At 51.4% G+C, this 68,994-nt stretch overlaps 3 protein-coding genes across 7 annotated transcripts in view; 1 reads left to right on the forward strand and 2 right to left on the reverse strand.

Annotated features, from left to right (window-relative positions):
• Nucleotides 1-15,066: 15,066 nt before the first annotated feature.
• On the reverse strand, nucleotides 15,067-22,352 carry AIRIM (AFG2 interacting ribosome maturation factor). 4 transcript variants are annotated; one of them, XM_081144933.1, is made up of 5 exons: nucleotides 22,262-22,352; nucleotides 21,665-21,942; nucleotides 19,380-19,559; nucleotides 17,448-17,566; nucleotides 15,067-17,286 (listed from the first exon to the last, which is right to left on the reverse strand). In XM_081144933.1, exons 2-5 carry the CDS (start codon nucleotides 21,937-21,939, stop codon nucleotides 17,249-17,251), a joined length of 612 nt encoding a protein of 203 aa, XP_081001059.1. In that variant the 5' UTR covers nucleotides 21,940-21,942; nucleotides 22,262-22,352; the 3' UTR covers nucleotides 15,067-17,248. The 4 variants fall into 4 exon arrangements, with proteins under 4 accessions (XP_081001059.1, XP_081001061.1, XP_081001058.1 ...); XM_081144935.1 differs by having other exon boundaries at nucleotides 21,665-21,945; nucleotides 22,262-22,280; XM_081144932.1 differs by lacking the exon at nucleotides 22,262-22,352 and adding an exon at nucleotides 22,121-22,190.
• Nucleotides 22,353-22,565: 213 nt separating this feature from the next.
• On the forward strand, nucleotides 22,566-36,318 carry CDCA8 (cell division cycle associated 8). Of its 2 annotated transcripts, none has more exons than XM_081144926.1 (11): nucleotides 22,566-22,714; nucleotides 22,841-22,953; nucleotides 23,079-23,207; nucleotides 25,114-25,154; nucleotides 27,369-27,441; nucleotides 29,268-29,350; nucleotides 30,684-30,748; nucleotides 31,616-31,711; nucleotides 32,875-33,001; nucleotides 33,774-33,860; nucleotides 35,018-36,318. In XM_081144926.1, the coding sequence occupies exons 2-11, from the start codon at nucleotides 22,857-22,859 to the stop codon at nucleotides 35,060-35,062; spliced, it is 843 nt and encodes a 280-aa protein (XP_081001052.1). In that variant the 5' UTR covers nucleotides 22,566-22,714; nucleotides 22,841-22,856; the 3' UTR covers nucleotides 35,063-36,318. The 2 variants fall into 2 exon arrangements, with proteins under 2 accessions (XP_081001052.1, XP_081001053.1); XM_081144927.1 differs by having other exon boundaries at nucleotides 22,600-22,675.
• A 2,255-nt stretch (nucleotides 36,319-38,573) lies between these two features.
• EPHA10 (EPH receptor A10) overlaps nucleotides 38,574-68,994 on the reverse strand; it is a gene marked incomplete at its 5' end in the record, with an annotated part of 33,355 nt that continues 2,934 nt past the window's right edge. Inside the window, 15 exons of the mRNA XM_081144902.1 lie at nucleotides 38,574-41,062; nucleotides 41,207-41,362; nucleotides 41,923-42,116; nucleotides 42,339-42,488; nucleotides 42,784-42,987; nucleotides 43,227-43,288; nucleotides 43,754-43,939; nucleotides 45,014-45,139; nucleotides 45,296-45,357; nucleotides 48,726-48,834; nucleotides 51,360-51,531; nucleotides 52,962-53,095; nucleotides 61,238-61,588; nucleotides 62,285-62,440; nucleotides 68,272-68,950. Of these exons, the coding sequence (XP_081001028.1) occupies nucleotides 40,948-41,062; nucleotides 41,207-41,362; nucleotides 41,923-42,116; nucleotides 42,339-42,488; nucleotides 42,784-42,987; nucleotides 43,227-43,288; nucleotides 43,754-43,939; nucleotides 45,014-45,139; nucleotides 45,296-45,357; nucleotides 48,726-48,834; nucleotides 51,360-51,531; nucleotides 52,962-53,095; nucleotides 61,238-61,588; nucleotides 62,285-62,440; nucleotides 68,272-68,950 (2,856 nt within the window). The 3' untranslated portion in view covers nucleotides 38,574-40,947. The remainder of the gene's footprint in view (nucleotides 41,063-41,206; nucleotides 41,363-41,922; nucleotides 42,117-42,338; nucleotides 42,489-42,783; nucleotides 42,988-43,226; nucleotides 43,289-43,753; nucleotides 43,940-45,013; nucleotides 45,140-45,295; nucleotides 45,358-48,725; nucleotides 48,835-51,359; nucleotides 51,532-52,961; nucleotides 53,096-61,237; nucleotides 61,589-62,284; nucleotides 62,441-68,271; nucleotides 68,951-68,994) is intronic.

Genomic DNA, 68,994 nt, shown 5'->3' on the forward strand with positions numbered 1-68,994 from the left:
GGAAGGGAGACAAAAGGAGGGGAGCCCAGGGAAGAGGGGGAGGGATAACCTCCCCTCACGCTCCTGAGAAATTTAATAAAGGGCCTGAGAAAGTGCTGGGCTCCACCACCGGCCAGTAGCCTGGGAAAGGGGGCGGCCCCCTCCCCCACTGCAGACAGCGCTGCACGGGCCTGGGGTCAGGGGAGGGAATGTCTCGGTGCTGGGCCCCCCTTCTGCAGCTCGCAGGCTTTCTCTCTCCCCTCCCTGCTGGTGGGAGCAGTTTCCCCAGCTAATCCGCCCCTGAATATGGTCCATAGCAGACTCCCCCCCCTTGACCCAGACCTGCCAGCTTTCCCAGGAGAGCTGCTCAGAGGGGAGAGTCACTCAGGAATTGTTGCCTCTGAGCTCACAGGAGGGCAGGCCTTCCAGCCCCCTGCCTCTGCCTGTCCAGGCCAGCCCCCCACCAATGTCTGACAAGAGGAACTGGGCCTGCCCACCCCCATCCTGTGGTCTGCAAAGGACCTGATGCCCAAGTGCTCAAATGGCCCTGAGACCCTCCCCAAATGCCCCAGTCCAGGGCTGAGAGAGAGCTCAGGATCCCAGGAGGGAGAAGGCTCAGCCTCCCCTTGCTCCCTGGAGGAACAGCAGTGGCCACGACAGAGAGAGCAGGGTAAGGCGTCCCTCAGCTATCCCCAGCCTCACCTCACCCTCCAAGGACACTTAGAGAGGGACTTAGCAGGTCCCAGGTAGAAGAATGCCCTGGTCTAATCTCCTCATGAGACTTTAGGGGGAACCACAGGAGTGAGAGCTGTGGGTTGACAGGTGAGAAGGGACTTCCCAGGGGACATGGACCACACTGAGGAGCAGCAGGGTTGATAAGATGAGGCCAACTCATTAGACAGAATGTTGAGGCCAAGCCCAGTGGTGCAGGCAGGCACATCCAGGAATGTGCCCCGGGGCCCTGTCTGCCCAGGGTGGCTGTGGGCCCTGAGGCTGCCCAGCATGGTCATCCTGCTGCTACCAGGTGTCTGGGCAGCTTTTCCCACGTGGAGAAACCACTTTGGCAGAGCTGACAGCATCTCCCACGTGACCAGGAACCCAAAGGAGGGGCTGGGGGGCTGAGGACCCAGGCCTGGGACTGAGGATGCATTCACCCACTCATTTGCTACACTGTGCCAGGCCTGGGGCTGATTTCAGGGACAGAGGGAGAGGAATAATAACAGCTTATTCTTCAGAGGGCTTGCAAAGTTCTAGGCATTGTCTTAACGCATTTACTAGACCCTCACCGCAACACAGTGTTACCTGCACTTTAAAGGTGGGAAAATTAGAGGTACAGAGAAGTTGGGTCACTTGCGTAACGTTACACTGCCAATCAAGCTCACCATTCAAACTCGGCACTGAACGCACTACTTGGAGCCAGACTGACTCCCTGGCCTTGGTACCGCTGCTCATCCAGGGGTAACGAGACACCCTTCCTGTCTCAAGAAGCTCATTAGAAGCAGGGGGGCAGAGCGATGACCTCACAGGCACTGCTGACAGATCCCGGCTGCCCACAGGCTCTGCCCAGATGAACATTGAGAGCCGGTGCCCGGTTGGCAGCCAGAAACAGCCCACACTCCGGTATACCTGCGCCGAAGAGCTGGCCTTGCCTTTCCTGGGCCCCCTTGCCTTGGGGCCACTGGCAGAAGAAGGGAGACGGGTCCAAGGGGTGGAATGGGGAGACAAGTACACCCCCAGCTGTCAGCCTGATTCTGTCTGTGCCAGCGCCTGCACTGGGCTCTGTGGCTGACAGATGAAGCCGCTGGGCAGCTCCTTGCCCCACCTTGAGGAGCCAACCATCTGGCTTCCTGGAGCCTTCGCAGAGCTGTGGTCACCAAGGGGAAGGCAGGCAGGGCAACTCCAGAGAGTCTGAGCTTTCAAAGGCCCCTCTCCTGGGTCCTAGGACAGTGTGGAGAGGGGAGGCATGGCTGCTCCCTTTTCTAAATCTCAGGAGCAAAGCCCGGAAAAGTAAAGTCTTTCCCAAGCACACTACTCCCATTGGCAAAGCACTTGTGCCCCTTGAGACTCTTCCTTGTTCTCTAAGATTATTTTGATCTTCCTGGCCTTCAAGATAGGAATTATAATCTCCATTTTAAAAAAATAACCTGAGGCCCAGAGAGGTAAAGAGCTTTGCCTGAAGACATATAGCACGTAAGGAGCAGTGGGCAGAAGCTGCACCTCCCAGCTCCCTTATCAGGTGGACAGAGGCCCCCGGTACCTGCTGGAGTTGGCAGAACTTGGAGGGAGCTGAGCTGGTTCTGAACCCTGTCTCCCCAGTGGGCCGTGGCAGGTGGATGGGCACAGCTCCCCTCTGGACTTCAGCACAGCCCCATGGCGGCTGGTGGGCAAGTGGAGGCTCTTCAGGACACGTGTTTCCACTTTCACTGGAGTTGGGAACTAAGAGCAGAAAAACCTGTGAAGCTGCTAATGGGATAATGGAGAAAGTATTTATTTATTTTTCGAAGGCGGCCTATGAGGATCTGGGGCAGGCTCAGTGTGAGGCCACGGAGGCAGGAGGTCAGCCTGCTGTTAACAGGGATTAGGCAGACACGGTGGAATGAGGGGGTTTCCGGAGCAGAGGCTGGAGGCAGGGTCTGGCCTGGTGCTCTCAGTCTGCTCTCCGGGAGAGGGCAAGGCTGGGCCTGAGGACTCAGTCACTTCTAGGTATCAATGTTCACGCTTTAGGCTTTCCTGCACACCTGTTTCCTGCCATCCCCACCCAAGGTGCAGGCCTCAGGAGGTCATCAAATTGGTCTCCTGCCTCCAGGCAGTGTGTCCCCAGCAGCCTCCTAAGGAAAGCTCGGTAGCTGTCTTCCTCCATGTGCAGCTTCAGGAGAGAGGTGGTACAGATCCCTCCTTTGGCTGGAGCAAGATCATCCCAGAAAGCTAGTTCTATTTGAGAAAGGTCTTTGCCCAGCCAGTGTGGCTCAGTGGTTGAGCGTAGACCCATGAACCAGGAGATCACTGGTTCGATTCCTGGTCAGGGCACATGCCCGGGTTGCAAGCTCGATCCCCAGTAGGGGGCATGCAGGAGGTGACTGATTGATGTTTTGATGTTTCTTTCCCATGATGTTTCTATTTCTCTCTCCCTCTCCCTTCCTCTCTCTTGAGGGAGGGAGGGAGGCAGGGAGGGAGGGAGAGAAAGAGAGAGAGAGAGAGAGAGAAATGTCTTCTTCATGACAAGGCCCGATGGGCCTAGCCTCCTCCATTCCTATTATTGAACTTACTGACATATTCCCAGCCAATAGCCCTGCCCTTAGACCTCCCAGTCCTAACTGGCTTAGGAGCCCCACTGAACTTGACAGCAATAAGGCCCTTAGAGGTCATGTGGTCCCATAGATTTCAGCCTTGGATTTGGGGGAGGTGCTCAAGGCTGAATAGGCAGGACCCCAGACCTGCCCTCCTCCAAGCAGAGCAGCTCCGTTTTTGTTTTACACATCAACTTTCCACCTCGATTTCTCTCCAAAACACTAAAGTTCCCACTAGTGTAAAAAACAAGAAGCATTTGAAAATCCTTGCCCTAGCCCACTCTGTGCAGGTGAAATAACTCAGGGCTCCGAGAGAAGAGACCTCTCCCAAGGTCACACAAAGCTGCAACTTGACTGTGAGCTGAGTTGCCTGCCTCCTGGCCCAGAGCTGGTCCTGCCACCCCCTGCTGCAGGAACATGACTGCAGGGAACCAGAGAGACTAGAAACAGCTCCTTAGGGAGTGAGGGGTGGGAAGGAGGGTGCAAGCTGGTGCTCCGGGGGGCCTTATGAACTTGTTGTTTTATCTCTCCAGGTTGGAACAAGGCCCCCACAGCAGAGACGACAGTGAACACTGGGGTGAGGACAGAGGGGACGGCAGTGGCCCATCTGCAGTTGGGCCGGGGGCCCCTGCCTTTGGGGCTGCCCCGGGTGGTAGATGAAGCCTTTCCTTTGTGCACAGTGCCCCAGCCAGAGGCCCCTTCTTGCCTGGTGGTAAGTAGTCCTGACCCAGGTTCTGGGGTCCTCTGTCTGGACCAGGCTGAGGTTCTCCTTTCAACCCCAGCCCAGCCCCAGAAGACTGAGGTTCTGGAGAGTCCCACCCGGACTCTGCCTCCTCCACCGCTGCCTGGCAGGCGCTCCAGGATTCTGCTACCCCACGCTGGGCACTGGCTGGCACCTGCCACGCTTCGGAGGGGCCCGGCTGTCCATGGCTCGAGAGCTCAGGCCTCTTCTTTCCCAAGGCCCTTCCACGAGGAAAGCTCTCAAGATTCGGGTCAGACGCAGGCCCGCTTGGCCAAGCCCCGCTCGCCACGCCGCATCCTACTTCCTCGGGAACATGTGCTTGGCATTTGTCAGTTCCCCTCCCCACCTGCCCCGCAGCCCCGCTCGCTTTCCTGTTCTGGTCCCTCCTGCAGCCTCCTCCTTGGGGAACCAAGGAGAGGCGCTCGGGGAGGACGCGCCCATCTGCCTCCATGCTGCCTGGCTCCGGGCCAGCAGGCTGAAGTTATTCCTGGAGATTTAGGCAGACATTGGGAAGAACTTCCTGACCAACATGGGCTTAAAAGCGGGAACGGAAGCCAGAGGAACACAGTGAAATCACTGGCCCTGGAGACATTCCACAGCGGCTGGGTTTGGGTGGAGGCCCGAGAAGCTTCGGTTACTCTGAGGGGCCCCAGTCCTACACCTGGCCACAGGCCCAAAGTCCACGCCTCACCCCTTTGTCTGACAAATGTTTGTGGAGCATCTACTCTGTGCCAGGCATCTACCAGGTTCGGGAGAAGAGCAGAGATGCCCGCCCATCCTACATCACGGACAAAGAGGCAGGCAACTTGAGATGTGTTGTTAGTGATGGACAATGAATCAGGAGGTAAGGACAGGACAGCTGGGAAGGGCTTCCTGGAGGAAGAGACAGGCTCAGCTGAGACAGAAAAAGAGGGAAGGCAGTAAACAGAAGGTCCTAGAAAGATGTCACCCAGGGCCCGTGCCCCACTGAGATACACCCAGTGGCTCAACTGGGGTAAGGGGGTATCAAAGAGCCTTTTTCTTTCATTGGTGATTTTCAAAAAATGGATAGCCCAGTGAAGAGAAAATTAAAATCACCAGATCGCGTGAATGACTGTAACCTGGGTAAACGTCCCTATCAACTCTACATTTTTAGCCCAATGCTTGGCACACAGTAGGCCTTCAATAACCATTAGTTAGATGAACAAGACATTTGGTCAGTTGGGAACTCAGCTCTCCCACTGGCCTTTCTGCAAAACTGTAACGTGTCTCAGCCTAGAACCTCACCAAGGAGAGAATTAACCTCCCAAGGATCCCAAGTGATGTATTTACCAGCCTTTCTCCTAGTACTGTGTCCTACGAAGCAATGAAAACAATGGCAGCTAACGTGTACTGGGTTTTCACCATGTTGCAGGCAGGGTTCTAATCGCTTTACACGCGTTGCCTCATTTAGTTCTCATAGCTGCCTTATGAGATGGGCTCTACCACGGTCTATTTTACAGATGAGGAAATTGAAGCACAGAGGAGTCATGTATCTCACCCAAGGTCATACAGATGGAAAGAAGCACTTTCTGTCCAGGACATCAGGCATAGTTGGGGCCTTTCATTCTTAGAATAATTAAGAGAAGCACGTATCATCCCCTTGTACAAATGAGAAAACCAAAGCTCAGACTGGGAAGGAACTTACCCAGCCTGGACACTGCTCCTCTGGAACTTGGCTCCCAATACACAAGTTCCCTAGGACCTTCCCCGAACTAGGGTGCAAACAGCTGCCCCTGGTGAGCTCTGGGAAGGAAGCCGCTCCAGGAGGAGAGCCGGCCTGGTGACTTGCCAGCGGGATTTATGTCCTGTCCAGGGTGGACAGTTTGGCTGCTGTATGAAAGGCTGAGCAGAGCTCAAAGATGGAACTTATTCCCATTAAACGATTGCAAATGTCAGGCAGCACGGCCTGGGAGCTCCTCGCGCACGCACCCGGGCGGCGGGAGGCCCGGCCGCCCATCAGGAGCATGCCCGCTGACCTCATGGTTACTCCTAATGCAATTAGAGCCCACGAGGAGACCGTGGATTGGCCCGGGGCCCCTCCCGCCTGAGATGGTGCTGGGACAGAGGGTGTTGTTCTAATTAATTGAATGAGATCCATTCCAATGCAGATGGATGCAGAAATTACCTGCAGATGTGACTACGCACAGCCATTGTAACTGCCCAGGCTGTCACGCAGGCCCGGGCAGCCGGGCCTCTTGGAGCAGGATTCACTTAATGCAGCCCCTATTGCGGGGCAGGGCAGACTTATGCCATCTGAACTGAGGGGTGATTGCTACCTCTCTTGGGCCTCCTGGCCATCTGTGCCTCTTGGGCCTGGGGTGTCCAGAGGCCCTGCTGGCAAGGTGGGACTCTACAGGGGTCCTGGCTAATGACCTTGTGGAGGGCTTCCACAGGGGCACCTGATGCCAGGTGCCAGCAGTCCTCTGTGCACACTCCCGAGCCTGGATTCCTCTTCCACATGCTCTGCAAAGCCCCCTCCTTGGGTCTTTGAGCCACTTTGGATTGTATGAAACTGGATATACACTTTTTCCAATGAAGACAGCTATAGCAGCGGTCCCCACACTGATGACACAAGATGCATGAGAACAGATTGATTCATTCATTCATTTCAGCACCCACAAGGCTCTAAACTCTGCTCCTTGCTGGGCCATAAAATAGGATCAGACCCTGCCCCTGGCCTGGAGGAACTCACAGTCCAGGGAAAGGAAATGGATGTGTTAATAGCTGGTTACCACAAAGTGGGATGGGCTGTCCTACTGGAGTACATGGTACTGGGGGGGACTCAGATGAGGGAGGTGACCCAGCCTGGGTGGTCAAGGCCGACTTCACAGAGGAGGTGGTCTTTCAACGGAGCCATGAAAGGAGAAGGGGAGAAGGTGAAGAGTTTGGGTCTCTACCGGGACACTCCGGGAATCTTTGAAAGACTTTGGGAGTAAGGGGACAAGGTGGTTAGATTTACATTTTTTATCAGTCCCCTTGGTACAAAACGGACAGAGGGAGAGAGATGGGGCAGAGGCCAGCGACATACCTGACAGCGAGAAAGAAGAGGCAAGGACAGATTTGTGAGGTGTGGACAGTGTCACTGTCTTGGGGCCTGATATGCTGGAGTGGGGGTGGAGGGGAGTGGAACTAGGAGGCAGAAAAGAGGGAGGAGTCGAGGCTGAGGAGCCCAGGTAGGTGGTGGGAGGGAGGGAGCCCTGGCGGGGGGGGGGGGGGGATCCTCAGGACAGCTGTCCAGTGGGTGGGATTCAGGGAACTGGCTTCCCCATTATGATTCTGGCTACCTTCAGAAGCTTAGTGAGAGTTTTCTCTTCTGTTCTCCCGCATCAATCAGAATGTTAATTCCCACCCCTCTTCCATCCATTTCCTCCCAACATGGAGAAGATATTGGGGAAACCTTTGGGGAAGGCATGAGTAGCTCTTGGAAGGGAATCATGGCCTAAAGCCAGTGCATTTGGTGTTTTCTGAGCCCTCCAGGTCCACCCTGGGTGCAGGGACAGGGAAGCCCCAAGCCCAGGCTTGCTGCTGGGCCCAGGAGCTTCCTCACCCAGCACCCCAGCAGCCAAGCTTTCCCCTGTCTCTCAAACCTCCACCTGCCCGATCACCCCTGAGCAAACCACCTTGCCTCCCACCTGCCATCCGGATGACACCCCTCTTCTCACCCTCCCCTCAAACTCACTGTAACTGTTTCTGTCCTTCCCTCCCCTGGCCTAAGCCAGCTTCTCACCTCTGCTCTGGGACTTGGTACCATCCACCATCCCCTCTCAGCCTACACAAAAGGTTCCTGTCTCCTCCGTCCTAAAAAATGCCTCTGCATCTCCTTCAAGCTATTTTCTTCCTTTCCCTCTTGAAGGTCTACTGCACTCGTCACTTCCCGTCTTTACCTCCTTTTACCCCTCACTCCAATGCGCACTCGTGTCTCCCCCCACCCACGAAGCTGTTCTCATAGAGGTCACAGCCTGTGTGGCTCGGTCCTCATTCTGTGACCCCCTGCACGCGTGTCAGCCTCCTGCTTCTGTCTCCTTTCTTGGCACCTGAAACTTGGTCCCGAGGACCTTCTGCATCTCCTGTCCCTCTGACATTAGCCAAGGACCTTCTGCATCTCCTGGCCCTCTGACATCAGCCGAGGACCTTCTGCATCTCCTGGCCCTCTGATGTCAGCCGAGGACCTTCTGCATCTCCCAGCCCTCTGACATCAGCCGAGGACCTTCTGCATCTCCCGGCCCTCTGACGTCAGCCGAGGACCTTCTGCATCTCCTGGCCCTCTGACGTCAGCCGAGGACCTTCTGCATCTCCTGGCCCTCTGACGTCAGCCGAGGACCTTCTGCATCTCCTGGCCCTCTGACGTCAGCCGAGGACCTTCTGCATCTCCTGGCCCTCTGACGTCAGCCGAGGACCTTCTGCATCTCCCGGCCCTCTGACGCCAGCTGGGCCATGTTGTGCAGGCTGGGATTCCCCAGCGAACTCCTCGATGCCCTTTCTCCTCTCTGCGCACATTCTCGCACAGCTTGGATGATCGCTGTAGCCCTGATCCCTCAGTGCCATCCAAACCCATCCACTCCAGAAGCCAGCGGGATGCCCCCACCCGTGACACTTCTCATATTCTGTGTGCTGCCACCCACCCTCAAACTCATCCAGCTCCCATGTCCCCTGCTTTGGTGGATGGCCAGCAACCTGGAGCCAAACCCCCTTACTCCCTACATTTGAATTATTACAGGTCCTGTTGATTCCCCTTCAAACATCTCCGGGGCAGACTTCTATCTGTCCCCGCTGCTGTCACCCAGTTTGGTCTTTCATCTCACACCAGGGTGGCCTCCGATCCTCCCGCCTGAAGCGGTCCTCCCTGCAGGTCCCAGCATGCCTGGTCGCTGCCCTCCCATCACCTCATCGGCCACTGGTCCCTTTCTCTCTCCACCCGAGTCCCCTTGCCTTCCTGCCCTTTTCTGAACACACCAAGCTGGTCCCCCCTCAGGACCCTCTGGAAGCTCTTCCACCAGATCTGCAGTTTCAAACTCTTTGGTCTCATGACTCCATTTCACTCTTAAAAATTCAGGACCCCAAAGAATTTCTGTTTGTGTTCTTGCGGGTTGTATCTATCAACATTTTCCAAAATGGAAATTAAACCTGAGAATGTGTTAAAAAGAGAGAATACACGAGCACATGCCCATTAGCCGCCAGAGCGATGATGCCATCGCCCCCGCAGGGCATCTCAACCCTCCCTGGGCACGCACGGGACCGAGGGGAGGGCAGCCTGCAGCGCCTCGCAAGCCTTTCACCCCGCAGACCCCGGCAGGGTCTCGGCCGTCCCCAGACCACACTGAGAACCGCTGTGCCAGAGGACACACGTCTCTCTTTCACTTCAGTGAAGTCTCAGCGCAAAGGTCGCCTCCTCAGGAAGCCTTCTCTGCGCCATGGTCCCCTCCCCAAGTCGCCCTATGCCATTACTCTGTCTCTCCCTATAGGATGCAAGCCCCTCATGTGTAGAAATCCAGACTCACCTGCTCACTTCAGAGCCCAGCCTGGTGCCTGACATATGCTAAGACACCCAAGAAGAGACTTAGACAGACAAGTTGTATAAAAGAGGCTTTTCTCAGCCTTCGATGCAGTCAAGTTGCTGGGGAGGGAATGTGCTTTTAAAATTCCTGCATCCCAGCCAATTAAATCAGACTCTTGGGGTGGACACAGGCATCAGTCTTTATAAAGCTCCCCGAGAGACGCCAACTGCAGCCCCGAAGAAAAGCCACTGGTTTAAATTCCCAAACCCTCGCTGATGAAGACACTGTTCATCCCTCACTGGCTGGGTGTTTTGCAGGCTGTCCATGGGCCAGGCGGCCGCCTAGGGATGACTGCTGGGGAGAGCTATCAGGCTGAAGGCCTCTGTGGGAGAGGACTTCATGTCCGTCCGGGCCTTGGATCGAAGCCATGGCACAGGTGACGCCTGTCACTCCCACATCTGCGGGGCTTGCTGCCTGGCAGCACCTCCACCCATGAGTTCTTGGGCTTTGGCAACTGGCTGAGAGTGATGGTGATTTCAGTAGGTGGGGATAGAAATGAGACAGGTGCCCAGGTTGCCCTGGGCAAGGAGGCTCACGCCCGCTGGCCTTGCCTCTGAAGTGAGCCGCGCGCAGCAGGAAATGGCAAAGCTCAGGCGCCCACCTGAGCAACGCTCCCCTCACCGAGTGGCGCCGAGCCTCCGCCCGCTTCAAGGAACCACCGCTCCTCCCGAAGACCGCAGCCGGTCCCCATCCAGCCCAAAGCGGCTCTCGAGGCCAGGGCTGCCAGTGGGAGGAAAAGCACCCAGTGTGCCCAGGGCTCTCCACACGTGGGACCTTCCATCCCAGGGCTTGTCACAGGGAGATGATGGTCTTTGTTGTGTAGGGGAGGCAATGGAGACGCAGAGAGTTAGGGGACTTGACTAAGGACACCTAGCCAGCTCCATCTCAATAGACTGGAAGGCTAGATAGAGTTCATCTACATTTAAAATCTCAGACCAGCTACGTGACCTTGTTGAAGCCACTTGACCTTCTTAAATCAGCTCCTTATCTGTAAAACCTGGGAGACAGTACCCGCCTCGCAGGGTTGTTGTGACGGATATAAAAGCACTAGACACAGGCATGAAGCAGAGAAACTGCTCAATAAATAGTAATCACGGCATTATTCTTAGTGGCTTCCAAATCCTTCCTTCCATTACCCCCTGCTGCTCCTCAGAGGAAATTTACTTAAACTTGCATGACATGATTTAATGTTCTTTCAGTCGAATTAGCCCATTTAACTGGTAGCAGCCCTAAGAAGTTGAATTTTGTCTATCGCCCCACTTTGTGTTTGCTTTTTTCGATGAAGACACTGGGGTCCAGAGAGGTCAAGTCACCAGCTCAGATCCCATGAGGGTGAGTGGTAGGTGTCCCAGCTCCCTGTCCAGAACCTTCTCCACCACGCAGCAGCAGCCACAGAGGCCCGTGGCTGACCCTGGCCCCAAGCAGAGGTTATAAGCTGGGTTCTCTGGGAAAGAGAGAGGCGGGGAAGCCTGAGGTTAGAGGGGGTGCAAATAGGAGGGTGGAGCTGTGCCCTTGATGTGGTGGCTGGGCCCAGTCGGGGCTGTCTGTCGCCACAGTCCTAGGGTTTGGCTGGGACAGCAACCACCATTTCCGCTGGTGTGGCAATGCCGGGTGGATCTGAGAACCCACGCCAGGCGGGGCTGGGGAAGGGAGGGATGCTCTGCTTAGTCTGGCCTGTGTCATTGGGGTGGGGTCCACTCCTGTCTTGTCTCACTTCCATCACCCGGCCCAGCTCCCAGACCCCAGCCCCTCCATAGGAGCAGGTAGCTTCCTCCAGGTGGGGCGCATTAACTAGAAGTCTCTTCTGAAAGGCAATAAGGGACCAGGAGCAGGTGACGACACTTACTGAGTTGGTGTTGGAAGGCACCTCTTCAGGGCGGTTAGAGATACTATCATGTGATAGAGATTGGTAGAGATTAGATGTAACCAGAAGGCTGGGTAACAGGAGCCTTTGGGAGTGGGGCAAAGCCAGACTCCTCACTAAAAGACAAGTAAGCCCTGGCCAGTGTGGCTCAGTTGGTTGAACGTGGTCCCACACACCAAAAGGTCACTGGTTCAATTCCCGGTCAGGGTACATGGCCTGGTTGCAGGCTCAATCCCCAGCAAGGGGTGTGCTGGAGGCAGCCGATCTGTTTCTCTCTCAAATCGATATTTCTCTCTCTCCCTCTCCCTTCCTGTCTAAAATCAATGAAAACATTTTTTAAAAAAAACAAAACACAAGCAACCTGCTCTGTGCAGGCTTGAACTTGGACTTGGGAGGAGAGAGGATCTGTCCCCAGCTTTGGAGGAGCTACCTGCAGTAGGACTTGCAGTAGGGCCAGAGGGAAGTGAAGCAGGACCAGAGACATAATTTGCAGGGCCCAATGCAAAATGAAAATCCAGCCTCTTGTTCAAAAACTATGGAGAGACTCAAGAGGGTGACAGCACAGCATTAGGCCAAGCTGGGGACCCTTGTAAGCCCATGAAGCTGCCCTCGAGTGGGGTCTAGGGAAAGAGAGCAAAGGATAAGGCCACATGAAGGGCTGCCACAGGAGTCTTCTTCTGGCCTACAGGTCTCCAGACCAAAACATAGAAACCTGTGAACACATAGGTGAATGAACCAGCGTTTCCTAAGTGGACAGCATGCTCTGCTGAGGCTTTCCCAAGTCACCAGTCCACCTCGGCCAACCATCATCCTCAGAGTGTCCAGGTCTTGCCTTATTTGGAGGAGGAAGGGTATTTAAATTTCATCTCTGGCTTGGGGGAACTTGAAATGCTGGGAAAAGATGTCACGCTTGGAGATCTTATGGCAAATGGGCCTCTGGAGCTGTTCCCTTAACTTACAGACCTGACAACCTAGGATAGGGCCCTTTGGCAACTACTACGGGTGATGGCCCAGAAAAGAATGAAAGTATTAAGAACGGGCGTGGCTGGCACTGCTCTTCAGCCCACCCGCTCTGGGGTTCATGTGGCTGGGAAGCCCGATGTCTCCCTCTCATCAGAAGGATCCAAACCAGCTTTCAGAGCAGCATAAGCCAGGGGTAATTTTTAGCACAGACGTAACTTTCTAGTTCCTTTTTCCTACCCCTCATTTCTCAGTTGCCTTTAAAGAGGCCGCAGAGAGCTGAAAAACAAATCCAAGTTTAAAGAGACAAGTGCAAAAATGCAAACTGGGCAAGGGGACAGAGCCGCCAGCTGGACAAAATGTGCCTGGAAAACAGCATCCTCCGCTTGGCAGGTGCCGGGGATTTATGGTTGAGTTTTGCAGACGTTTCATCACGTTATGAGCCAGCTCAGGAGACCCTCATAAAACTCTTATATTAAAGAACAGACTAGCTGATAAAAGTCAGCTGCTGCCTATAGACGCGCTGCGGGGATTGCAGTGGAGTGGACGATTTATTAGTCTGGGCTCTCTGTGCAAATTGAGTCCTACTGCGCGCGCCTGAACCGGGAGGAGAGCGCCGGGGTGCAGAGGGCTGCTCCCAGCCCAGGGATGGCCGTGGCCCTGCCCACTCCCTCCCCCTCACTTACTCCGCTACAGGCCCCAGGGAAGATTCCCAGTAAAATTCAGTTGCTGGGGACCTGCTCTCACACTCCCCTTTCTTGCCTCCACAAAAACCCACAAAAAGAACCAGTCACTCTCCATCCACTGCGCTCGCCCTACCCCTTTATGAAAGCACCTCTCGCAAGGGGCTTGCGCATCTGCCGGGCCCACTCAGCTGGGTGCCCTCTTATTTAACTTAGTGCCACAGGTAACCAGTTCTGCACTGGGCACACGGGAGGCCTGTGAGTGAGCGCAGACGTGGCAGGCTGTAACACCGTACACACAGCTTGCCACTACCCCGCTCCAAGCAGCCTGGAGCTGGTGTCCTGTTGGGCTGGAGGAGCTGGGTGCTGAGAAGCAGCAAAAAGGGAAGCAGCAGTGCAACGAGGAAGTTATTAAGGCGTTCCTTCCCCAGACAAGGGCAATTCTTGTGCCTGCTCTACCCAGCTCTCTCTGATCTGCTGCTTTTTCTCGGGATTAAAGTTATTTCTTAAAGAAAATGAGGGGTACTTGATGAGAGGGCTGACACCTAGACCTTCCCCACACATGCTGGGTCAGAATCTCTGGGGCTGGGACCCTAATATGCTGTACCAGTCTCGGGAAAAATTACTTTCCTTTGCACTATGTAGAAAACAAGAGGGAGCCTTCCAGGAATGATGGGGAGGAGGGAGTGCCTGGAAGGGGCAGCTCCTGTACCCCAACCCCACTGCCAGTGGCTTTCTCTTCCCAGCCCCTGGCATAAAGGACAAAAATGTAAGACTGGCAGATGGCCCCAGGATTCACTCCAGCCCTCCTGGCTACAGGATCAGAAAGGAGGGTAACTGGCAAGGTTGCAGCTGCCCAGAGAGCCTTGGCACGCCGGGTCGGGCAGCGCCACTGGCTCGCCAGCCGGTGGCAGCGCTGCACTTACCTCTGCTGTTCGGAGGAATCATGTCCTGAGCAGGGCTGGGTGTTCGGGGAAACCCAACTCTTGTCCCAGCTGAGGTGTCAGGGATGCTTCTGCCTTCTGTGGCAGGGAGGAAACAGTGGTGGAAGGGAAAGACCCCTATCACCAGAACCAAGAAAACCCCGGGGAAAACTCTGGCAAGACACCAACAAGCTATGGGCACTCAGGAAACACTGTCTCTCAAGCGTACTTGTTTCACAGCAGAGCTATGCACCTAGTAGGTGACTAATAAATCTTTAGTGAATTTCAACCCCTTAAAAGTTTATAAATTTACCAAGAGCCTCACACACCTCCACTCACTTAAAACATAGAACCCTGTGAGGACATGCATCATCTCCATTACACAGATGAAGAAACTGAAACTTAGGGGGGAAATAACTTACCCAAGGTCACTTGTGCTGAGACTTGAACCCAGGTCTGGGCCATTTGCAATTCGGTAAGCTTTCCCTTAGCTGATCTTCAACGCACTTGCTCCTTCCCCTCACCTGAGCCTGCTTCTCTCCCCAAACGTGCACTCTCCCCACCTTCTTTTTCATGGGGAAGGAATTACTAACAACTCAATGCTTGAACAAGCTGCAGATGGTTCCTGGCCCCTATCATCCTGTTAAAGTCAAAGATAATACAATCGCCATAAAGTCTGGACTCTCCTTGGGCACAGTCCTTCTCTTCAGAGCCTAGTATCTGCTGGCTTTGAAAAGCCCCTACTCTGCCTGAGAGAACAATCTTGAGGTCGATTTCTAAGTGTGGGTGGGATTGAGACAGGAAAGAAAGGGGCCTAAATTCATTTCATCCCCACAGATTCTCACTGACAGGGAAGGGGGTTCTGAACACAGTCTATTTACCCAAGTAAGGAAACACAGAAGAGAACTCACATTTGCTATCTCAACCCAAAGCCAGTGGCATGGTTGGAGGAGTGTTAGAAGGGCTCCCACTATGACAATTCTCCCTAAATTAATTTCTAAATTTAATATGATTCAAGTAAAAATACCAACAGAATCCTTTTTTTTTTTTTTAATTGGGGCACAGTGGGTGGGATGGGATTAACTAATTGAAAAAAAGCATGGCGGGCGGGGTGGAGTAGAGGGAGGGCTGCTGACACCTGACAGATAGTAAGACTTTGGAAACAGTCTACACGCCCATCAGTAAGGGGCTAGTTAAATAAATCATATGTCCATACAACAGAAAACTATGCGACCGGTTTAGAAAAAATTAAAGAAGCTCTTTATGTATTCATACACAATGATCTCTAAGATATAGTAAATAGGAAAAAAAGGTACAAAAACTGGGCATATAGTGTTTTACTATTTGTATAAAATTATGGAGAATACACAAAAACATATTTGCTTGTTGTATCAGTTATCAATTGCTGTGGAACAAATCACCCCAAAACTTAATGACTTAAAACATTTACTATGTTTCCATGGGTCAGGAATCCGGGCACAGCTTAGCTGGTTGAATCCGGGCACAGCTTAGCTGGTTGCCTCTGGCGTAGGTCCTCATGAGGTTGTAGCCAAGCAGTCAGCTGGGGCTGTGGTCTCACCTGCAGTCAACTAGGGGGGAGAGGATCTGCTTCCAAGCTCACTCGGGTGGTTGCTGGCAGGCATCTGTCTCCCACATGGCCTGCCCCAGCACCGCAGCTGACTTCCCCCAGGGTGACTGATCCAAGAGAGCAAGTGACAGCACCCAAGATGGAAGCTACAGTCTTTTCATAACCTAGTTTCAGAAGTGACATCCACCACATCCGCAGTATCCCATTCCCTAGAGGCAAATCTTTAAGTCCAGCCCACACTGAAGGAAAGAGATGTACATGGGCGTGAGATCATTGGGGACTGGTGCTGGCTATCTCTGCAGTTACCCACCACTGCACTTATACAGGCAAATCATATTTTTGGAAGGATATGCCAAAAACATTAAACACTGGTTGCCTCCAGGTAAGGGAACTGAGTAACTGGGGGAGAACTTTTCAATCAAAATGCTCTCATACCCTTTGAATTGTGTATAAAGCACAATGCCTGGTACACAGCACACTTTGCTTAGCCTGACCCTGTGCATGGACTGCCCTGCACTCCTCTCCTGGCCCCAAGGAAAATCAGCCTCAGGCCTAACTGAGAGTCACTATGACATTCTCACCAGCAGTTATCACCTCTCTTCTCCCAAAGCATTGTTTTTACCTCAGGTACAACGTTTTTATTATTGTATTACAATTTAAATCTCTTCAACTCAGTCTGGCCCCTGGATCATCAACATTACCTGGAACCTCATTAGAAATAGAGTATAGAACCCCACCCCAGCACTACAGAATCAGAATCTAAATCTTAACAAGACACCAGGGACTTACATGCACATTAAAGCTTGAGAAACACTGGTTTAGATCTTTCTCTGGTTGAACTATAAACCCTTCCAGGGCTCTCTTTCATCTGTCTCTAGAACACATCATAAGACCTGATCACCTGACTATGGGCTGGTGTTCCCTCACTCAAGATCAGAGGGAAGTGGCAAGTCAGCTGCCAGCATTGGTCATAAACCCCCTGTCATTTGAGGAGTCCCACTATCCCCAGTTACTTACTCTCACGTAGTAAGAGCAATATGGGAACCCTTCACAGCGAAGCACTCAGAATCATTCATGCTGCACCACCTCCCCCTGGTGGTAGGCTCTGGAAAGTGAAATTGGCTTGATGATAAGAAGCTATTATTGTACTTGGAAAACAATTATTGTTTTCTATCAACATCATGCTTATTTTTTTAAATCATCAAAGTCACTTCCTCATTCGTCAAGGAATCAGATGTTGACACAAATGCACAAAACCAGGACTTGGTATCAAGCAGGCTCAGAGGTTTGGATGACGCAGAGGGCGATGCTGCTCTTTATCCCGTCCTTTCCTTCCAGCCACTTCTGTGCTGCTGCTTCTGTCCCCAGTGTTCTTCGGTGCCTTTCCTGCATTGTCTCCGCCTCCACCCACTCCCCTGAGCCTTAGGAAAGGGCGAGGAGTGGCTCATGTACCCTCAGCCATGACCTGGCAGGGAGAAGCCCCAAAGCCAGAAACATCTAGCACAATTCTCCCAAGAGCCAGTCCTTAGGCTGTAGACGATTTTTCAAATATGTCCAGTTGCAACATTGACATTTCTTAAGTCAGAGTACAGCACTGTGGTTCTTCAACTGTGTCCCCCTGGTCTCCAGATAAACACACAGCTTCCTTACTCTTCCAGGAAGAAGGAAACATTCAATAGGATATCTGGAATAGGAAGAGAGAACCTGTGACATAGCACCTCTCCAGAGAACACAAACATCAGATTGATAAGAGACAGAAGCACTATGAGGGCATCTCCATGCTCCCAAAGTGAGACATGGGGACAGAAAGGAGGAGAGGAAGACATAAAGGGATAAGCCAAGTACCTTGTACCAGGTCTTGGTGTTCATCTTCGGAAATCCGGTCCCAGGCCTTGGGCAGAGCTTGGATGTTTGCCAAGTCTCCCCACTGGATTGAGGACAGGAGGTACTTTCTCTTCAGGTACCTTCCTAGAAGTTAAGGACTGCTCCAAAAGAAGATGAAATATGTTGAAAGGGGGGGGGAAATACCCCAGAAAGAGCTACAGAGCATAAAAGTGAAAGTGCAGCTATCATGAAATTGTCCGGGGTGCAGGATTGGCCCAGGCCACAAATCTTTACTGAGCGCCTCTTCAAGCACATGGCTCTGTGCTCAGGGACAGAGGAGTGGAAACTGCCCCTGCAATCCAGGATCTCACCACGGTGAGGAAAAACCAGAAACTGAAAGGAAAGAATCTAAGGGACATACGAGAGAAAAGTCAGTGGAAGTCTAACATCAAGTTTAGAGGGTAGCAGGGAGATTCCAGCTGGTAGGAAAAGCATGAGCAAAGGCACAGAAGTGGGGAAGTCTGGGATGGATTCAGGGGCAAGTAAACCTTCCAGTCTGGCTGCCATGGAACAATGAGGAGAGTAGGAGGAAAAGTGGCTGCGAAGGCAGGTGGAGCCAGAACACAAAGAGCACTGCAGCCCAGCATGGGGATTCTGTGTTACTCTCCTCCCAACAGAAGCTACCAAAAACTCCTATACAAGCAATAGGATTGGAACTTGACCTCCTGAAGAAATATGGGGTCAAGTCACTCATTGGGGGTGGCTTAGAGGGAAAGAAGCTAGAGACAGAGAAACCTGCCAAGAGGCTCCATGTGATTAAAAGTCCAACTGAGAGGTAAGAAACTATGGAAGAGGCAGTGGGGATAGAGAAGGAAAATACAAAATGCACCACGAAAATAGAATCCAAGGACTTGACAGGTGAGTGTGTAAACATGCTCAGAACAGTACCTGGCACACAGTGAGCGCTCAGTAATGTTAGATGCGGCTACTCCGCTTGCTACCACCCTGCTGCTGCTGCTACTGTTGCAATTAAAAAAGGAAACAGGGAAAGGAGCAAGGTATTGCTTACATCTCCAGACTGGGTGTCTAAACAGGATTGATTCGACAACTAAGGGAAAAGGGGGTAGAATGCGAGGGCTAGATAGAGGAGTTCAATGCTAAATCTGAGTCTGCAATCCAGTTGGAGACATCAACAGGAAACTGAAAATCAAGACAAGAGACAAAAATAAAGCTTGGAATTGGGGTTATTCAAATGAAGGTAGAAACTTCAGCCAGTGTATAAGGCAAGAATCGAGAGAAAAAGGCCAGAACTCCAACTAAATGATCTCTCAGCTTCTACCCTTGCCCCACACCACCCCAAGTCCTCCCTCAGAACAAAACCAAGTTGTTTTTGTTAAAAACAGGTTTGATTATGTTAAAAACCTAAAAGCTTTCCATCTCACTCAGAGTAAAAGCCCAAATCCTTTCAAAGACCTCAAGGCCCTACAAGATCTAGCCCCATCTCTCTGACTGCATCTCCTGTTAGGCCTCCCTTCTTCACTCTGCTCTAGCCACAACGGCCTCATTTCCTGAATATATCAGGCATGCTCTCACCTCAGGGCCTCTGCACTTGATGTCTTTTCTAAAATGTCACTTTCTCGGTGAAGCCTGCCATGCCCACCCTATTTAAAATCACCACCTCACCCTCATCCCTCACTTTCTCTGCTTTATTTTTCTCCACAGCACTCATCACCATCTGTCATTCTATGTTTTATTGCCTATCTCCCAGCAACTAGAATAATGTCTGGCAGGTAGCAGCTACTCAATAAATGAGAAATAACTGTAGAAGAACCCAAGTTCAGGAGCCAAAGAGAACTGATGCATACTATACAATTCTGTAATCCTGTGATAAATGAAATTAAAAGACTGCCTAGAATAGCCCTGGACACTATTTGAAATGTGTGCAAAGGATATGAAGTTCGATAGTGCCTCTCAATATCTTGCAACCACTCCAACATGTCAGCCACAGACGGGCTCACCACTGAAGCCTGCAGGACAGCGTCAATGCCGATCGTGTCTGCATGCTGCTCATAGATCTGAAGCACTTGTCCCACGTGGCTGCTGACAGTGTCACGCACCTTGAGGAGGGCAGCTCTGGGGGAAAGGGTCTGATGTTAGGCATTATCATGAGAAAGGCCTAAGGCAGGTTCCACACCCTTAGCACACTGACACTTTGGACCAGATGAATCTTTGTGGCGGAGGGCTGCCCTGTGCACTGTAAGATGTTTAGCAGCATCCCTGGCCTCTGCCCACTAGACAATAGGACCAAACCATGCCCCCACTCTCTCCAAGTTGTGACAATTAATCATGTCTCCAGATATTGCCAAACGTCCCTATGGGGAAAAACTGCCTCCAAATGATACCTATTTGTCTAAGGAGGTTGGTGACAGTGCTTTGGAGGTAGGGGTGGCTCAAGAATTAAGAACTGACTTAAAAATGGAGAAGATGAACAAGTTACATGGCTCTCAAAGCTGCGTGATTAGCCCAGCTGTCAAAGAAGGTAAAGACGAAGGGGCGTCTGGGGCTGCTATAAAGGTGTGTAAGAAAAGCAACTGCTCACACAGAGTTCATGCCATGTATGTGAACAGGGGACAGGAGGAAACTGAAGCAACAAACCAGCACTATCCACATGCTACCCTGCCCCAAGTTTAGGCTCACAGTACACACAGACTACTGTGGACTTAGGAAAGTTACTTATTCTCAGTCACATATAAAACCAGTGTTTTGCTCACTGCGCATCCTAAGTACCTAGAACATTGAGACTGGCATAGAGAGCAAACACTTGTTGGATGAATAAAAGGGGTTATTGTGAAGATTAAATGCAATAATGCACATAAAATGCTTAGAGAAGTTCCCAGGTTATGGCAAATATTGTTGTTACTCCATTGGTGACTCCAAGGAGCCCAGCCACCAAGACAAAGGTTACAATTTCCCAAAGGATAAGGCATTCCTTAGCCAGAATTGTGGCTTTCAAAAACGTATGACCATGACCCGCAATTTAAAAATAGACTTGTAATAACAGCCCAATATCCACACACAAATGTGTAATCAATTGAAATAAAAATGTATTATCTTAGAATGTACCATGACATAACTTAATTGACTATCTCTTGTACTCAACTAAGGAACTAAATCAGGTTCATTGTTGTATTCCCAGCACCTTGTACCTGGCATCCCATTGGTGCTTAATAAATGTACTTTGTACAAATGAATAAATGTATTTTGTACAAATGAATACACTTTTGGCAGCTTTATATTAGTCTATGGCACATACTCTACACACTAGAACCGTGTTTTGTTCTGGCCAAGGGAAGGTGACATGTGCCCTGTCTTTTCTCTATCTTCATAACCTGTAACTCTGAGATAGAGAGTCTAACATTAGGCATAACAAGGGCTGACAAATGTGCTACTTCTGGGTGCAGAGACATCAATGTACAACAGAACCAAGTGGTGTTAAGAGCTCTGGCCTTGGTGTCAGGCACACTTGGGTTAGAATCCCAGCTTTACTATTTACTAGCTGTGAGACCAGAGGCGGTCTGTTTGAGCCTCAGTTTCCTCACCTGCAAAATGGAAGTAAGTGAGGTTAAGTCACAGAGGTGCTGAAAAGATTTTATGCAATAATATATGCAAAACCCTGAGCTCTGACACCCACCAAGTATACACTATACAGTTGACCCTTAAACAACATGGGCTTTAATTAACTGCACAGGTCCACTAATGCACGGATTCTTTTAACTGACCAACAAAGCTCAAACAAGTTGTCCAAAGGTTTACTCCTCGGTTGGGAATCCATGTTTGGGAAGGGCCAACTGAAGTTATAGGTAGATTTTCCATTGTGTGGGAGGTCATCACTAAGCCCCTTGTTGTTCAAGGGTCAACTGTAGCTCCTCACTGCTTTTTACCAAAGAAAACTATAGAGAAGAGCTAATAAGCACTCTCCACTGCTTTTCTGTTTTACTTTTTACACTTCTACTAAGTCCATCACTGCCATGCCTAGCCTCTGACAGGGGAAAGGCCAGAAAATGGTTTTCTGACAGGGGTCCCACTGCAACAGATGCAAAAGACGTAAGGCTGACACACCTCCAGAGGCCATGCTCTCAAGTAAAGAAGACAACACCTTCCTGGCCGATCCTAGCTACTTAAAAAACACCCGGTTTTAAAATCTTTCCGCAAACAATGAGCGCCACGGAATCTCTTACAGCCTCTCGCCTAGCTTGTCCAGGACAGTGTCACCCGCCTCCAGCTGCTTGCGCCTCAGCCGCTCCTTTAAACCTGGGAAGGCCCGCAGCGCCGGCACATCCTCGAACCGCAGATTCTGCGCCGCCTGCAGCTGCTCCGCCAGGTTGCTGAGGGAGGCCAGGAGGGGCCGGCAGTCCCTCAGGGTGCTCTGCCACGCGCCCTGCTGCTCCTCCACCACCGGAAAGCACTTCTTCAGGGCCTCCTGCACAGCAAGCAGAGGCCGGTCCTGAGTCATCTTCTGCTGGGAAAAAAAACAAAACAAAACAGCATTCGGGTGCCAAGTTGGTAGGGGAAGTATCAGGTCAAGGGCAGGAGTTATTTCCATTCTCAGATGAGTTTCAGCTAAACCAGGGCTTCCTCAGATAGGGCTGTCTATCCCCTCCGACAGGTGCTGCTGGTGCGAGGCGGAGTCTTACCTCTGGAGGGGCTCTCGGAAGGCGGGGCCCGTGTCTCCCACCTCCGGGAGGGCCCAGGAGGGCGCTCGTCTGGGGCTAGAGCATCTCCTGCTGCAGACTGCGGATACCCGGGGCCCAAGCCCGTTTTCCCCCGCGCCGAACCTGTGCTTAGGAATCTTGTGTCCTCTCCCTGAGACTGCCGGCCGCTTCCCTGAAACCAGCGGGAAAATTTTAAAGTTAAAGAGCATCCGAGTTTGAAGACCCGCAGGAGCCGGTGGCCGGCGCCGGCCCGCAGTTTCTACGAGCAGGCCCCCTACGCAGTTAGGTCGCGAAAATATGTCGTAAGGCCGCAAAGCTTTCTGGGTACTGTAGTCCTACGTGTGAGCCGGCGGCTGACGGGGAGCTTCCTTGTGATTGGATGTCGTGGGCCCGCCTTCTAAGACGGCGACTTCTCATTCGTCAGCCTGTGGCAGTTTGAATTTCGCGACGGCGGTCGTACGTGCTGTTGGCTCCTGAGCCGCTCCCTTTCAGCCTGAGCTGCGAGGGTTTTCTCAGCCCTGGTTTTGGGACCCGCAGGTACGCTCCTCGAGACTTCTTGACGCCCGGGCTCCGAAGGTGAGCCCCTCTCCGCCGACCCTTTGGGGCACCCGTCCGCCCTCTCCGGCGCCTTCGCGGCCCCCTGCTTTCCCTTCCCCGCCTCCGCCTCTAACCCCTTGTGGCTCGGTTTTGCGCTCCCCGCAGCAGCTCCCGAAGCGCCATGGCTCCGGCTAGGAAGGGCAGCAGTCGGGTGACCAAGACCAATTCGTTGCGGAGCAGGAAGCTCGCCTCCTTCCTGAAGGACTTCGACCGTGAAGGTAAGGGGCCGAGCCCGGGTCGTCGCGGCTCCTCCGGGCGGTCGCGGGGCGCTGGGGGATTGGGGGATTCCAGGCTCCGTTCCCCCGCCGGGTGACCGTGTTCCGTCGACTTTACCCTGTCGCAGTGCAAATCCGATCCAAGCAGATTCAGTCAGACAGGATGAACCTCCTCAAGGAAATGGATAACATATACAACATCGAGATCCTGAGGCTCCCCAAGGCGCTGCGCGAGATGAACTGGCTCGACTACTTCGGTAAGCTTCGCCCTGGAGCCCCCTGCCTACCGCCTCGGCCTTCACCTTGCTCAGGTCTCCCGTGGTCGCTACAGGAAATGGCAGACAATGTTTCCTCCCACTCCCTATCTCATGTCTCTGGTTTTTTTGTTTTAATCTTAGCACCTACCGTTGGCTACCCCTGCAGATAGTCAAATATTTTCTATAAAAGACCAGAAAGTAAATATCTTAAGCCTCCTGGGCCAGAGGATTATCTGTGCAACTCACCTCTGCAGTTATAGTTCAAAAGAGCTGTAATGAATGGGCATGGCGGTGTTCCAATAAAACTTACTTACCGACACGCTGAAATAGGAGTTTCACATAAATTTCATGTGTCAGGAAGTAATCTTTTTTTGGTATTTTAGCCAACCATTTACAAATGAATGAATAAGTTGGTCTGTTACCAGAACTCAGATGAAAGGATAGGATGCTTTCTGCAGCTTATAGAAATTGCTGATTTAAAATGGGCAAATCTGCCCTGACCGGCATGAGTCAGTGGTTAGAGCACCTGCCAGAGTACCAAAGGGTCATGGGTTCGATTCCCAGTCAAGGGCAGGTACCCGGATTGCAGGTTTGATTTCCACCACCGTAATGGAGGCTCAGGTGGGGGGCAACCAATCCATGTGTCTCTCTCAAATCTCTCTCTCTCCCTCTCCCCCCCTTCCACTCTCTAAAAATCAATGGAAGAAATATCCTTAGGTGAAGATTAACAAAATAAAGGGAGCACATTTGTTTAGAAAAAATAAAATGGGCAAATCAAATTGTGAAGTGCAAGGACCCAAGAGTTTTCCTGGCCAGAGAAAATCCCAGCCTGTATCCCACCCCTTTGTTAAATGTCCAAGGAAATGCAAGAGCCTGTCCTTTCTGCTGGGTTACCCTTACATTTTTATTTTCTTTATTATTATTTACCCAGTATGTAGCCGCCTTCTGGGATAGAAATACATCATCTCCTCAGATAGTAGACATTTAATGATCCTTTTGGCTTGCCCTTGCACTTATTAATCTACTTGTTTGCACATTTTTAGAAGTGTTCATTGAGCACGTATCAGTCCCATTCAAATGATGTTGAATGAAAACTGTTTTTCAAGGACTTGCTGTTTTAACTAATTTTGTCCTCATAACAAATTTATTATTAAAATTATTCCTAATTTATAGATGACAAGGTTAAGGCACAGAAAGATTGGTTACTTTACTCAAGATCTCATGAGCTGGTTAGTGGCAGAGTCCGTTTGAATGCAAGTGTATTCTGGTTCCAAAGCCTGAGTTCTTAACGGTCATACAGGATACCGTGAGAGTTTCTAGCAGGAAGACCGAACCTAACTTTATATTCTACATCTAACCTTGCACAGACCTCTTCATTCAACACACATTTGCCATCTACCTACTGTATGTCACATTTTGCCAGAAACTAAGGATATTATCTCTATCCTCAAGGAATTCAGTTCAAGACAGGTGGACACTTAAACTGCTGAGTAGTTGTTGGGTAGGGTGAGGGGGTGAACACCTAACTCAGCACTTTGCAGCAATCTGCTATAATAGACAAATTAGCAGAATTTTGGGTTTCAGCTGAGTTTCAAAGGATGAATTAGAAATTTGTTGGGTGCAGAGGAATATTTGGGGCAGAGGAAATAATAAATACCAGGGCACTGATTCACGAAAGACAGTGGCACACTTGGGAACTAACAGGAACTTTTTGGTGTAGTAGAACAATAGACTGAGTCACTAGAGGGACAAGTCAAGCTTGGAAAAATACTAGACTAGATTATGAAGGTCCTTGAGTGTTAGAGCAAGAACTTAATCTGGTCCAGCTTTAGAAAGATAACTGGTCATGGGAAAATGATTTATCATTAAAATCTGACAGTAACTGAACAAAATGTTCTTTTTAAAGCCCTTGGAGGAAACAAGCAGGCCCTGGAAGAGGCAGCAACGGTAAGTGACTTGTCCTATTTTGGAACTGTTGGTTAGGTTTTTTTGTTTTTTTAAGTTGGGTCTGTTAACAAAATCCAACCAGTGAGTGCTTACTGTGAAAGAAGTTCCATAGGGAACTTTATGTGTACATACGTACCTATGATAAAGTTTAATTTATAAATTAGGCACAGTAAGAGATTAACAGTAATAAAATGGAACAATTTTCACAATATACTGTAATGAAAGTTTTAAGAATGTGGTCTCTGTGTCTCAAAACATCTAACTGTACTGTACTCACCTTTCACTTAAATGAAGCACTTTCCAGTTCTCGTTGGCCTGTCTGAATTGCCTGCGTCACTACTCTTTTGCTTGGGGCCATTGTTAAATAAAATAAGGGTGACTTGAGCACAAGTACTGCGATACCAGTGATCTGATAACTGACATGGCTACTGAGGGACTAGTGGGTGGGTAGCATATATAGCATGGAGATGCTGGATAAAGGGAGGATTCATGTCCTGGGACAGAGCTGGGCGATGCAAGATTTTATCACCTACTCAGAACAGCATGGGATTTAGAACTTGTGGATTATTTCTGGAATTTTTCATTTAATATTTTACTGGTTGACCACAGGTAACTGAAGTCACAGAAAGTGAAGCCGTTGGGAGGCTGAAGGGGGGCTACTATAGTTGTATTCTGCTATGATTTATTACAGTGAAAGGATACAAAGCAGATCAGCAAAGGGAAAAGGTGCATGGGGCAGAGTCCAGAGGACTCAAGCTTCCAAGAGCCCTCTCCCAATGGAATCACACAGGACATGCTTAACTCAACTCATTACCTACCAGAAAAGCTCATTAGGCACTCAATGCCCAGGGTTTTACTGGGGGCTGGTCACACAGTCATCATCTGCCTAGCAATACCAAAATTCTGAACTTCAGAAGGAAAGCAGGTGTTCAGCAAAAAACCATATTGTTTGTACAAATCTTAGGCACAGGGAACCACTCTTACCAGGGTATAGTGGGAACCCTGAAATCCAAGTTTTGTGCCAGCCACTGGCCAACCATGTAAACAGGTCTTTCCATGGATATCAGTCTTAGGCTTGTTAACTCTTCTGCACGTTAGGTGATCAGTAGCCTGCTACCAGTGATACTTTCATAACATGCCAGCTTGTTCTAGAGTTGGCAGAAAGTTGGCCATCACTTCCCGTTCCATAAACCACATTGGATATCACTAATCTGTTACAACACTGTTTCTTGTTAAACCTGGTGAGCCTCAGAATCCGTCTCTGAGCACTCCATGTAGTCCCTCCCAACCCAGAGATGAAACCTGTGTCATTCCTAGTCTGTAACAACTATTCTGATATTTACGCATGCCCTGCTAGGAAAGGCCTACGAATCATGCCTGCTCTTGACTAGTCCCATACACATAGGTAGTCATCACTGGGAAGAAGTTTAATTAGAAGGGCAACTGGAAGCCTTTTTGAAGGGCCCAGGAACATAATAGAAAACCTTATTGACCCCCTAGGCTTAAAAAGAGAAAAATGAGCAGTTTGACACAGCACCAGGTGTTACAGAGAATGTGGGTCATTAGAAACTTGTATTGTTTGCTCATGGAATGGAAACACTTGTAACTACTTTGGAAAATAATTTGGCATAATTATTTGTGTACCCTACAACCCTGTAATGCCCTATCTCTAAGTATATAGTCAAGAGGAAACTTGGACATATATGTATGATAGTTCAAAGTGTTTATAATAACAAAAGACTGGACAGGAGATTGGACAAATCCATTTTGATAGAATCACACAGTGGGATATTCTATAGTAGTGAAAAGAGATTAATTGCAACCACAAACAGTGGTCAGAAACAAAACCAAACAAAATATTATTTAGTCACAGATACATTTGTGGAAATATGTATATACACACCCACACACACACATTTATTTCAAGAAAATGGAATGGTAGTGGTTATCTTTGGAGAATGACAGATTTAGAAGACTGGTCACCTTTGAGGGAGAGACATGGAAATGGAACAGAAGAATACATAGCTAGGAAGGAGCAAGCTATTGTCAGTGTTTTGGGTCTTGACTTATGGGAGTCTATTATATTGTGTTGTAATTAACAATCTTTTGACTGTATTCAATGACATTTTTAAAAGTAATTGTTTTTCATTTTAAAATATTGTTCCTCGTATTTGATGGACTATGCCTGGTGATTTTTGGCTGTGTTTGTCACAGGCTGACCTGGATATCACAGAAATAAACAAACTAACAGCAGAAGCTATTCAGACACCCCTGAAATCTGCCAGAAGTGAGTACTTTTCAAAATCCCTTGTTGAACTGAGAGAGCTGAGGCCCAGGGTAGTTGGCTGCTGCTCAGGGAGGCCTCAATGATGGAGCCTCTTCCCTCTAATGCAGGGGTGGGAAACGTTTTTTTCTGCCAAGGGCCATTTGAATACTTATAACATCATTCGCAGGCCATACAAAATATTAACTTAAAAATGAGCTGTGAAAAAAACTCCTAGATTTACTGAATTTCGAGTCCCACCTGCGGTTGCCTTAGCAGGCCCCGAACAAATGATTTCGCAGGCAGTGTACAGCCTGTGGGCGGTGTGTTCCCTGCCCCTGCTCTAATGTCTGCTCCTTAGTCTTGTAATTCGAAAATTTGATTTTGGGTGCTGTATCCAGTTAATTATATGCAAGAGCGATACTAACCAAACCCTCCAGACCAGTGTGTGAGTGGAAGGGAAAGGAGAAAAACAAACGCTGTGCTGAAAACCAAACCTGTTGTCTGCTTGCTTCCCCTGAATTGGAGAGGTTAGCAAGATTCACAGAGGTGCTATAAGATATGGCCATACCAGCTGAGACTCCCTGATCAGAGGGCTGAGTGAGAACTGGAAACAGACCTTCTCCACATGTTAATTCCATGTCACTTGATTCAGTGACCCATCATATAAACGTCTCTCACAGATACTCCCCACACTGAGAAACACTGTCTCATAGGGAAGGTTTTGGGGAAGCCGGGTTGTAATTAGTGAGCATGGAGTCAGGCTAGGATGAGCTCTACTGTGGACTTGTCGCTGTCATCAAGCTTTGGCAGCTCAGTGCATCCAACTCGTGAGGCTGTCCTGACCATCTGATTCAACCTTGGCATCATTTTTGCTTTCCAGATGTCATATTCCAGGTGTCATTATCCCAGAGGTTATAATGTAATTGCACTTGGGTGTTCCTAGAGTTTGTTAGCCACATATTTACCATCTGTTAGGTCAGTTTGGGTTATTTCTACATTTAGGCAGTATCAGTTTCTCTTCTGAATTCCACCAATATTGCTTACTTGGGGGAGGGGTGTCTTCTGATTTCACCCCTGGGAACTGAACACACCAGAACCAGTGTCAGCAAACAGTAAAAATTGTTTTCTCTTGTCCGCTGCATGGTAAGCTTTTTTTTAAAAAAAAATGCAAAACTTAAAAGTCATTTAGTCTGAGCTCTCTCTTCCCCTATGATTACATGCAGAATTTTCTCCATGGAATCCCTGTTCAGGATGTCTAGCTCCTGGCAATACATACTTGCAATGAGACACTTTCTAAGTTTTCCTGTGGCATCTACATAAATAATATTATAACTAATAATAATTATAACGTGTCCAGTACTGTCCAAGGGGCTTTACATTCGTTCATTCCGGAAATACTTAAACATTTATAGGGACAATTCTAGGGTTTGGGATGTAGGAATAAAAGTAACAAAGACCCTGTTCTTAGGGAGCCCACGTTCCAGGTCTCATAATAGCCCTATAAAATGACTACGCCCTTTTATAGATGAGGAAACTGAGGCACCGCCATGAAACCATGTGGCCTAGTTAGTGGCAGGGCCAGGCCTCAAACTCATGTCTGCCCAACTCCACAGTCTACATTCTTGATCAGAATGCTGGGCAGACCATACAGGGCATCATACGGGCTTCTTAACCACTCTGGTTAGTTTCCTTTGTCTAAACCCTCTTTTTAAAAAAGTGATCTTTATATTGGGTCTATTTCTAGCCTACAGCCTAAGATTGCTTAAGTTTTCTTTCCTATAAGAAATGTGAATGCATGAAAGTTTATTCCCACGAGAAACGTCACTCTGTTAAACTGTTTCTTGTAGCACGAAAGGTCATACAAGTGGAAGAAATGATAGAAGAGGAAGAAGAAGAAGAAAGTAAAAATAAGAGACTTCAAACTGCCAGAGTAAGTGGGTTCAGATTTAGGGCTGTGGGCTGACAGACGGAAACACAAAGTCTGCAAAATGTGGTGTTGCCCTCCCAGACTCCACAGTTTAGTACAGAAGATCCCACTTAAATGGCTAATAACAAAAGCTATCATAGATGTGCAAAGTGTGTAGAAGAGGAAGCTATTGAGTCTTACCTACCCCCTTAGGACACAGCCAGGCCTTTAAAGTGAGATTTCATTAGCTGGAAAAGAAAGGGAAGGGAGTTCTGGGAGGAGGTATGAAAGTGTCCATTTAAGGAACAGGAAGCAGTTTGAAGTGGCTGGGATAGAAGCTGTGAGGGTAATTTGGGTAGAGGGGCAGATAATGAATGGCCTTGTGCACCAGGCTTGGAAGTTTCATCAGGTAGGTAGTGGTGACATCACCAGATCCATATTTCAGAATAGTATTCGGGGTAAATGGTAGGGGAAAACTAGAGAGAAGGAAACCGGTAGGGAGGCTCTGACCCTATAAAAAGAAATGGCATTGAAATAAGACTTAAAAGGGAGAGTGGGCAAGATTGGTGGAGGGAAGGCGAGAACTAGGGGGTGAGAAGGTACTAAATGGTTTCTAGCTTAGGCAACTGCCATGGGTGGCATGTGGGACACAGGAGGAAGAGTGGTGCTAGGTTCCGGTGAAGGGGAACAGTTCAGGTGTCATTTGTTTGACATACTGAGCATTTAATACTTTTCTAGGACATGGAGACTAGACAAAAATTTCAGCCTGGAGCTCAGAGGAGGAGATTGAAAGTCCCACTGACTCCCAGATCTTTAGGTGGTTGTCCCAGTGTGGGAGTTGGTGCTGTGTGCGGAGAGCATGGAGAGGGGGTGAGGGAGAAAGAGGAGCCTGTGAGGCAGGGGACAGCACAGAAGCAGGGAAGGTGGGTCAATCTGGGGAGGTGAGGGAGGAGAGAATCATCAGAAGGTAAGGAGTAGTTCTTGTAGTTCTTGTCAGGTGTCTCTGAGGACTCGGAGGGATGAGGACTGCTGAGGGTTCCTTCTGTTGGGCACCTGGGATGCCCATAGTGATCTGAGTCGCACTTTATGTAAAGTCAGGGTGGGGGGTGACCAGCCAGGCTGCAATCAATTTAAATGACATTTACCCTTAATCTTGGCCAAAATTCTCTATTTTGAAAACCAAGCAAGTATAAGGCCTTAGTTGATCAATTATTTTCTGAGTTACTTAAGTCTGCGAGATAGACCTTCTTATGTTCAGTGTTAGGTTTCTTTTCCAGAGCTGGTTCCCTACCCCTTACCTTTACCCTTTGAAGGAAAGGCTTTGTGTAACCTCAGTTTCATTTGATTGTCACTCCAGGTCAAAAGGTGCCCTGCATCCAGGAAGAGAACCCAGTCCATACAAGCAAGAGGCAAAAGCAAAAGGTAATGGGTTTTCCCAGTTCAGCTGTGTGTTGGTTTTATTGGAGAAGCCACATTCATCCTGGCAGAACTAGGCGGTGAGAGGGCTTTGTGGCTTGTGTTCTGGTAGAGCTTCAAGTCGTCAAATCCTTGAGTATCTGACCTGGGGCCTCTAGAAATTATCTCACCCAGCACCTGCCCACGTTCTCTATCCTCCCCCCGCTTTTCGATGCAAACGGAGAATGGAACCCAGAAACGTGGTAGACATCGCATATTATTTTGTTTAGTTGCCTGACAGTCCATGTGCAGAGCTGCCCCATGGTCAGTCACAAGGTAGCTGTCACTTACTAACAGGTAGTTTCTTCAGCTGTTCCTCCTGGTCCTGCCAAATAATCACCATGGGCTTAACCTGATTCTGGAGGCCCTACTAAACTGTTGGGAGTGGGGCTACATCTCAAGCAAGCTTAGGAAAGTAGTCATGGGGGGGTGTCTGTGAAGGAGTGGACTCCTCTCAGTTCTCCCTGAGCAGTGGTAACTGCCTAACAAGAGGACAAGAACCACACCTAGGGGTTCTTGGGGGGCCTGCAGCTGGTGAGGGGCTGTCTCCTTCCTCTCACTCTGTTAGCTTATTGAGGGGTTGGATTCTGGAGGTTGACTGCTTGGGTCCAGAGTTTTGTCTCTGTCCTAGTTGGCTATGTGATCTTGGGCAAGTTAAAGTCAATAAATTTCTGTATCTATAAATGAAGATAACCATGGTGCTTCTCATAGGGTTGTTGGGAGCGTTACACGTTTACGTAGGTGCTCATGACAGTATCTGACAAGGTCACTGCTCTCCAAGTGCTACCTGCCCCTGCTGCTGCTGCGCACCTAATGGCCGTTTCTTACCTGTAGGTCAAGCAATTATAGCACTGTTACCCCGGCTGTGGGCCGAATGGAGCTGTCTATGGTGAAACCAACTCCAGGCCTGACGCCCAGATTTGACTCACGGTGAGTACTGAGAGCAAGGCTTGGATTTGGGTGTGAACCCAGAATCCAAGAAGGGTGTTTAAGAAAATAACTCCTGACTCCAAGGCTTGGGAAGCCCTTTCAGAGGAGAGTGATCAGCTAGGCTTTCTGGTGGTGGTTGCCTTTCCCCAGTACAGGTTCACCTGTTAGAGCAACAGAGTGATTCTTTATCTCATGAGAGAGAAAACATTGACTCTGATCACTGGAGGCTCTAGTCACTTTTGGTCTATTCTGATTCTAATCAAAAGGTTTTGCTTTGTTTTTTAAATGGTAGGCATTCTCCTATGCCCTTGGGGAAAATTGACGTCCTCTTTTGGGAGACCAGTATAAACAAGGATGTTCTTGCAGCAACAGTTTATCCCTTCCCTAGGGCTGGTCAGCTAAACAGAAAATGCTGTATAGACTTTTGAAAACAAGTAGATCCTTACGTGCTGATGGGGGTGGAGGGCAGCTTCAGGATTATAAGCATCTCCAAGCAGTTGGAGCACTGTGTCCTAGATGGTCATCTGCTTTTACATACACAGAAAGTTTCTGGAAGGGTGCATAGGAATTGAGAGTGGGGAGAGGAGGAAGACTTACCTTCTGCCTTTAATTCCCACTCCTGCTTAGCTTTGTTTTTCACATAAGCATACAGTAAAGGACACTCGGGGAAATAGGTAGCAGCATTGTAAATGCACTGAGAAAGCTCATTTGGGATTTAACATAATGATGTAATCTTTGAATCCTCCTCCTTTGACCCTCGAAAATTCCGCTTGATAGAAGCACTTAGCTACTCTTAGAAATACTACATTAACCGGAGTGGGTGAGTGGGTGGGTGGGTGGGTGGATGGATGGATGGATGGATGGATGGATGGACGGATGGATGGATGGATGACTGGCATTCATACAGAGCTTTGGGCCTAAAATTTACATGGATAAGAATTTACTTTTGCTAGATGTATGTTTGATAATTACAATCTCCCTTCTCCAGCTGTGTTTAGTCATTACTGCTTAAAAAGATTTCCCCCTAAATTTAGAACTCGCCTTCTTAGAAATGTGTGATGTGAAAAGTGCAGCTTGAGGCCAGATGGGGTTTGGAAGGGCTCATAGCGCCTGGTGTCATGCAATCTGCCAGCCATCTTTACAGAGGTTTTCCCACTTTCTAGGGTCTTCAAAACCCCAGGCCTGCGAACTCCAGCAGCCAGAGAGCGGATTTACAATGTCTCAGTGAACGGCAGCCCTCTGGCTGACAGCAAAGAGGTTTTCCTCACTGTGCCAGTGGGAGGTGGAGAGGTAAGTATCTCAGAGGGAAGCCTGGCCACTGCATGCCGCATCATCAGCATTTCTTTTCCTGGTCTGTCACCCACTTCTCTCCCCCAAAGTCCTTTTGGTTGCATGGATCCTCTCCACTCTTGTATAGGATTCAGAACCCAATTTCCTCTCCCAGATTAGAGGCACAGACTGGAAACATCCTTGCCCAGCTTTGGGTTCCATTTGTTCATCCACTAACATTTGCGTACCCAATATGCAGAAGACAGCAGACCCAAGATGCAGAAGACATTTCTGCCCTGGAGAAGCAGTTCAATAGTCAAGATAGGTTCACGGTTAACTATACTATCATGTGATGTGTGCAGTAAAGGAGATGGAGTGCGTGGGGGCACTGCCAGGGTGTGTGTGTTGTCTAGAAAGGGGAGCATGAGCTGTCTCTTCCACTTTATCTAACTTCCAGGGGTTCTGAAGCAGCCCAGTTTCTCTGAGCTGAGTAGAGCAAGTTGTTGACCTCACCTCCTGGGAGGAAAGAGCAGTTTATCTCAGGTGTGGTCTGCAGGGCATTTCTAACCTGATGGGCATGCCCTGGTACCTGGGTGCTCCAGCTGCTTACCCAATAATAAGCACTGAAGTCACTGTATTGTTAGGAACACGGTGACAGCCTGAGTCCTGCCTGCCTTGCCTCATCCCCCCGAGTGCAGAACACAAAGGAGGCCCCCTGGGGCACACTGGGCTGCTGGATGGAGGTTCCCACCCTGAAGGACATGCAATTTAACCCACTTTCCCCTCCATACAGAGCATGAGATTACTGGCCAGTGACTTGAAGAGGGTCGATATTGCACAACTGGATCCAGAGGCCTTGGGGAACATTAAGCAGCTGTCCGTAAGTCTCACACTCACCTCCACATCTGGGCTGCCTCCAGTAGTGTTCTTGGTTAGCTTTACTTAGGGTTGTCTTTCAGATCCGGGCTAACACTTTGTACTTATAATCTTCTTTCCCCCAAGGGATTTTGACTATTGTCCTGCTTACCTTGCAGCAGTTCTGTTCTTAAATTGATGTTGACTTTTGGTCTACCCCAGAGTGCCTGCCACCGAAGTTCCACAACAGAATCCAGGTTCTGCCTCATCAGGCAGTTGTTGCCATATGTCAGGGCACATTTGACCTCCAGGAACTGAAACTTCTTCACAGATCAGGAAGGCGGGAGGAGGGTGGGGGCTTGTTACAAGGAATCCACAGAACACAGAATCCAAGAAAGCGCTGAACAGCCAGTCCTTGGTGGGGTGGGACCATCAGCCAGAGGAGTTTACGGAGCTCCACTCTGGTGCCCCAGCTCCTCCAGCTCTTCTGTCTTTGGGGCCCTGTGCACTTCAGTCCTACCCCCCAGCAGGTGACCTTCTCAAGGCTCTTGGTTCTGCTCTCCCTGAGCATTGGTTTGTAGCTTTGAGTACCCACTCTTCCAGCTCTAACAGTTGCTCCATTACCCAACACTAACTGTCCAGGTTCTTGTCTTGCTTTAAATGTTCAAGAGGAAGAATTTAATTGGCTCAGCTTTGGTCATATGGGCCTCCCTGGTACAGTCAGCATGGTCTTGGCTGGTGGACAAGAGCACTTAGTGAAAACATGGCTGCCATAGGCCCACCCTCCTGGGGCGCCTGTGAAGGGTACATCCGAGGAAGGGGACAACGGCGAGCTGCTTTCCCTAACATGTCCTATTGAACGTAGGCCCAGTGCTGAGATCACATAGCCAGCCACCCAAATCTGGTAACATTCATCATCTAGCTGGACCTACAGCATTACTCTTCCCAGATTACACCTTCATTGTCTCATGTGAGATGTTACTTCGCTCCTTTATTCAGATGAGAAACTGAGATTCAGGAAGGTGAATCAGTTTGTGACACAAATAGAGAATACAGGGCTGAGATTTCCTCAGACCTACCTGACCCCACGCCCAGTGCTACCTAAGTAGACCATGAGTGGCTCCCTGGACAAGCATGCCCAGTGCCGCCATCTCTAAACGACCTGTCTCCTTTTCTTTTTAGAGCCGTCTTGCCCAAATCTGCAGCAGCATACGGACTCACAAATGAGGCTGCTATTCCAAGAAGCCACACTTGACAGACTGGATCTTCAATGGGCACTTCTGGGACCTTCCTTTCAAGCTTATTGTCTATTTGAGTGAAGTTCCAAAGCAGGAAGTGGTGGTGTCCCTATGGAGAATCCAGGAAGTAGGGAGACACTGTTCCTCCATCAGTTAGATAAAGTTTACTGTTCACACCTTCCAACCCAGGTGACAGAGACACTGCCCGCTGCGTCCATGCAATCAGAACTTCCTGTCGTTCTCCCTGCTGAATTCTTCCTGCTCTGAGCTGCCGCTTTCTGCCTCCTGTAACTCAGCATCCTCTTTGCCCTGCCTGACTCCAGTGGAGGTGACATGGAAGAACCTCATGTTCTCTGGAAGACTGCCTACTCACGCTCATCAGGAAGCCTCTGCTTCTGGTGTTTCCACTCTGTATGCTCGAGGCTGGGAGGTTTGTGCTCAGAGAAGTGAGAGTTCTGGGCCATGAGAGGTCACATCAGAAAGCGGGGAGGAACCATACAAATGGGGCCAGAACAGTGGGACAGGACCTGTCACAGCAGTGACCACAGCAGAACACAACTCCCCTCCCATGCTCACCCCCTCCTCCTGTGTAATCTCACACCCGCTGTGCCCAGTTTTTTCAGGCTGACTTGTGGAGCATTGTTTTGTATATATCTCTACAGAAGACCAAAAATTGGTGTGGAGGCAGTTTCCATGTCTTCCTCCTCTACCTCTCCAGTTAGTAGAAATTTGGATAAGGGAATCACGTAGGGCTTAGACTAGTCTGGGGTTGTATGTGACTGGCACAGAGAAGGTCTCTGAGCTCTCTGTGGCCCGGTGGTCCCTGCCAGGTCTAGAGACTTTGCAGAGAGCACTTTTACTGGCTTCATTGAGGGAGCAGCTGTAACTGGTCTGGTGCCTCATCCCACATTTGGCCTGTGCCCTGGGTATGGGCTGGTTCCTCAGTCAGTGCCTCTTTCCCCAAAGAATCATGGGATGTGGTCCAAGAATGTGGGAACTGAGAGTCCCCACCCCAGGCTTGAGGGCCCACTGTTTTCTCATGGGTGGCTCTTTGCTGTACTTTGTGTCATTTTGCTATGTGACCGTCCTAGTAATCCAGTCCTGTTAAGTTGTATTTTCAAGTTTTTTTCTCCCTTCCCTGAGACTTTGTACATACTGTTTTTTTGAGTAATGGTATCTCGAATCTGGCTTCTAATCAGAGCTACTGAGAGTTACCTGTTTTCAATAAACTGGGTTTGTTTTTAATATGCAACCCGCCTGTCACTGCCAAGCTGTGCTCCTGGGGCTGGAGGCAGTTTTGGAGCTGCAGCTGTCCAAGGGGTCTGCACAGCTACTTTACTCAGAAGGTGTGGAAACCTTTACTCCAGGCAGGATGTCTCAGATCTGAAGAGGGGTCCAGGACATGGGTAACCTACCCCAAGAAGTTTTCCCTAGAATCTTTGTTCTGTGAGCTAGGAGTTTACATCGGGAAGGACGAAATCTAGAGCGTCCGTAGTGTGTACCTGTGTGTCTAGTCTAGGCCGGGACAAAGGGGCGCAGGCAGTCAGTGAGCACGTTCCTCACTGCCCAGCTCTGGGCTCTGGCAGATCTGCTCCCCTGGGATTCTTTCTGCACTGAGAGTGATTAGCATGGAACTAAACAATCTGGGTTGTTACTTAGCTCGGTCATCTGACACAGACAGTTTATAAAGAAGGACCCTTTGGTCAGTTACAGCATATGGAATAAACGTTACTCATTTCAAGTAATGTCCCCAAACCAGAGATTTCTACCTTTCCCCTCATCTGGTACAGTGTTAGGAAGAGCCTGACATCAAGGAAACACATGATCCAATATGCCTGACCCAGAGCCAGGTTGACTCGACTTCACTCCATTTGCACCACTGCCCAAATGAACCCAAGTGCGGGAAGCGTGTAGTATGTAGCAGGTGCCTAATAAGTCCCAGTCACATGATACGGACCCAGCAGTTCATTCCATATAAGGGGCTGACTTGGAAAGTAATGAGTTCCCCATCCAAAGGTTTAAAGCATGGGCTGAACTATCACAGGGCTGGAATGTTGCAAAGGAAATTTCAATCTTACTGCCAGGCCAAAGAGCAAAAATGGCCCATAGACACGAGTTCACGGTTTTTAAAATTACTTGATAATTTAAAAATTGCCAAAAAATAGATCTGGCAACAGTCAACAAGTTGAGTAGCAACTTTCTTTGGCCCTTAGAGAACCCTCTTCCCATTGACTGTTTCCTACTCAGCACCTTCCCTTTGTTACCTACCTCGTGCCTGGGCAATTTTTGTACCCTAAGTAGAACTACTCTGGGTTGAAGAGACCATGGGGCCTGGAGTCTCCATTAGGGGCCCTGAGACAGTTTCATAGAACCCTAGAATTCCAATACACAGTTTCATTCTTTGCCCTACAAGCCCCCTGATCTTTCCAAAGCCCTACTTGGGGCTTCCTATTAAAAGAAATCCAAACGCATTGCTTTATGAAGTTAGGTTATTCATAGGAAGAGCTTGGGGTGTGAGCAATAGGACATCACCTGAGTGTTGTTCATTCATGACATCAGACATACCTTTTAGCTCAAAGGAACTACTATCCCCATCTCCGCCAACGATAATGACTTCACATGCCAACAAAGAGCTTACCACGCTGTCCTACACCCCTGAAAAACAAAGTAGTCTCAATGTCCACGTGTGCACAAGCCCTGATAAACATCTTCCTTCTCTAATTTTATACAATGACAGTTGTTGACCCATACCTAAAATTCAGCATGACACATGCATGCTGAAGATTTAATAGGAGATCATTCATATGGCGGCAGAAGTGGAAGGAGAGACAAAGAGATCAATCAGAACCCAGGCCTACACTGAGCTCCCACCTAATGAGAGTCTGGAATCCAATTTGTTTGGGCTAAGGTGCCTTCTCTTTGCCCTTCAAAGGATTAGGAATTTTCCCAGCCCTTTATTGTTACCCCCTGCCTCACCTTACCTGTAGAACAAGTCCCTCTTTTCCCCACTCCCCACCAGCTGTAACCCACACTTCTTGCTTTCTACACTTTACTATAATCTTTCCCTTAGTGGATATCAGCATCCATGTAGTTGGCATTTTCTGGTCCTCAGATGATGGATGTGATGGAGGACATAGCATAACCTTGGCACCAAGACACCGGGAAGAGCCCAGCTCCCACCAGCAAATTGGCACATGCTATGTGTCACAATATGCTAAGAGCCATCAGGATGGAATGACAGTGTCCAAGAAGACACTCCTTCAAATCTGATTCAAATATCATGCTGGTAAACCTACTGGGGCCCTGACCACAATGTTCTGTCATCTGTTTCCTAAATGTGTCCCCCACTAGACAGGGATCTTTCATGGAAGGGATAGTCTAATTTGTCTCTACCCAAAGATTTCAGACACACACTGTGGAGAACCCCCTATGGAGGGGTAGAACCCTCCCATTCAAACTGCTTAATGGTGAAACAATTGTCACTGAAAGAGGCACCATATCACAGACAAGTTTTTATTACTTTGTCCTGCATATAGAACCCAATATTATAAAAACATCTCCAACACTAATCAAAGGAATCACCTCCCCAAACAGCCCTTCTCTCCCTGGGTGGGCTCAGACGGGCATACTGGGGGTTGCAGGCCCCCTCCCTCTATCCAGTGAATGAGTTCCATATAAAAATAGATCTGTAGAGGGCTCCCAAAGAGCACATCACACTAGCACCCGTTCAGGGCTGAGGCCTGGGACCCCTCAGGATTCTGGGACCTCACTCCAGTGGAGGGAGATCTACCCTGGACACCGAAGTCCTGCCAACAGGGTCCCCTCTGCAGAACAGCTGGTGGGGGGAGGGGACTTTGACCTTTAGACCTTGACTGATGGAACTGGAGATGGAGATGAGGCTCCCTCCACACAAGACTGTACACTGGTCCCCACACTGTATCCTCTCCAAGCTTCCCGGGGCCAGGGGCTGGGGGTGCACAGTCTGAAGGGCACCTGGCATGGGACCCTCCAGCCCTGTCAAAAGTGGAAGCAACATCTCGGTCTCCCCTAGTAACCCCCAGAGTCACTGAGCTGGGACAGGTGCCCAGTAAACAGAAAGCGGGGTGAGGGGGGTGGGGCCCTAAGGAGAAAAGAGCTGGCAGGGCCAAGCCAAAGGCACTGCTGTGAGGCACCATCCCCCACCACAGGGAGCTCCCCAAAGATGTGCTGCGTCTTTGGGCCTCCAGGTTCCTTCTCCGGCTAGCCCCTCTGCTTGGACTTCTCTTGTCCTAGGCCCTCCATCTTGGCCTGCTGAAAGCCTCACCCACCCTAAGGAAGGAACCCTCCCCCGCCTTTAAAGCCCTGTTGGACTTCCAAGTCAGCCTCTCAGCCAAGAAGCCTCTCCAGACATCTCACCATGTACATGAATTAAGAGTGTCTAGCTGCCCCTCCAGCTCACCAGCCAGACAGGAGGTCTCCCATGGGGCCCTGGGGCCCTGTTTTCAGGCACCCTTGAGTGCTTCTTGGTGCCTGAGCTCATCTCCCCAGCTGGTCTAAGCCCTTCAAGGGCCAACTCTGTCTCTCATTCACCCTTTCCTCCTTCCCACGCCACCCCACCCACCACCCACACAGCCAAACCCAGAGAGGCCTGTCAGGAGTAACCTGGAAAGATAGGCCCATGGGCCTATCCAGACCAAGCCACCTTCCTGACCTACAAAAGCCAGGCCTCACGGCCACCACCGCTTTTAGGGAGCCTCTCTGGATAAGGAACTCTGGAGTCAGCTCAGTGCACCCACTTTGGTCAGAGGCCTGCAGAAGCCCCAGGGAGGAGGTGCTCTGTGGAGGCTGGGTAGTGGCCAGGGAATGGAGCTCCCAATAGAGGCTCACCTCAAAGTACCCCAGGCTGCCACAGGACAGAGGGATAGTGTCACAGGCAGGACCAAGGCCTCTCTCCAGAGCTAACCTCACCCCTGGACAGAATTGAGCAGCCTGGTTCTAACTCAGAGTCTTCACTGGACCTTGGTTTTTCCCACCTATACAGTGTGAGTTGGACCAGCCTGTCAGAGAGAGAGGATCCATCTCTGAGTCTCTTCTTCACCACCCCCCAAGGCTGCACAGCAAAGCCCTGGGGTTCCCCGGGGAGAAAACATCTCCCCTCCTGCTTTTCTTTCCCAGGTGTCCCAGCCAGTGAGTTTATAAAAGGAAGTCAAAGGGAGGCTAGTGGGGCCTCAGGGGAGCACCAGGACTTTGAGTGGCCTAGCCAGGACCCTCACCCTCACCCTGAACTGTCAGCCAAAGGGCAAGGGAAGTAGAAACCAGCTCCTGAGTCTAGGGCCCTCGGGGTCCAGCCCCTGAGCTCAGCACCACCTCTGCTGCCTGGGCCTCAGGACCAATGTCCAGACAGGGCTGAGCCCGAGCACAAGGAGCTGAGGACCCTGCCGCTCCAGGGCCCATCGGAATGGGCTGCCAGGTAGCTATGGTCACTGCCAGGCTGAATGAGAGCCCAGCAGGGACCCGTGCTGCCTGCTGGCTAACTGGTCTGTGGGATAAGGGGGTAGCCCCAGCCCCCAGTGGATGTGGAAGATAAGAGGGCACGAGCCAGATGATTTAAAGCTAGGTCTTCCCTCCCTGCCCAGCCCTACCTCACCGTCTGAGCCCCCGAATTTCCTCCCGCTGTTCTCTCAAGGTCTTCTCCAGGGATCTGACCCTTTTCCCAGGGGGACTGAGTCAGCCAAGGTGTTCAGACTGAGGGAGGAGTAGGCAGTGAAATGGGGAAAGTGGCCCCAGTGGAGGAAGAGAGCTCACTTCTGCACTTGGGGCGCAGCTTGCCAGGTGCTTCTCAGGGCTGGAGTCTGCAGCCCCACTGGGGTGCTTGCCTAGAAGAGCGGGGGCTGCTCACACCTGCACCCCCCGGCCCTGCAGCTGGAGTACTCGTGCCCGCAGGGCATTGATCCCGCTGAGGAGGGCCTCCCGGTGCTCCACCGACGAGATGCCCAAGCTCACCAGGTCTCTGTGAAGAAGGACTGGTCAGACCAGCCAGCTCCGTCCCACCTTCTGCTCTCCCTCCCTCCGCCTGGACAGGGACCGCCCAGAATCAGGACAGGCTGGGCCTCCTGTAGGGGCTGGGCAGGGCCCCTGGGTTCCTCGGACTCACTGGGCAGTCATGGCGGCCACGGCCTCCAGGCTCCCGTAGCCGGCTGCAGTGAAGCTGTCCTTGTAGCGGCCCAGGTCCAGGGCCTCCAGCCATGCGCCCACGGAGCCAAAGGTGGGGAAGGTGGAAAAGGCACGGTCTGCCAGAGGCGTGGGCGGCCTGGGGGCAGAGGAGCAGTGGTGGAGCAGCAGCAGGGATCTGGTGCCCAGCCCTGCTCACTCTCCTGAGGACAGGCCAGCTGTGCAAGGACATGAGAAGAACAGGTGACCAGGCCCCAGGACGGACCTGGTTCACCCCAGGTGCCACACATTCTCAGAGCAGGGGAGTGTCCAACATACTCAGGCGGGTGGAGAGTTGCACCTGAGCCAGCCGAAGGTGCGGGAGTATCTGGAGCAGTTTGGGGGTAGGAGAGTTTGGGAGGGAACTCATACTAACTTCACTTATTTTACTACAAACGAGTCAGGACTATTAGCACATATATTTATCCAATGGTCACTGTACCTGGGATATGTGAGCAAAATCCAGGACAAGCAAAAGTGACTAAAATGGATGAAAGGCTACATGTGCCCGAGGCACCTGGGAGTAAGATCTGGGACGGCTGGGTGAGCAGCCAGACCCGAGCAGGCGGGGTAGGAGAGGTGGGCAGCTGTACTGGGGACCCGTGGGACAGGTAAGAGGTCGGCTGCATCTGCTGTGGTTGGGGATAGGTGGAAATATACCTGGGACAGGTGGTCGTAGCACACTTCGGGGGTTCTGGGTCCTGCACCATCTTGCTGAGGATGCTGTGGATCTGGGAGAACCTGGGCCGCTCACCTGGGTCCTTCTGCCAGCAGTCAAGCATCAGTCGGTGCAGCGGGGAAGGGCAGTTCCTGGGGGGCGGCAGCCGGAAGCCATCCTCCACAGCCTTGATCACCTGAGCCATGGGGTTGGGGGGAGCAGAGGGAGACTTTACAGCCCCACATCCCCCCACACACACCATCCCAAGGGAGGCTCAAGTGATGCCCAGGCAGGGCTAGAAGCAAATGAACAGTGAAAAGGAACCTGGGGCTAGAAAGTCAAGGGTCAGGAAATTGGGACCTGAGGTCAGAGGGCAAGAAGATCAGAAGGCAAGGAGCTGGAGCCACAGGTCACTCACGTCTTGGCCAGACATATCCCAGTAGGGCCGCTCCCCAAACGCCATCACCTCCCACATGACAACACCGAAGCTCCACACATCACTGGCAGAACTGAAGTGGCCAAACTGCAGCGTCTCGGGGGCGGCCCACAGCGCTGGGCTCCGGCCACTCTGCGGGCAGGTGGGCAGGTCAGGGGCAGGAAGGGACACAGGGCTTCCCCATCCCGCAGGGGCCCAGATGCAGCCCCACCTGTCATCCTCCCAGCTGCACACCTGGGGAAAGCATACAAGCTGATCACAGGGTGATGTCCACACTGGCATTTATTCAGGGCCAGCTGGGTGGAGGCGGGGTAGGGGAGTGGCCTTGACACAGCAGGGAAGAGGGTGGAAGTGGGGAGACAGGGACTCCAGGGCAGTCTGAGGGGAAACAGAGGAGCAGGCTTGCCTGGGGGAAAGGACTCCTCACCATGGTGGTGTAGACAGCCTCTGCTCGGTCCCGAGGTCCGCGCCCAAAGCCAGAAATCTTGCAGACAAGGCCACTGCTGACCAGAACGCGGCGGGCGGCCAGGCCCCGGTGAACGTAGCCCATCTCCGACAGATACTTCATGGCCGATGCCAGCCCAGGCAGCAGCCCCAGCAGCTGCCCAGCCACCATCTGTCCCTCGTGCCGCTGAGGGAGAGGAGGAGACGGAGTCCAGGGCTGCTCACTCAGCTCCCCTGGTGCTGTGCAAGCTCAGGAAAGTCACGTTGCCCTCCCTGGGCTTCAGTTTGCCCTGTGACCCACCAGGTCGGCCTGGCTAGTGCGCACCTTTTCAGGGAATGATGCCAACTCCAACTCCCAACAAAGAGAAAAGTCAGGGACCAAAAATAACATGGTCATTTCTACCCCCCAGGGCCCACACCACTCACCCTGAGGAAGCCGTCCAGGGCCCCGTGGCTCATATACTCAGTGACAATCATCAAGGTGCTTCCTGTGCCAGGGGATGGGGAACACAGACAGGCTAAGTTGTCTGCTCTCTTGTGGACACAGGCTCCCCTATCTGGGCTCTGACCTGGGCAACAATGGCCAGAACCAAAGCCACACTCCCCTAATCCAAGGCCACCCTCCTTCAGGACCCAGGATCCCCTGTGCTGAAGAACAAAAGAGGAGGCATTTGTAGGGGGACAAAGGTCAAGGTCAAGAGCTACAAGTTTGCTAAGAAATATCACCCAAGGTCCAAGAAATCTATCCCACAGAGTGTCACCACTAGTCAGAAAGGTCAGTCAGGGTCAGAGGGGCCACCCTGAGTCAGGGAAGAGAAGCTGAGACCTTTTCTCCATGCTGGGCATTTTAGGGGCTCCCTCCTACAGTTTAGGAAAGGGCCTTGGGGAACAGGAGCACCCCACCTCCCGCCTTGTCATCTCCACCTCCATACTTGTGGAGCACTGGGCCCTACCTCTGGTGACAACACCCTCCAGCCGCACAATATGGCTATGGTCAAACTGACCCAGGGTGAGGGCCTCGGCCAGGAAGCTGAGCCTCTGGGAGTCGGAGCAGCCTTCCCTCAGCGTGTGCACGGCCACGGGGAGCCCCTGGCGGCCAGGGAGCTGCAGGCAGCCACAGCACAGCTCCCCAAACCGCCCTGTGGGGAAAGAGCACCTCAGACACCCCCCTGGAGGCCACTCCCTTGGCCAACCCAGGCAGGGTGAGCTGAGGAGAGAGCAACTTCTGGATCACAAGCTGTTTCTGGCCTAGGACTCAGAGCTCCTGGGTTCAAATCATAATAAACTGAGTACCAGCTCTGTGACATGGTTTTCATCTCTTTCCCTCTCCTGGCCTCAGTTTTCTTCTGTGTGAAATGGGGATTCTCCCCTGCCTGCCTCAGCGGGAGGTTTTAGAGCCTCAAAGAGAGGACTTTGCATTTGCCAGCACATCAAAGGCTATTAAAGCCCAGTGTGACCCAGGAAGGATGACCATGGCATCCATTCTGCAACACTGCCCCTTTCTGGCGTCTGCCCAGTGAGTCTGGCGACAGTATCAGAGCTTAGTGTCTGGCTCTTGATCAAAGTGGCTGCCTTCTCTAAGCACAGGGCCAAGGGTTTGTAGACACAAAGAAAGCAAGCCAGGAGGCTGACCGTTAGGGGGCAAACACCCACCATGAGCCAGACCTTGCGCTGAGCCTGTGAAGTCCCCATATCAGCTCTGTCGGAGGCAGATATCATGCCCATTTTACAGATGAGAAACTGAGGCTCAGAGCAGAAGAGGGACGTGCCCCTGAGATCACACAGCTGGTTAGTGATAGAGCTGGGAATAAAGCTCAAGTACGTTTGGTGCCCAAGTTTGTAAGGGCCCCTGCCCACTGCCCCAAAAAGGCCTGGGACTAAACTTCTGCCAGTGGCAGTCTGCACAGGCCACTCTGAAAGGGCCTGAATGGAGAGATCACAGTGACCCTGGGGATGGGGAGAAGGTAGGAAAGAAGGGTCACAGACTCCTCTATCACCCCTTACCCTGGAACCTGGTAAGGGAGGTGGGGCTTCCTGGGCAGAGTGGGGACTGGGGTGAAGGCAGAACTTCTAGAAACGGGGGCAGGACTTGGGGTGGAGGGGGGCTTACAGAATCAAAGTGGGGTGGAGCGGTGATGGGACTTCTAGAGTGGGTGGGGCTGGGGCAGAGGCGGGGCTCCCCAAGGACAAGGCTTCCTGGATGCCCAGCTTGCCTGCTCCAAGGCTCTTCTCCACTGTGACACTTTTTGCATCCAGCTCCTTGGCAAACAGGTGAACAGCCTGCAGTGGGTCCCCACAGCTCTGGGGGTCCACGAACGTGCGGCGTGTCGGGACTTTGACTGGGAACACAGACAGACAGAGAAGAGAGAGATGATCCTGAGGAAAGGGGCTTCTGTGGCTGGAGGGGTGGGGCTGTGCAATGGCAGGGGGAAGAGGGAGAAGGGGTGAGGCAGGAGGGCACCCGCCCCACCCAGAGCCAGGCCCAGACAACTCACAGTGGAAATACAGCTCCTCCTCATCGTGGGCATCCTGACCTCCTTTGCCATAGCTGCAGGGCCTGGGGGTGCAGTCATTCCTTGAGCCAGGATGCCTCAGCCCTCCCCAGCCCAGGCCACCCAGCGTGGCACCTCTTTGTCCCTTCCAAAGGAAAAAGTTCCTCCAGGGGAGGGACCATCTTGTTCTGCTGGTTTGAAAGTTCCTCCTCATGGCACACAGGTAGCCCTGGAGCCACACCCACACCCTGACCCACATCAGCATTCCTAATTATTTTCACTTTGAGACACAATACACATTTTTGCCACTCCAGAGGCGCTCAAATCTACACCCGACTTTAAGCTCAAGCTGCCCCCCTGGCTACAGGTGACTAGAAGACAGGCCCTGCACTCAAGGGCAGCTTCTGCTCTAGCCAGGAAAAGCAACACTGAGAGCTAACCACAGCCACTCACAGGGCCACGCGAAGGAGAAGGCTGTGCACTGGGGAACACTTAATGAATGGAAATGACCCCTTCCGGGGCCATCAGGATGGCTTCCCGAGACAGAGGCAGCTGTGGACCAGAGGACTGCATCACAATCAACAAAGCCACAGGCTGGCTGGCATTTGGGGCCCCCTGAGGCTGGGCCTTGCTGGCCCAGATAAAGACTTTGACTTTTATTCCAGATTGGAGGAGAGCCCCTAGGGAATTCTGAGCAGGGGAGTGCTGTGATGCTATTTGCATTTTAGAAAGATCATCCTAGCTGCTGCTGCTGTCCCCGCCAGTGATGGGATGGCGATGGCGGTGGCTCAGGCTATGGGGCGACCATGGAGAGAAAAAGCGAGAGGACTCAAGAGCCATGTAGGTGACAGGGCCACAGGGTTTGGAGACTGCTAGAAGGCAGAAAGGGAGAGGGAACAGGCTTGCCCAGCAGAGTTTATGGTGCTGCCATTTACCAAAAAGGGGAGATGAGAAGTTCATGTATGGACGTTTGAGTTTGCAGGGCCTCTGGGACAAGCACGGAGGACCAGCGAGCAGGGAGTTAGAGATCTGTGCGCGCCTGGGCCTGGAGTTCGGAACAGAGGTCTGCTCTGGAGAGACAAATTCGGGAGCTGTGAGAAGCGGGGCTAGGAACAAGTCTGAGGACCCCCAACATTTACAGATTGGGTAGGGACAGGAGAAGGAAGCCAAGGAGATCACAAAAGAACCGCCAGAGAAGTGGAAGGGAAATAGAGGCAAACTGGGGTGGTGATGTCACAGGAAACAAGGAAAGAGAGAGCGGAGCAGGGAGAGAAGCCAGTCACGGGAAGGCTGAGGAGGACTCAGGGAGGCTGGAGAGAGACGGTCAGGGTCCCATGCCAACGGGACAGGCGGAAAGGCAGCTGTCACAGGGGCGGGCGGTTAACAGCTTGGGCTCTGGGGGCTGACTCGCGGACTGGCTTCGCCGCTCCTCTACTCGGCAGCTGCAGGGCTGGGCGGCTGTTTTCTCTTTAATAAAATCAGGATACAGACAGACCCGCCTGATAGCACTGTTGCAAAGAGCTTACTAAGCACTCAGTAAATGTTAGCTCTTGGGGGGGGGGGGACAGAGGGACCTTAGCAATAGTGCGGGTTCCTGAGACGTGAGAGGGAGCGGGTCCAGGTCCCAGGCAGGACTGGTCCTGGCGAGGGGACAGGCGCCTCCTCGAGAGCAAAGGGAGGGCGAGGCAGGCGTGTTGACAGGCTCGGTGGCGAGAAGGCGGGGGCTGATGATGCAGTTAAAGAGCAGGGACAGCAGAGGTGGCTGAGGGACAGGCTGCAAGGACGGGGAGCCTGAAGGACAAAAGCAGAAGTGGATCAGTGTCTGGGGTGACGGCCAGGTCCTCGTCGGGGTATGGGAGAGGGAGGTAGAGGCGGAACAGAAGAGAAGGTCTTTGCCAATGAGCCGAGAGGCCAGGGGCTGGGACTGGTCACCCAACAGCTACAGGGGTCTCTCAGCATGCCGACAGGACTCCCAAGAATGAGGGGGACATCCAGGAGCGGGGGGTCGAGATGAAGGGAAGGGGGCAAGGCTGAGTGGGTGGAGCGATGGCAGAGAAAACGAGAAGCTTCCACTGGAAGACACCCTCCGGTGGGAAGGGGGATGAGCCAGGATAGACTGAGGAGGGAAAGTGGAAGTGAGGAGACCACTGCACAGAGCAAGCACTGCAGGGACCTGGAGAGGAGAGGATGGTGCTAGACTTGTTAAGGCCGCTAAACTGGGACACGCCTGCTGGAAGTCTGCCCCGTGCCCATCAGCACTAGACCAGCTGATGCTCCCCACTTCACTGCCATTTGATTTTGAGCAGGTTTTGAAACCCACCCCCTGGCGTACTCTGCCTGCCCGGTGCATCTGTGTCGGAGGCACTCCTGGGCGGCGGCTCTGGTCCTGCAAAGTCTTCCCGGGAGATGCTCCTCAATCACCTCTCTCCTCTTTCCTCTTTTTGCCTCCCTGAGCCCCTAAACTCACAGCCAGGACACAATGCTCTTGGCTCCTGTCCATGGCTGCTTTTTCAATAGGTCCAACATATGAACTTTTAGGCTCTATGAGAAAGGAGCTTGCTTACTCTGGTTCTGCCTTCCTGACTCCCCTGGCCCAGGCAGAGCTGGCTCCCAGACCCCGAGGACAGGTCCTTGCCACCTCAGTCACTTTCTGTCAGCGCCAAATGAATGCTCACTGCCCCTCCAGCCCATGGGCAGTTAGTTCCAGGATGCTGAGATGTGCTGAGATGCGGCTCTCTGGCCAGCTCATTTCTCTCCTCTGCTCCCCCAACTCCAGCCCTTTGCATGCAGACTTTCCAACCCCTCAAGTCTGCTGAGCTCAGCCCCACCCTGGTACCTGCCTGCGGAACCGGTGCCATGAGATTTCTGCTGCACGCAAAAGGACTGGAAGCTTCTCTGAGCCAGACTCAAAGCCACATCTTCCCCTCCTCCCACCATTTTTCTCTGCCCACTCTCCTGCAAGCTTCCTTCTGCTGGGGGTTGGGGGTTTCTGGTTTATCAGTTCCCCTCCCTGTCCTCCCCTCTCCCACAAATATACACACAACACAATTTATGCCTTTCTTCCCTTTGCCTGTGTTCAAGGGCCTCAGGACCCCTTGGGAGCAGGGGCTGGGGGCCTCTGGGCGCCTCAGGAGAATCCTAATCACACTGGAGCAGCCACAGCTTGATTCCATCCTCAGTGATGCCTTCTGACATTTAATGAGTTAAGGAGCTAAATCCCCTTCATCCCAGAGCGGCTGAGCTAGCTGCAGTGCTGCCGCAGGAGCCGTGAGTGGGGGAGGGGCGGGACTACTCTAGCCAGGCCTGTATCTATACAGCAGTGTGCTTGCATGTGCAAATCCGCATTTGTGCAAATGCTGATATAGACATAGGTGCCTGTGAGTACAGGGACATGACCCACCGGGGGTCAGACAGACTGGGACCAGCCACCTACCTCCTCCAAATGGCCAGCACGCTCATCACAGAGCCCAGGACAAGGAGGGCTGAGATGGTCACCACAGTGACAACAACTGCAGGGCTCTGGTCCCTGGAGCCTGAGGCAGCTGGGAGGAAGAGCACAGGGTTGAGGCAGGCAGAGGACAGGGCTCCTGGGTGAGTGGCCTCACCCCACAGCAGGATTCCGCAGCACCTTTGCCTCCCAGCAGCAGAGGGATCAAGCTTCCTGTTCTCCCAGGGCAGGGCGCCTCCACTGCAGCCCAGCTCTGGGAGAGAGGAGCAGGGGTCCAGACAGTCAGGCCTGGGAATCCCTTTTTGCCTTTCAGATGGGCAATGAGAGACTTAAGGTAGCTCTGCAGGGGAATGGCCTTTGGTCGGAGCTCCCCAGCCCCAAGCGAGACCATTCACCACCAATAATGATAAAAGTAAACATTTAATGCACACTCTCTCCTTTCAAGATACTATGCCATGTACCTTAACTGAGTGGCCCTGTTTCATCATCACAACCTGCCAGTACTGTACTATTGTCTCCACTTTATAGTTCAGGAAACTGACGCTGAGACAAGTTGTGTAACTTGCTCAAAGTCACACAGCTAATAATTAAGGAACCTAAGATTTGCACTTGATTCCAAAAGCCTCTGCTTTTAATTATTTCACCAAGGGAGAGGTCTGGAGGACCCCAGGCCCTCAGCTCTATCCATCCAACAGTACTAGGCTGGCACTGGGGAGAAAGTGATGAATGAGCCAGAATCCCTGCCCTGGAGGGGTGTACAGACCAGTGGGAAACAAAAACCGAACTGTAGAATAAAAAAAGAAACAGAAATGAGCAGAGCTGAGCAGAGGAATGATCATTCCATCCCAGAGGCTTTGCAGAACATGGCAAAAGTAATGGGATATCACCTCCAAGATTAGGTTACAAGAGACTGTAGCTTCTATCTCAGGCCCCCTCTCGCTCACTCATGGTCTCTAAAAGAATCTAGTTGCTGTGTTATGAGTAGCCCTATGGAGAAGCCCATAAGGCAAGGAACTGCAGGCCTCCATCACAGAGCCAGCAAGAACTCGAGTAGGGCGAGAGTCTCCCCCAGTTAAGCTTTCAGATGACTACAACCCCAGAGGACACCTTGATTACAGTCTTGTGAGAGACTCTGAGTCAAGTGGCACCCAGTTAAGCTGCACCCATATCCCTGACCTACAAAAGACCATGAGACAACCAATAAACCAATTTGTTAAACACAGCAACAGTGCTGAAACATGGTCTTTCATTACGATCCTGATTTGGGGTCACAGCTCACTGGAAAAAATGCTATGCAGATTGAGAGACCAAACCCCCATACCCAGGGCCACAGCAAAGGAAGCTGGGGAGCTGAGCAGTATCCACTAACCAAAAAGCACCAAACGAATGGAAGCCATCAGCCCCTTTCCACTAACAGTCCCAGCTCCTGCCCACACCACACTCACTCCAGCCAAACCCGTGAGCCTTTGTTCAAATGGCTTTCTCTCTTCAAAATGCCTTTCCTGCCCATCTCCACACATTCCAATGTTTCCCAGCCTTCGAGACATGGCTCTAATCTCCTTTTGCCAGCACCTGGCCAAGGTCTGGCACAGACAGGCATTTGAGCAGGAAGTGCTGTCCCCTTTCCCAGAACTCAAATTCCCTCAACATTTTATCTCCACCTCCCTTTGGGCTCAGAGCTCTTCCTATCTTGGATTAGACTCATGTAGCAGGTTGGAAAGAATTATTATCTTGACAGCTGGTGCCAGAATGCCCCTTAGGGGGAACTGCCTTTGTCCAGGAAAATACTTTCATGAGCTGCTTGGGATAGATAAAGGTGAGACCCCGAGGGCTGGGTTAGCACAGGAGAAACAACAAAAGAGGAAGCTAAATGCTCTTCTGTGCATCCTGAAAGGGAATTTGGGGAGTGGGGAGAGGAACCAGGGGAGGGAAGTGAAGAGGGCAGTGGTAGGACAATGCCACAGAGAAGCAGAGCTGTTTGAGCATCAGGATATCTAATGTTCAGCTTTTGTTTTGTTTTGATAACAGCTCTATCGAGAAATTATTCAACGACCATACACTTCATCATTGAGAGTGTACAATTCTCATTTTGCTGTGTGCGTTGCTGCAACGCAACCCCCTTCATGGCCCCCAACCTTCAGCGAAGTCTGTTTCATACTTTAGTGGGGTCAGTGACAGTGTCCCACGTTTGGGTCCATATCACGGCAGAAAGAAAGCAGCAGAAGGGGAACAAGAATTTAGCAGTCAGACCAAGAGGTGACCATGAGACTAAAACTCCTCCCAAGGAAATAGCAGGAATCTTGGGGAGGGCACAGGGTGTTTCCACAAGATATGGGATAGGTCCTGAGAGGCAGGGAGCCACGAGCTGAGACCTGGGGCACAGGTGTTCGTGAACCCCTCCCCTGCGAGCTCCTCCAGCACAGGTACTGCATCTAATTCACGTCACTGAACAGGCATCAGTGGTGGATTCCAAATTCATTAGTTAATTAGGTTGTAATTAAACTGTACTGCAGGTTCCCTTAATTGCACAGATGATAACCCTCCCCCTCCAATTTGTCTCTCTGCCCCATCCCCATACTGGGTTCTCCCTGCCCAGGTCCCCTGGCACAGATCACTTACCCTCCCCTGGGGTCTGTACTTCAATGCTGGGGTTGAAGCTCTGGGTCTCCCAGGAGGGCCCCGGGGAAGACGCTCGGATCTGAAAGACGTAGCGAGTAGCTGGCTTCAGGTTGGTGACGGTGACCGCAGGTGCCCCTGTCTTCACTGTGGAGTAAGTCTGCTCACTCTGACCCTGGGGAGGAACCAACAAGTGAGGCCTGGACCCAGGACAGACCCACGCCCCTGGGAAAATGATGCGGGGAAAGGAGGAGGGAGGCAGGAGAGTACCCTTAGGCGGCAGAACCTGACTCCAACCATCTTGGGAGATTCCAGAGGTTTCTCCCAAAGGATCCCCAAACCCTTCCTCCACCACTAGTTCCCACCCCACATTCTCCAAGAGAAACTAGAGAGAAGGTGCTTGCTCTTCCTCCTCAGGGGCGATAGGGTGACAGACACCAGGGCCTGGCAGTCCAGGGGGTGAGCTGGGCCTGATGCCTCCAAGGAAAGAAGAAGATGAGCCCTGACACCTGTCTGGTCCTTGTCGGCTCACAAAGCTTTTTCCTCCCCTTGTCATCTCATTTTCACAACTGTCCTGCAAGGCACAGGATGGGAGGTATCATTTTTTTGTTTGTTTTGTTTCACAGAAATTGAACTCAGAGGGGTCAAGAGGCTCACCCAAGAGCCCCCCTGGGGAGCGGGAAGTGACAGGTATCACTGAATGAGGCGCCACTCACTGCCAGCTGCTGTGCTAGACCCTTTAGAAGCCCCTCTTCCTCTCCTTACCCTTGACCCTCACAGAAGTAAACAGGCATCTGTGTACTACAATCTTATTAAGGTAATGGAAAGACACAGGTTTCAGGGGGTAAAAGTTCCACAAGGACGGCTGGGTTGGTGGATGCCTCATCACACACTGGCACAATGCCCCTAAGGCAGCAGGATCTCAGAGAATGGCCTCCTGGGGCTTTGACCTGGTTGGTAACTAACTGTGATGGTGTTTAGAGCCCAGACTGCTTATCATGGAGGGAGTGGAACTGGGATCTACTTAAGCAAAGCTGCATGGACCAGCAGGACCACTGTGTATTTTTACTTTTTTTTTTTTTAATGATGTTGCATATCCTTTATATCAGTAAAATTATAATAATTCACACATTCACTGTTCTGGAGAGCTGGTTGTTAGACACCAGCACACCGCGAGCCCTAGCAGACCACCTGACCTAGCAATGCTAAGACAGTCATGCAGTTTTGCAAAATTGAAACAATATAATGCCTCCGCGTTATTTTTCTAAAAAGGGTTGCAAATTGTACGTGTATGATCCAGGCACACAAAATCTGGATCAGCCCCCAGAGAAAACTCTGTCAGCTATAAACATCGGGCAAAAGCGGTGCAAATGGAGATGACCGCTAGTGATGAACAGAGAGGCTTGAGGGAAAGAGGCAGAGCGGGGCGTCCACGCGTGGAGGGGACAGGAAGGAGCTCCAGCCTGGCAGGCCACTCGGGGCCGGTGGGTATGTTGAGAAAGAAAGGAACAAGGGCTTCTGCTGGGAGGCGACTGTAAAGAGGAGGAAGCAGATGGGCGAGGGCGTCGGGGAACGCGGCGCCGGGTCCCTCCCAGGCCCGGTCACCTTCTCGTAGTAGCGGATCTCGTACTCCGTGCCGTTGGCCCCCGCGGCTCCAGCGGGGAGGGGCTCCCGCCACGACAGGGACACACTCTGGGGCTCCACTCGGTCCCTGCGAATCTCATCTTCCTCCCAGGGCCCTGGAAGTAAGTAATGTGGGATCTTCGACAGGATCCGACTGCAGGGCAAGGCGGGGGGGGGGGGGGGGGGGGGCAGGGAAGGCTGAGGGGCGGGGCCTGAGGGCTGTGGGAGGGGCGATCGGCTCCTGAGGGGCGGGGCCTGAGGGCTGTGGGAGGGGCGATCGGCTCCCGAGGGGCGGGGCCTGAGGGGTAGAGTCTGAGAGGCCAAGAGGAGGCAGGGCCCCCTCACCCCACACGCAGCTCTACTTCAGGGGCTCCTGCTGCTTGCCCACCCCCTACACTCCAGCTCCCCTCATGGTAGCTCGCTCTGTCCCCCAGGATCTTTCTACTTTTTCTGTGGTTTAGAGACATTACAGAGTATAAGGGGGAGGAAGACCAGCTACTTAACTATTCTCATGATCTGGTCAAGAGGCAATATACTCAACACATTAGAAATAAAAAGAAACTACTTCGACATAATAAAAACCACATATGAAAAGACCATAGCCGGCATCTTACTCAACAGTGAAAAGTTGAAACTTTTCCCTCTAAGGTCAGGAACAAGACAAGGATGTCCACTCTTGCCACTTTAATTCAACATAGTATTAGAAGTCCTGGCCAGAGCAATTAGGCAACAAGAAGAAATAAAGGAAATCCAGATTGGAAAGGTAGAAGTAAAATTATCTCTGTCCACAGGTGACATGATCTTATATATAGAAAGCCGTAGATTCAAAACACACACACACACACACACAAAACAACCTGTTAGAACTAATAAACAAATATGGCAAAGTTGTAGGATACAAAATCAATACACACACACACAAATCAGTTGCGTTTCTGTACACTAACAATGAACAGTCTGAAAAAGAAATTAAGGAAACTTCATTTACAATAACATCAAAAATAATAAAATAAACTTAATGTCAATGGACAGCATAAAAACAACAAAACAAAGCACGGGGACTAATGCCTGAACTAAGGCAGGGACCACCAGGTTACCGGAGAAAAATCATGACTTTGGGTCAGTGCGTCCAGCCAAGGGGCTCCCAAGAGCGGACGCTGGAAAGGCAGCTGGGTAAGTGGTTCCAGGGCTCACAAAAGGTGTCTGGGAGGAAGAAGGAAATCCAAGAGCCATCAGAAAGTGATTGGATGAAACTGCCCAGAAAGAGACGAGGAAAAGCTTTTAGGAAATAAACCCAAGAAACAACAACATTTAGGAGGCAGGCAAAGGGAAAGGATTGAATAGGAGGAGCCAGAGAGGTAGGAGGAAAGACCAAGAGCCAACCAGGCCACAGAAGCCCTGGAAGGAGAACATTTAAGAAGCGTCTCTCCTGACACTTTGGGCTATTAGCTATGGGCCCAGGAGCACGAGCCCCAGGTTCCTCATGTGTAGAATGGAGGCAGTGATGAGACTTCACAGGCTTGCTGTGAGAATGTTACGAATGAATTATGAAGAGCGTAAGCACAACACTGACACAGAGCGAGCGCTCGATACAAGTTTTCCAACAAGAGGGGCCAGCGGTCAACAGTGTCACATGCTGAGGAGAGTCAGGGGTAGGATGCTGATCCCAAGTGCCCTCTGGCTTTAATAATATGAAGGTTCCTAGTGATTTCGGGGGCATTAAAGGGAAGTTGATGCCTGGTGGTGACGGGCCCAGAAAGTGGAGGCAGGGCATATGTAGCTCACTGTTTGAAAAGTGTGTTAATGTGCCTTCCAATTTTAAATGGTATCCATCTAGCAGCCCCACCTCCAGTTTCTCTCAAATTTCAGTTAAAACAGGGATACAGAAAGAGTTGAAAACCCAGAACAGCACCATAAACGAGTCTCGACAGCTGACTGCCAGAATGGGGGAGGGAAGGGGAAGTGGAGTGGCGTATTTCTATCTGTGATAAAGCCAGTGGAACTAGATTGAAAAGTGCAATTGTAGTGAACCCCAGGCTAAGCTGCCCACAGAGTGACATTGCCTCCCAGCCTAAAAATAATTTGAAAGGTCCTGTATCCTTCCTCCCATTGTCTGACCCCTTAAAAAATATCAAGGTCTTTGTCAACTGGACAATGCATGGCCATCACTCGACTGCACAGCTACTTTTGAGGAAAGGTGCTGTTCCTAATCCCCATGGAGTGCCTCTCAGCCTAAATCCACCTGGAGATGGCAGCTCCCGGAAAAGCTGTGGCACAAAGGGGAGTGAAGTGATGGAGCAGCCTAGGAGGTGGCACAATCTCTTGCAGATACAGGCAGACGGCACAGATAGAAAGGAGCTAGGCATGTCATTTTTTTAAAACTATATTTGTTGAAAGCATCAGATGGCCAGGATATAGAGGTAAGAGACTGTTCCATTTCAGCCCCATAGAGATACATTAGATGGCAGCTTGATAAATCCCTAGAATGGAGCTAAAAACTGAGCCCAAGCACCTGCTCTCCCGCTGCAGATGTCTGCAGATGTGTGATGAGATTCATCCAGCATCAAGGGGGGGGCCAGGAGTACAGCAGACACTGTGGGAAACCTGTTCAACAGCCACGGCCCCCTCCCCTGATGGCTGAGCACAATTTTTGATTTAGGATCTATTGTCTCCTCCCAGATGACTCAGGTTAATTCTGATTGTTCTAAGACATCTGTGTGCACGAATTCCCATTTCCAATGATTGCTTTAGGGCTGGGCTTGCAATCCAGTTCTGGCCAACAAAAGGAGAAATCAGCTAAGAGGAGGAGGGATTCTGGAAAAGGTTTCTTGCTCTTAAAAAGATAACTACAAGGAAGGAGCAGTTCATTTTCTGCTCTGGATGGTAAGGATGCAATGTCTGGAGCCAATTTACCACCATGACGGATCCGGCCTTTGTGATAAGGATGGCAGAGTGGAAAGATGGAAAGCACTGGGGTCCTTGAGGACACTGCTGAGCTGCGGAGTTAACCAGGCTCTAACTCTACTCTTTTAGGTAAACTAAGAAATCATTCCCGTCAACGTCAGTTGGATTGAGGTTGTTACTTGCAGCTGAAAGCCTCACAACCAGAGAACAATTGACACATCTTGGGTTTTGTTTTTGTTCCAAACACCAGCTATTTAATTGTTCAGGAAGTAGTAAACAGAAAACACCAAGAAACTGGGCATATGAAAAATATTTCTGAATAAGCAAACAGAAATATTATTCTGAAGACTCAGGAGGGGCAGATCTTTAAGAATGATTTAGTATGATAGATAAGGAGGGAGTAAGGAGACTGGCATCTTCAAGAAGGTCAAAGAAAACAGATGCCACAAAACCGGAGCAGGCCGTGAGGAGAGAACAGGTGGAGAAGAAAAAGAAACCAGATGAGGTGAGAGGAAAGTGGCGATGATGGGAAAGGTTTGCTAAAAGTGCATTAGCAGAAAAAGTAAAAGTAAAAGTAAATAAAAGCGCATTAGCAAAATTAAAATATTTAAAAGAAAATTTATTACAAATATAAGGGATTTTAAGCAGAATGGGAAACTTAAACCTCTCAGTCTTTGGAAGAGCAAGTACACAATGAAAAGAAAATAGACTTGGACAAAAAGTTATATATAGAGAGAGACAGACAGACAGATAGAGAGGGAAAGAGAGAGAGAGAGAACACTACATAATAAAAACACTGCACATTGTTTTTCACCAAAAAACTACTAGAACTGTTCAATTAATCCAGCAAAGTATCAGGATACAAAATAAATATTCAGAAATAAGCTGTATTTTTATACACCAACAATGAACTATCGAAAAGAGAAAAAAAAAAAAACAATCCTATGTACAATTGCATCAAAAAATAAAATACCTAGAAATAAATTTAACCAAGGAGGTAAAAGTCCTGTACTTGGAAAATTATAAGACACTGAAGAAAGAAATTTTAAAAGATACAAATAAGTGGAAGCATATACTGTGCTCAAGGATAGGAAGAATTGACATCATTAAAATGTCCATACTACCCAAAGCAATCTATAGATTCAACACAATCCCTATCAAAGTATTAAAAATGGTGTTTTTCACAAAACTAGAACAAACAGTCCATAAATGTATAAGGAACCACAAAAGACCTCGAATAGCCACAAAGTTCACAAAGAATTCATATTACTCAACACACAAAAAACAATCCAATTAAAAGATGGGCAGAGGGCGGGTGGGTGGAGGGGGAGAGAGTAACCAAAGAATTTATATGCATATATGCACAACCCAAGGACACGGACAATGGTGGGGAGAGGGACTGGGGAGGGGGGAGGGGGGGAATGGGCCATTGGGGAGATAAAGGTATATTTGTAATATTTTAAACAAAAAATAAATTAATTAAAAAAAAAAGATGGGCAGAGGACCTGACCAGACACTTCTCCAAAGAGGACACACAGATGAGCTATAGACATATGCAAAGATGCTAAACATCACTAATCATCAGAGAGATGCAAATTAAAACCACAATGACATATCACCTCACACCTGTCAGAATGATTATCATCAATAAATACACAAACAAGTGTTGGAGTAGAGCGTTGGTGGGAATGCAGATTGGTGCAGCTACTATGGGAAACAGTATGGGGGTTCCTCAGAAATTAAAAATGGAACTGCCTTATGATATACCCTTCTGGGTATATATCCAAAAAAATCCAAAACACTAATTTGAAAAGATATATGTTCACTGCAGCATTATGTACGGTAGCCAAGATATGGAAGCAACCCGAGTGCCCATCAATAGACAAGTGGTACAAGAGCTGTGATACATACATACAATGGGATATTACTCGGCCATAAAAAAAAGAATGAAATCTTACCATTGGCAACAGCATGGCTGGACCTAGACGGTATTATACTAAGTGAGATAAGTCAGACAGAGAAAGACAAATAACATATGATTTCACTTACATGCAACATCTAAAGACCAAATAAACGAACAAGCGAAACAGACCATAGACTCAGAAAACAAACTGATGGTTGCCGGAGGGAAGAGGGGTTAGGGGTCTGGGTGAAAAGGTGACAGGATTAAGAAGTACAAATTGGGCCCTGGCCAGCGTGGCTCAGCTGGTTGGAGCATCCTCCCGTACACCAAAAGGTTTCGGGTCAGATTCCCGGTCAGGGCACAGACCTAGGTTGCAGGTCTGATCCCCCTTGAGAAGGCAACTGAGCAGTGTTCTCTCTTGCATTGATGTTTCTCTCTCTCCCTCTCTCTCTATTTATCTCTCTTTCTCTCTCTCTTTCCCCTCTCCCTCCCTTCCCCTCTCTCTCTAAAAAAAGGAAGTACAAATTAGTAGTAAAAATAGTCATGGGGATGTAAAGTACAGCATAGGGAATATAGTCAATGACATTGTAATAACTATGCATGGTGCCAGGTGGGTACTTTAAAGATGGAGAATATCATCCAACTCCCCCCTGCAAAAGGTGCAGGTCCCAGAGAATTACCCAGGCAGTTTTGCATGCCTTCAAATAGTGTATAATTGTGCTATTTAAGTTGTTCCAGAGGAGAAAAAAACAAGAGATGCTTTCTGATGCCTTTTCCAAAGCCATAATTAGCACGGTGCCAAAACGTGACAAAGAACACAGTAAAAAACACTATACAAATCTCTCTTATAAATGTAGATGGAGAAAAATATTAAAATTCAAGCCAATTAACTCAGCAAAATATTAAAAGAATAATGCACTCATATCTAGTAGGGTATCATCTAAGAATGCAGAGTCCACACTGAAAAAAAAACCATTAGCCCTGTCCCTGTGGCTCAGCAGTGAGCATCTACCAGTGATCCAGGAGATCGCTGTTTGATTCCCAGCCAGTGGGGGGCGTGCAGGAGGCAGCCGATCTACCGATGGCCCTCTCATCATTGATGTTGCTCTCTCTCTCTCTCCCTCTCCCTTCCTCTCTCTGAAATCAATAGACATATTTTCTTAAAAAAGGAAAAGAAAAGAAAAAAAAACCATTAATAGAATTCATCACACCAATAGGTCAAAAGAGAAGAAAACATGTGGCCATCTTGAAAGATGCTTAAGAGGCATTTTATAAAATTAGCATCCATTCCTTATTTTTACAAAAAGTTCACTAAGAAGTGGAAGCATTGTCCTGGCTGGTTTGGCTCAGCAGTTAGAGCGTCAGCCCGCAGACTGAAGGGTCCCCGGTTTGATTCCAGCCAAGGGCACATACCCCGGTTGCAGGCTCATCCATGGCCCAAGTCAGGGAGGCAACCAATCCGCTGTGTCTCTCTCACATTGATCTTCTCTCTCTCCCTCTCTCTCTCTTCCACTTGCTGAAAAAGCAATGGGAAAAAAATATCCTCGGGTAAGGATTAAAAAAAAAAAAAAGTGGAAGCATTATATGGCCAGGGGGCTTTAGTGGTAGACAGACCTGAATTCAAAGATGGGCTTCTACTTACTAGCTGATTGACTTCAGACAATTCATTCTCAGACCTCAGTTTCATCACTCAAAAGATGATTATCATTCCATTTAAAGACTTAATGTAGAAAAGTATATTGCACAGTGCCAAACATAGAGCAGCACTCAATCAGTGTAGTATTTTTTTAATAAATAAAAATAAAGAGTATTTCCTTAACATAATTTTTAAATCCACCTCTATCAAAACAACAGGAGTGTGAATATGAAATACCAGATGAAATGTTGTATTGCATATAGTATTATACAAAGGGATTTTCTAGCAGATAGTTCTATATATGGCTATAGAAATAGAGACAGAAAAAAATGTGGAAGGATATACTCCAAGATATTAATAGTTACTTATCTCTGGGTAGTAGAATTATGGGTGCTTTTTTTCCATACTGAACTTTTAAAATGTAAATGCAGTAGCAAATGTTAAATCACAACAGAAATTGTAAAAAAAAAAAAAAAAAAAAAAAAGACTGTTGTTCCAAAAAACCAGATAAACTGGCCAATCTCTCCCAAAAGGCAGAGGAAAGGATTAAGAGCTAAAAATGATAAAGTGACAAGATTTGAGAATCCTAAATGGATGTACAACCTAAGGCTTAGAGTGATTCATAAGAGAAATAGTGGAGCTACCAGAAGTTCTAGTCAAAGCAATAACTGACATCTTTTTTCCAGGAATAAAGAAAGGCGTGTAAGTCAAAAGTTACTATGTTCCAGCCAAACTCAATGAAAAGAGAGTGATACTGGTTACATTTTATTTTCATCAGTAGGTTAAAGAATTATACACACACTTGTGTGTGTGTGTGTGTGTGTGTGTGTGTGTGTGTGTGTGTATCCAAGTTACTTATAAAATAATACATATTGCCCTGACCTCAGACTTTCTGCAACACAACGACCAGAAGACAGGGAAGCTGAGTCACCAAGCAATGATATCTTCTCAGATACCCAAAGACAGAAACCATACCACTCGCTTATCCTTCTGGCAAAGGATACTTGAAGGTGCACCCCAGCTGAACGAGAGACAAATCGAAAGTAATTTCAAGAATGAGGAGGGTGCCGTGTAAGAGGGCTGCAGGTCTTCATTTCTTCATCTCAGCTGCAGACTCAGCGTGACTGTTAGGTACGGACAGGTGGATTCCACCCCCCTCAGCCTGAGCCTACGCGCTCCCTAGCTCCTTCCCGGGACCGCGACGGAGGTCCCCCTCAGGCAGGGGTGGAGGTCCCCCTAAGGCAGGGGTGGAGGTCCCCCTCAGGCAGGGGTGGAGGTCCCCCTCAGGCAGGGGTGAAGGTCCCTCTCAGGCAGAAGAGGAGGTACAATTCGCTTCCTACCGACTTTTTAAGGGAGCACCGAAGATTGGGGGACTTTCCACCTCTTTCCCTGGGAAAGTAAAGGGAAGGCAACTGCAGAGCTGGGTGGGGGGCAAAGACTTTCTGCGCAGTCCGGAGACGGGGCAGCGCCCGCTGGCTCCCACCGACTCTCTTAAACGCTCAAAGCCTCGCGGGCCCAGCGGCCACCAGTCACCTGCACCCTCCCTCCCTCCCCGTGGCCTTCGGGAAGGGGGCTGACCCTCGGTGGGGATCACCGGGGTCGGGGCTTTGGGGGTTCACTTTGTCTCCTGGAGAGACGCTGGGCGCTTGTTTGCGGCGGCGTTGGCATCGACTGTGGTTTCCCGGAGGCGGCTGCGGGGTGCGGGGGGGATCCCGCGGGACTGACGCAGGCGGCCTGGGGAGGGGGCGGGGTGTGGGCGGGGGCGGGCGCCTCACCGGGGCGCAGACAGGTCCCGGCGCGCGGGGATGGCCTTACCCCCCGGCCCGGTGGAGACCGTGACCTGCGCGTAGGTGGCTCCCGCGGCGGCCGCCGGGCCCGAGACGCCGTTGAGCGCCGCCACGCGGACGGTGTAGCGCGCCCCGGGCCGCAGGTGGAGCAGCGTGGCCGCGCGCTCGCGGAGCCCGGCCTGGCGCGGCACGAAGGCCACGCGCGGCTCGCACGGCTCGCACGCGCCCGCCGGGCCCTCGCGGCCGCAGCGCAGGCACAGCAGCGAGTACGTGACGTCCGAGCGGCCGCCCGAGTCGGCCGGCGGCAGCCAGCGCAGCCTCAGCGCCAGCGGCGAGCGGCTCAGGCTGTACTGCAGGTCCCGCGGCGCCGACGGCGGCCCTGCGGCGGACAGGGCGCGGGCGCCGTCAGCGGGGCGCGGCTGGGACTGCGGCGCGGGGCAGCGGGGGCCGGGCGCGGCGCGGGGGGCTGCGGGGGGGGCGGGGGCCAGTGAGGGGGGGAGACGCGGGCGGGGGGGCCCGCGAGGGGGCGGGGCTGGGTGGGGGCCAGTGAGGGGGGAGACGGGGGCGGGGGGGCCCGCGAGGGGGCGGGGCTGGGTGGGGGCCAGTGAGGGGGGAGACGGGGGCGGGGGGGCCCGCGAGGGGGCGGGGCTGGGTGGGGGCCAGTGAGGGGGGAGACGGGGGCGGGGGGGCCCGCGAGGGGGCGGGGCGGGGGGGCCGTGATGGGGTGAGCAGAGGTGAGTGAGGGCAAGAGGGTGGGGGTGTGGGGCCAAGGACGGAGTGTGAGGGGCGTGAGCCCTCCTCGCTGGAGGGGCGAGGTGAGGTCGGGGCGGAGGGGGACGTCCTCTCGGGGATCTCCCTAGAAGCCCAGCCTCATCCCTCCGTAGGGTTCCCCCTGTTTTTCTGCTTCTTCCAAAGCCCTGGCCCCCATTCCCACCGGGGCTCCCCTCCCTCCACCCCGGTCTCCAGCCACCAAGCCCGCCTCTACCCTCCCAGGGCGGAGCCCCCCGTCCTCACCAACACTGCGATCCGACCATACTGACGCCCCCGCCCCACCCTGTTCTGCGGGGGGACTCACGGGTGCAGGAGGCCCAGGGCGGGTCCGTGGGCGAGCGCGCGTAGCTGTCCTGGCACACGCAGAACGTGGAGGCGTTTTCCAGGGCCCGGCTGTGCTCTGGGCACGGTGAGCAGAGGGGCCGCCGCGAGGACACCTTGTAAAACCCTGGGGGACAGGCTGCAAGGAGGTGCCATGGGAGGGGGGGCCCGCAGCTTCTTTCTCCCTCACTTTCCTGCCTGCCCTCATTAGGGTGGGGGCTATCTCCTCTAACTGGGGTGGGGAAAGTGGGGGAAAGGGTCTCAGCTACTCCAGCACTGCCCTGGGGGGGGGGGGGGCAGCTCCCGACTGAACAACCTCATAGTACCTAACCCTTAGTAAGGGAGTGTTTACTTCTAGTAATTCTTTTAATCCTCACAACGACCTGTGAGGTATGTGCTTGATGCCCATTTTAAGCATGAGGACACTAAGGCTCAGAGAGATTAAGTAGCTTGACCAATGTCCCACAGCTAGTAAATGCCAGGATTCCAGCCCCAGCAGATGGGTTCCAGAGCCCCAATGCCCGCTGGAAGAAAATGAGACCAGCTCTCCAGTCTTGATGAAGAGAGGTGCCTCCACAGTTACCAAGGGGCACACAGACACCCACACACTCCCAGCTACACAAACACTCTGACACACACACATGTTTGGGGTTAGTGCATCATAAATCCTCAACTTCATTCCAGGTTGAAAGTGGGGCTAGCCAGCTGGAGGGGAGGGGAGGGGAGTGGAGAGAGGAACAGTGAAAGTTCCCAGGTTCTAGTCTTTTTTTAATTAAATCGTCACCTGAGGATATTTTTTTCTATTGCTTTGGGGGGAGGGGAGAAGGAGAGATACATGAGTTGGTTGCCTCCTGCACGTGCTGGGATCAGGGTTGGGGATGGATCCTGCAACATAAGGTACGTGCCGAGGTGGGAACTGAACCCTGTACCCTTCAGTTCTCAGGCCAACACTCTAGCCACTGAGCCAAACCGAGTAGGGCCCAGGTCCTACTCTTGACTCCTCAGTTACTTTGTTTCTCTCACCTCACCCATAACACAGGTTAAGAGCACAGGCTTTTTTATTTTGCAGCTAAATTGCACCACTTATTTGCTGTGTGGCCTTTGACAAGTCGGTTGACCTCTCTGAGGCTTCTGCAGAATACCTCCAAACTAGAGGATTAACTGAGATAAAACATTGTAAAACTGCTTAGCCAAGTAGAGCCAATATTTACACAATAATGGTAGTAATTACTGTTCCTCCATCACAAGCCTGAAATGGAAACTGCTACATACCCACTTTAAGAAATTTCTCACCAGCTGGGCCTGGGAAGGAAGCAGTGACTCCTGGCCCCTCCTCTCAGAGCCTGGGTGGTTCTCACCTTGCTCCTTAGCTCCACCAGGATTTCTCTGTCCCTTCCCTGTAATTTATGGAAGGCTGGCTGCTCTCCAGCCCCAAGAAGACATAGTACAAAGAAAGGGATGCAGACTAGCCTTGGGGAAGAACTTTCAGCCTGCCTGGGAGAAGAGGGGGAAGGCTTGGGCTTCGAAGGGTCCATCTTGCCTAGAATCCTGGACAACCCAGCATTGGGGCAGGGCCTCAGCAACCCAGGAGCCTTTGGAGCCTCTGCCTCAGAACAAAGCAGGGGACCCACTAACTTTGTGGTCTGTGGTCTAGTGAGCAGCAGTAATCCCAGCTGGGACTCAGAAGTCCTGGGTTCCACCATTCGCTCTGTCACTTCCTTTGTCTGTCTGTTCTCAAGAAACCCTCAGTCAAACGAAAATAATAACCATGGCCTGCCCACCTCTGTTGTAAAACAAGAGAGGCGATCAGTCTGCAGGGTCTCACAGCAGGAGGGAAAGAATGCTGGAGGCTCCCTTTCTCTGCGTGTATGTGGGCATCTGTGTCCCAGGGATGGTGGTCCCATCAGAGACAGCATTGGTTGTCTCTGCCGAGGCTTTGTTTAGAAGAGATTTGTGTTGAGGGGCTGACTGCTGGCCCCTGTTTCTCTTCCTCAAGGTCATAGCCAGAATTTCAGAGGTCATCTAGCTCCACTGGCCCAGTCCTCCAGCAGCTTTCTTAGCAGTAGCCATAGTCTTTGCTCATATACTTTGTAATGGGGAGCCCACCCTCTTCTGAGACTGCCTCTGCTGAGCAACACTGACAGCTAGAAAGTGCCACCTTATCGGCCTCCCTGTCTGTACCCCCCCCCCAGTGCCATCCCTATCACAGGATCTCTGTGCCCTGTGGAGCCTTAAAGAAATCTTCGAGGATTCCCCTGCTCCAAGGAAGTCCTACAGAGATTTGAAAACACAGGTCATACACCCTGATTTTCTCCCCAAGTCTTTCAATAATTCCTCTAGTGGCTGGGAGAGGGGCAACAAGGGTCAAGACGACTAAAGGGAGAAACAAAGAGGAGAGAGAAGACCTTTGCTCTGTCCCCTCCACATCCACCTACCTTGAGAGAGGGACCTGCACTTAGCTGCAGAAGGCCTTCACTTTCGAAATACCGTTCTGACCATTTCACTTCCCTTCTTAAAACCCTGCAACAGCTGCCTACTGCCATCACCCCACCCATGCCACACTGACCTCTGCCCTTCACACCTCTGGGTCTTGTCCTATAATGTCTAACACCCCTTCTCTCCTGGCAAACGCCTATGCTTCTCCAAACCCCAGCTCAAAATAATGCCTCCCTGTGAAGCTCTCCCTGGCATCCTCCCTAGCTCCCTACTCCCCAAGGCAGAGCTGATGCCATTACAAGTGGCCTTTGGTGTCAGCCTAAGGAGAAGGAACTCGGCACAGCTCCAGAGTGGGATTGGGTTTCTGAACGTGGGATGTGTGTGTGACTGTGGGTGTGGGTGTGATCTAAACCTTCCCCTCCAGCCCCGATCCATTCATTCAATATTTTTTTAAAGCATCTACCATGAGCCAGGTACCGTTCTAGGCTCTGGAGATATAGCAGTAAATAAAACAGACCAGGATCCTACTGTCCACTGGTATAGATGCCCCCCTTCCACCTTACAGGAAGAAGAGGCCATCAGTTGGTAATTCCCTCAATGTCTGGCCACCAAACCCACCAACACCTCCACACCCATCTTCCCTCACCTTCCTTTCTTCCTTCCAAGCCTAGGGGGTCCTTCACTCTGGATCCCACCCCTTCACCTCCTCCCAGACTACTTTTCATCAGCCACCTAACCTCCGCATTCTTACACTGCTCCTTCTCTGCTGGCTCTTCCCAGTGACGGAACATGGGAGCGGAGCAGTAAAAGCGATCCATTTAGGGTGCAGGCCGTAAGGCACTGTCTATATAGTGTCTGAAAACAATAAAACTAACTGAAACATGATCTGTTTTTATTAGCAACATGTGTCAGCAATTCTAGCCCACATCAATGATAAAATACACCCCCCCCAGACAGGCTGCTCCCACCACCCCCTCCTTGGTACCCTCCTGGCTCCTGCCTTTATCCTATAAGCAAGGCCCTCCATCTACAGTGAAAGTCCGCTCTTACCCCACACGGTGCCCTCAAGGGACCACACCCTCTCCTGCCCTTTGGATCCAGCCACCTGGAGAGTGGTTTATAGTCCCACTCCAGCTCCTCGGCTCCTTCACCGCTCAGCCCCCCAGCCTCCCGCAGCCGGCCTCCCTCTCCATCACTCAGCGGGGACACTCTCACCGAGCAGACGCGGGCCAGGCCTCTCCTTACCCGACTGCGCCCCAGCACTGCAGGCCACTCCCTCCCAGACACCCGCCTCCCGTGGCTGCCATGGACTCACACTCTCCAACCTCTGACGGCTGCCTTCCTGGTGGGCTCCTTGTCGTCTGCTCCCCGTGAGCGTCGCTGTTCTGTGGAACTTCGTCATTGGCCCTCTGGCTTCTTTTACCACACGTTCTCCTGGGGCTGTGCCAGCCACACCCACAGTTCCCAGGAGCGCCTGTCTCCCTGTTGCTGAACTCCAGACCCACTTTCTAGCTGCCTCCCCTTCAGTGCACCAGGGACACCCTAAATTCAACATGCCCATCCACGGCCTGTGCCCTCCACCTCAGTGAATGATCCTTTGTCCATTCAGGCATGTGAGCCAGGAAGGACTCCTTTCTCCTCCTGTAGCACACGGTCGCCAAGTGCTGTGGATGCTCTGCCATTGTCGAGACCAGCCCCGTCTCTCGGAGGTCGCTGCTCTGCCTTGTGCTCTTTCTCCTGGACTATCGCAGCATTTTCCTTCATCTGGCCTCTAAGTCTTCCTTCTCCAATCCTTTCTTTTTAATTGCCACTTGACTGATCTTTTGAAAATACAGATCTGAACATGTCAGATCCCTGCTTCAAGTACTCCCCAGTGGTCTAAAGCAGGAAGTCTAAGCTCTTCATCCCAATGCTCAAGACCCTTCATGATTTGCCCCACCCCCTCCAGCTCCGTCACCCCTCCCCCCCAAATGCCCTCTGCTCCAGCCCCACTGACTCGCCCAGCCCAACTGTGCCACATTCTCTCCCGCCTCCATGCTTCTGCACACGGTCTAACTCAGCATGCTCTTGGCTGCCTGGAAAAAGGCCTTCTCACCTTCTCTCGGCACCCTTAGAATTGGGTTCCCCCTTCTCCTGGCTCGCCCAGCTCTCTAGTGATACGTATCACACCCCATGGTAACCACTCACTCACCCGGTACATCTCCACCATATCCTGTTATGGACACTGGAGCTGCTGAGACTCATACAGCCCATTGCCTGAGCTCAAGAAGTTCCTAGTCCAGTGGTGGAAGCACACATAAGCAGAATACTGCCTACCATGAGGTACATGCAGAAACTGAGGTTGCAATGGGTGCTGGAGAGCACAGAGGTGGATCCTAACTCTACCTGGAGAGCTCAGGAAGGTTCATGTCTCCAAATCCCTTACTAGGCCATAAGTTCCCCCAGGAAAGAGACGGTGTCATTTATCTATACATCTATCACAAACCCTCAATAAACGCAGATGTTATGTTCTCAATTCGCACTGAACGCACGATTGAAGGAAGAAATGGGAGCAAGTTCCGTCACTTTCTCCCATCTTCCCACCACTATCTTAATCCCTCTACTAGAGCGTATATCACCCTGTTGTGGTTTTCAGATTTTTACGTCTCTCCATTTAGGCTGTGAGCTTCTTAAGAGACTACGCCTGATTCATTTCTGTTGTCCTGGCACCCAGAAAATGGCATGGCTTTAAAAAACCACTTTAACTTTCTCCGTGAAGGGCACACATCCATACCTCACTCCTACTCTCAGTCTTCAGAGCCACAGATATGGAAGAGAAGGAGAGGTCTGTCCCAGCTGCCCCCACACACCTGAGAAACCACAGAACCCCCGAGGCAGAGGGCCTCCCCCAGGGAGTACAGTGGCTCCGGTGCAGGGTTGGGTGGGACATTAGTAGTCATCTAGGGCAATCCCCCCCCATCCCCCTGCCAGCCTCTGACTTGCCTGCTGTCCCATTGTCACTGGCAGCCCATTCCCTAGTCTGTAGCCAATCCCACTAGCCAATGGCCGGTGGGGTGGGGCCGCGGCAGAGCTCCCCGTGCAAAGGGGAGGCACCAGGTGTAAGAGAAGTTGAGAGTTGGGCAAATCAGGATTCCAATCCTGGTGCCCCGTTTCCTAATTTTGCGAGCGTGTTAATCTCTCTGAGCCCCTGAGCCAGTGGCGGAACACGGGCGTGGAGCATCTCCATTGGCAAAGGAGAGATGCTGACTTCCTTTATCGCCGTGCATAACTGAGAAGGCCTGTGAGGCGCTCATCGTGGTGTCTGAAGCACGGCCCCCAAGGTCCCTTTAGTCGGAGTCCGATTCGCCTCCTGGTGGCCTCCCTCACGGGTCCTAGCCGGGGCCACTGGAAACAACCCACGCTCAGGGCTCCCTGGCGCCACAGCCGCGGCTGCTCGCTCGCCTCCCGCCTCTTGCGCCCGCCCGGGGCACGCTCTCTCCCGGCTGCCCCCCGCGCGCGGCACTCCCGCGCCACACCCCCTCGTGGGCTGGGTACCTTCACAGACGTCGCCGCGTTCCTGGAATCCCGCACTGCAGCTGCAGCGGCCCACGGGCACCAGCCACTCGCCGTCGGCCCCGCAGTGCATGCGCGGGGGGCTGCCGGGCACCCCTTCCGAGTGCGCCACGCACGTCCCCGTCACCTCCACCAGCGTGGAGAAGGCGCTCTCGGCCGCGGTGGCCGGGAACGCCGCCAGGCCCCGCACGGTGGCGCGGCACTGCTTGTAGTAGACGCGCACGGACACCAGCGCCACGCACGCGCCCACGTCCTGGAAGGCCAGGTGGAAGCCCCGCCGGCTGAGCGGGCCGAGCTCGCGCACCTCCGTGTTCAGTTTCATCTTGCGCTCGCCCAGGTCGCCCTGCGTGAAGCTCTCGTCCGCGGCGATGGTGTCGATCTTGCGGGGCCGGCTGCCGCCCGGGCGGGGCGGGCCGCGGCCCGGGTCGGCCTCGCTCTCCAGGTAGTAGACGTTGAAGGTCTCCTTGCAGGTGCCCGCGGCGCCGGGGATGCTGGCGCAGTCGCGCAGCGTGAACTGCAGCTCCACGAAGATGCGCTGCCCGCGGCCGCGGCCGATCCAGCCCGTCTGCAGCCAGTTGTCCTGGTTGGGCTCCAGCACGTTGCACACCTGGTACGTGCGGATGGGGCGGTCGTGCTCGTCCACGCCGCTGATCTCCTCCCACTGAGGACAGAGAACAAAGCTGTGGGCAGCTCGGAGCCAAGGCG

Source organism: Miniopterus schreibersii (assembly GCF_964146895.1).
Source record: "Miniopterus schreibersii genome assembly, chromosome: 8".
In the NCBI taxonomy this organism is placed as follows: Eukaryota; Metazoa; Chordata; class Mammalia; order Chiroptera; family Miniopteridae; genus Miniopterus; species Miniopterus schreibersii.

Excerpts from the sequence above, each read along its gene's own strand:
- CDCA8 (XM_081144926.1), top strand. The coding sequence starts at position 22,857 with ATGGCTCCGGCTAGGAAGGGCAGCAGTCGGGTGACCAAGACCAATTCG. Across the intron at positions 22,954-23,078 it reads GAAGGACTTCGACCGTGAAG|TGCAAATCCGATCCAAGCAG; the intron begins GTAAGGGGCCGA and ends ACCCTGTCGCAG. Across the intron at positions 23,208-25,113 it reads GAACTGGCTCGACTACTTCG|CCCTTGGAGGAAACAAGCAG; the intron begins GTAAGCTTCGCC and ends TTCTTTTTAAAG.
- AIRIM (XM_081144933.1), bottom strand. The coding sequence starts at position 21,939 with ATGACTCAGGACCGGCCTCTGCTTGCTGTGCAGGAGGCCCTGAAGAAG. Across the intron at positions 19,560-21,664 it reads GACAAGCTAGGCGAGAGGCT|AGCTGCCCTCCTCAAGGTGC; the intron begins GTAAGAGATTCC and ends CCTTTCCCCCAG. Across the intron at positions 17,287-17,447 it reads ACACCAAGACCTGGTACAAG|ATATCCTATTGAATGTTTCC; the intron begins GTACTTGGCTTA and ends TTCCTATTCCAG.